Source organism: Cetorhinus maximus, chromosome 5, assembly GCF_964194155.1.
Source record: "Cetorhinus maximus chromosome 5, sCetMax3.hap1.1, whole genome shotgun sequence".
In the NCBI taxonomy this organism is placed as follows: domain Eukaryota; kingdom Metazoa; phylum Chordata; class Chondrichthyes; order Lamniformes; family Cetorhinidae; genus Cetorhinus; species Cetorhinus maximus.
This window is the reverse complement of record NC_135883.1, coordinates 158,809,610-158,881,698: the sequence shown is the minus strand read 5'-3', so window position 1 is coordinate 158,881,698 and position 72,089 is coordinate 158,809,610. Positions and strand designations below refer to the sequence as shown.

The 72,089-nt window shown below is 45.3% G+C and overlaps 1 protein-coding gene across 1 annotated transcript; it reads right to left on the bottom strand.

Annotated features, from left to right (window-relative positions):
* Positions 1-17,699: 17,699 nt before the first annotated feature.
* Positions 17,700-49,220, bottom strand: LOC144680420 (uncharacterized). Its single transcript, XM_078541386.1, has 4 exons — positions 49,098-49,220; positions 34,429-34,558; positions 26,861-27,035; positions 17,700-17,889 (listed from the first exon to the last, which is right to left on the bottom strand). The coding sequence occupies exons 1-4, from the start codon at positions 49,218-49,220 to the stop codon at positions 17,700-17,702; spliced, it is 618 nt and encodes a 205-aa protein (XP_078397512.1).
* Between the last annotated feature and the right edge of the window lie 22,869 nt (positions 49,221-72,089).

Sequence of the window (72,089 nt, the reverse complement as noted above, 5' to 3'; positions counted from 1 at the left end):
AGTGTGGATAAAAGATTGGATGGCTAACAGGAAGCAGAGGGTAGGATAAATGGTTCTTTATCAGGTTGGCAAGCTGTAACTAGTGGAGTGCCAGAGGTTTCAGTGCTGGGGCCTCAACTGTTTACAATCTACATCAATGACTTGCTTGAAATAAATGAATGCGAACCCAGTTCCTTCATTGTCTATGGGTCAAAATCCGGGAACTCCCTCCCTAACAGCACTGTGGGTGTACCTACACCACAGGGACTGTAGCAGTTTAAAAAGGCAGCTCACCACTACCTTCTCAAAGACAATTAGGGATGTACAATAAATGCGGACATTGCTGGCAATGCCCACATCCTGTAAATTAAAAAGAAAACAAATGTATAGTAACTAAATTTGCTGATGACACCAAGGTATGGAAGAAAGTAAGTTGTCAAGAGGAGGTTGTAAGTCTGCAAAGAGATATAGACAGATTCAGTGAGCAGGAAAAGTTTGGCAGATTGAGGGTAACATGGGTAAATGTTCACTTTGGCAGGAAGAATAGAAAAGCAGTATAGTGTTTAAATGGAGAGAGATTGCAAAATCTAGTCGTACAGAGGGATCTAGGCAACCTCAAAGCTGAATCACATAAGGTTAGTGTGCAGGTACAGCAAGTGATTAGGAAGGCAAATGGAATGTTGGTGTTTATTGCAAGAGGAATGGAATATAAAAGTCAGAAAGTTTTACTACAGCTGTACTGGGCCTTGGTGAGACCATATCTGGAGTACTGGGCAGCTTTGGTCTCCTTATTTTTAAAAAATGTATAATTTTTTTGCAAGCAGTTCAGAGAAGGTTCAGAGAAGGTTCACTGATCTCATTTCTGGAATGAAGGAGTTGTCTTATGAAGACAGGTTGAACAGGTTAGTCCTATATCCAGTGGAGTTTAGAAGAATGAGAGTTGATCTTATTGAAACATACAAGATCCTGAGCGGACATGATAGGTGGATCCCCAGAGAGTGTTTCCTGTTTTGGGGAGACTAAAACTGAGGGACAGTTTAAAAATAAGGGGTCTCCCTTTGAAGGTAGAGATGAGGAGAAACTGTTTCTCCCAAAGGATCGTTGGTGTGTGGAATCCTCTTCCCCAGAAAGTAGTGGAGGGTGGGTCTTTGAATTGATTTAAGGCAGGGTTAGAAGATTTCTGTTAGTCAAGGGTTATGGAGGGGCAGACAGGAAAGTGGAACTGAGACCACAACCAGATCGGCCATGATCTTATTGAATGGTGGAGCAGGCTCAAAGTGCCAAATTCCTCACCTATTCCTGCTCCTATGTACCTATTGGATGTCCTGTTAGAATCCTCCTTATTTTTTTCTGCATTTCCCAAAATTTATATCGATTTGCAAATGTTGGTATTCTGCGTTGTGTACCCAATTCCAAATCATTAATATTTATTAAAGTGTAATATTCCTGGACTCCAAAAGTGTAATAGCCCCTGACCCCTGGAGAACACCACTGTAAACTTCCTTCCAGTCTGAAAAACAACTGTCCACCACTACTCTGTGTGTTCTGTCACTCAGCCAATTCTGTATCCACACTGCCAATCCCTTTAATCCCATGGGCTTTAATTTGCTAACAGTCTATTATATAGTAATTTGTCAAACATCTTTTGAAAGTGTGTATACATCATATCAACTGTAACCTCATCCACCTTTAACCATTAAATATCACAATGAAGCTAGTCAAACACGATTTATCTGTAACAAGACAGAATTTCCTGCCACTGAGCCTCAGTCTAGACCGAGCATTCCAGCAGCATCCAGTAACCTGAGAGAGACGCAATATATCAGCTTCCACAAGGGTACATGTCGACTCCAGTAGTGGGATTCATGCCTGGCATATGGAGCCTTTATTATACTAGGAAAATTCAGCAGCCACTGCTGGAGTAGGAACATGAGTTTGGAATCCCACTCCCACCACATGTGGGAAACTGTCAGATTCTGGGAGTATAAAAGAAGCAGCCCAAGTGCGACTTCTGCCCTCTAGTAACATGTGAACGAGTATCCCTCAGAGATTGACAATGGTGGAGCTCTTTGGTCAGTGTGTCTGTCTATACACCAAGGGCGGAATCATTCCAGATTTGCCCTCAGTTCAGTAGCGGACGAATAAAATGAGGTTTTACCTGCCGGCCGCGATGGCAGGTTTTCACCCCGCATCGTCCCACGCCCAACGCATTACTAATGCATTTCTGGGAAACACACCGTTTCCATGGCGGGCAGGCTCTCATTCACCTGCAACGCCATCACCTTGCTGCTTCATCACACCAGGCACCACATTTAAAGTACAGCCGCACTCAGTGCTTCCAGCTCAGGACTGCAGCAAAGAAGACAGGACACCAAAAGGCAAAAAGACTGCAGTCCCGAGTGCCTTTTGGACACTGTGGACGCCCACAGTGATGTCCTCTACCCCTGCTCTGGACGCAGGAGGGGCAGCTACATTAGCACTCCGGCCTGGTGGGCAATGGCAGTGGCGATCATTGCCCTTGCTGCACAGAAGAGTTGGCCATTGAATGCAGATGGAGGATGAATGAACTCATCAATGCAGCCAGGGTATGGCAACCAGCCCATCACTCTAAACTCATACCCTCAGGCCCATCACACATTCACTGGCACCTCACTCACTGCCAGCTCAAGGAACATCACCCATTCTCACACACAGACCCTCATATGTCCATCTGGGCTCATCTCTTCTGGAAACTGCCTACTCAGCCCTCACCATCTTGAGGCCACTTGCACAGATCAACATGTGCCCTCTCACACACCCTGCGATACCCTCCTTCCCCAGTACAGCTCTCATCCTGCAGCCTCTTCCCTTGCCTGAGGCCACTTCTCCCCCTTCCTCAAGCAAGCCCTAGCCCTGCAGCCATTGAAAAGCCACCAACATTTGGCTGATCTTGTAGATCGAGACCTACCCATGATCCCCACTAAAAGGGCTGCGGTTGCGGCCTTGTTGTCTTCGGTTGAGCCTGCCACACCGTGCCCCTCACCGTGATGTTGCCTGCGGGCCTGCAAACCTCCAAATCTTCTTGCTTAAACTCTGTTTCAACTGCTCCCAATTGCTCACCGCCTGCTAGCTGGTTTCCCGCTCTCTCCCTTCTGCTAGCTGGTTTCTCTATCAGCTTTCAAAACTGCAACCCTTCTGCTAGCTGATTTCTCCCCCTCCCCTTCATAACTGACTGCCCAGGTATACTGTCTTTCGAATTTCTTATCTCAATCCAAATCAAGGTTAGTTCTTTGTTTGACTTTGGTGGGCTTTCCCTGGTGACTGTTGTATCTTTGTTTTTAATGGGCTCGCATGATGCTTATCATTGTCTTCCTGCCTTGTAACTAGTTTTGAACTGAAAGCCATTGTATGGGTGGAGTATTGATGGGTTCGCATAATTGAATTGATTGTGCCTTCCTGCCTTAGAAACCAGCCCGCAGGCAACATCACAGCGAGGGCCATGGGGTGGCAGGCTCAACTGAAGACAACAAGGCCGCAACCGCAGCCCTCCACGAAGACCGACCACCCACAACCGCACCCTCCACCCAACTGAAGAACCTTCGCAGATTCCACAGACCAGGACCACGTGGGGACGGCAGGCCCCAGAGGACACAAAGAGTGTACCCCAAAGCTGCAACCGGCTTACCTGGCTGGATTTCAAACTGTCAAGGGACCCTGGGTTGGTGAGCATGATCCCTGACCACTCCTGGTTCAATTTAGTTAGGTTTTGGGGGTGGGGCAAGGGTAAGGGGATTAGTAGCATGATTTTCCCTTGTTATGCCGTGTGTTAACCATTCTTAACTAAGTATACTTTGTAAATCTGTATAATCTCAGCTTAATCCAAATGTTATAAGTTCATTTGTGATTTAAATAAACCCAATTTTTTTTTTCTTGCACCAAAACCAGTTGTCTGCTGCACTTTGTCACAACCCCCAAATAAGTCCAAGGTCTAGAACCCAGGGAGTGGGAGAGATTCGAACTGCTCAGAATTCAGAGGTGATACTGACTCACACCACCACCCCCTACAAAGGGAAGAATGCATAATCTGTCTCCTCTCGTTGTCTGGTTTCAGGTAGAAGTCCAAAAGCCATATCCTTGTTGATGATATGAAAAATGTGGGAATTTTGAGAACCCTTCAAGTGCTGCCTGAAGCAAGGTAGGCAAACAAACCTTTAAGTCCAGACATCGTGGAGCCTGCCAGGTGCACATTGCTTATGTGCTATTGTGAAACACTTCAGCGTGTTTTCCAGCCAACATGGGCGGATGATCCAGCGGGGGAGGATGATGCCGGCTGGCTGGGCTTATAAACATCTGCTTATCTATCACAATGAGGTTCCCGACGTCCAATGGCAGGGAACACGGCCCGCCATGGGTGGGTGGGCTGAGCGGACAATCGCAAACGGGTTTCACGTGGTTGTGAAGCCGGTCACGCCATATTGTCCGGTCACGCCACTGAACACGCCCGATACCAGTGGGCACGGAAAATCCCAGCCAAAGTTTCAAACAAGACACATCAAAGATTGAAGGGTTATCTTCCGTTCTATTGTTACCTGGATGGAACATTTGATGTACCTGCAGCATTAGAGAAATGTGAATAATTGAAAAGTCTCTCCAGGCCGGTCTCTATTGCACGATTTATATCCATTCCATGAACCATTGTTTCAAGCCATTGGGGATGTAGGAATTTTTTCTCTTCATAATTCTAAGACAAAAAGAGCAGAATGTATTATCATATGACACAACTGAACTACCCCTGTAAAGCACCAGTGTTGACTGGACATCCTGGTTTCCCAGGTGAATTAGTAGCATTCATGTCCTGGATGGGCTGGGATTGAAAGAGAGTTAGGAGGTTTGATGGAATTCTTGGCCTTGACACTTCCTGGTTCATTTTCATTTCTCGTTCAGTCTTTTAATTTTGGCGTTGTCCTGCACTATTGGCCTTGCTCCTCCCCTTGGGTTTTCAATAAAAATCAGAGTGTTATTGACAGCCTTCTACACTGAGTCACTTCCCTCTGAGGGTTCTCAGGGTCAGAGAGAGAAGTCATGAGCACTATTGCTCCTCCTGTCTCCGGGCCCCTTAATCCCAATCCCAGCTACACCCCACGAGCTTCCCCCCAAACAACACTCTCCCCAGTCAATCATGCAGGTCATTTATCCCCATTCAACATTCACCAATTCATTCACCAAACAATCACAGAAAGTTCCCAGTAAAATGATAACTCCCATTATTTGCAGCCAGATGCCAACATCAACTGATATTTATGCAGAATGGGTCATTAATATTAAGAGCTACAATGATACAATGCAGTGTAAGTTTGTGCACACCCAAAAGGTGATCCCACCACGACCATTAAACAGACCAGAGAGTACAAATTTTCATGTAACAGCATCATGTAATATATCCCATTAGTTATTTATAACACTGCGGACGATAACACTGATTTTGTTCAGTGCTTCAGACCTCATTAACATATTCTGCACATTGCATCCTATGGAAGCAGTGACAGTAAATTAATATTTAGGGGAAAAATTCAAAACTTGTAACCCAGATAAAGTCCACAAGATCTTTCCTTTAACCTGCCTTCGGTTATTCAATATAATTATATAATTATTTCACACAAGAGGTGTAACTGGATTCTACTTTACCAGTGATCTCACAGGCTAGAAATGTCAAATAACTCCTGAGCAACAAAGTGGAATGATTGAACAACATCAGTCTTCACCGTCAGTGATAAGCATTGGTGCCCTAATGTGTCTCTTTGTAACACAACTTTTAAGAGGCCAGGGGACAAAGACTGAATGGTTCACATTTGTATTGGGTTTCTTGATCATCAAGTCTGAAGACTCTTCTGATTGCTGCTTCTTATTCCTCTTTATTTTTAATATCTGGTATGTAACACAACTTTATCACAATATTTCAATGCCTCCTGGAAGTCAAAAAAACATAGGAAAGAGTGAGCTAATAGGTGAGTAGACAGAGTGGAAAAGAACCTTGAGAATCATGTAGAGGGTAAAACAAGTTAATGATTCACAATGAGCTCATGGTCCACTCGTGTCCTCGTAATTTCACCCCACAAAACTTGCTCACAGTGAAGAACCATTAGCAACAAAATAAACAGATCTCCAGCAATTATTCAATACTCTGAACCGAAGATATTTATGAATGACAAACGTCATCGAGACTAGCTCATCTAAACTGTCCAGAATGACACAAACATACTGTTAGGTGCAGGAGTGAGCCATTTGGCCCATTGAGCCTGCTCTGCCATTTAATGACATGCCCTAAAATATAACAGTGACTACAATGAAAACACATTTAATTGGCAATAAGGAGATTTGAGACATTGTGCAAGGTGCTGTGTAAATGTAGCTTTTGTCTTTCTTTCATTACACCTGCATGCAGTAGGAAGAGAACTGGAGCAGTAGTGATATTGGAGGTCCAATGTTGATTCTCTAAGGATAATTAATCACAGAGCAATCAATTGGTGTCAGGAAAGTGGCTACCAAAAAAATTACTACATTTACAAAGCAATTCAACTCTGTAACTAATACAACCTTACCATTCTGACTTTGCTGGCATCAAATCGCAGCACACCTTAAATGACATCTACCACTTTGATGCTAATGAAACTATCGAAGGATTCGTCAGTCAGACAAATAAACATAAGAGCTTATGATTTAGGTACAGCAGTAGGCCACTCAGCCCCTCAAAACTGTCCCATCATTCAATAAGTTCACGGCTGATCTGAATGTAACTTCAGCTCCACATTCTTGCCTACCCCTAATAACCTTTCACCCATTGGTCGGTCTATCTAGCTCTGCCTTAAAAATATTCAGTCTTTGCTTCCACTGCCTTCTGAGGAAGAAAGTTCCAAAGACACACAACCCTCAGAGAAAAATAATTCTCCTCATCTCTGTCTTAAATGAGTGACCCCTTATTTTTAAACACTGACACCTAGTTCCAGATTCTACACAAGAGGAAACATCCTCCCCACATCAACCCTGTCTGGGCCACTCAGGATCTTAAAGGTTTCAATAAATTTGCTTCTTCCTCATGTAAATCCCAGTGGATACAAGCCTAGCCTATCCAGCCCTTCCTCATAAGACAAGCTGCCCATTCCTGGCATTAGTATAGTAAACGTTCTCTGAACTGCTTGTAATGCATTTACATCTTTTATTTTTATTCAAGGAGACCAATATTGTACACAGTACTCAAGATGTGGTCTCACCAATGCCCTGTACAACTGAATCATAACCTCCCTACTTTTGTTATCAACTCCCCTCACAACAAATGATAACATTCGATTATGTTTCCAAATTACCTGCTCTACCTGCAAACTAAACTTTAATGATTCATGTGCTAGAACACCCAAATCCCTCTGAATCTCAGAACTCTGCAATCTCTCACCATTTAGGTAAAAGTTTCTTTTTTAGTCTTCCTACCAAAATGAACGATTTCACTTTTGCCTACACTGTACTCCATTTGCCAGATCTTTGCCCACCCACTTAACCTATCCATGTCACTGCGTAGCCTCCTGACATCCTCTTCACAATTGACTTTCCTGCCTATCTTTGTGCCACCAGCAAATTTAGCAACCATTCCTTCAGCCTCTTCATCCAAGTCATTTACATAATTTGTAAAAAGTTGAGCCCCAGCACTGATCCCTGTGGCACACCACTTGTCACAATGTACTGATAACTGGAGTGGGAGCGGTACTACCTCACAAAATGGACGATGGCACAGAGAGGCCGAAAGGCTGTGTACCTAGGACACATAAGCTGAAAAAGGTTATCCTCAGATCAAAATTGAAGGTCTCTCGATTATTTTTGGTGTAAAAACATGACACCAATACGTTCACGGGCGACATTTCATGATAGCATCACAACACAAAACACTTTTGGGTCTGCTTAGCGAGGAAAACCTGATCCCACCCATAGCCTCTGCAAGAATACAAAGATGGGTCCGAATTTTGGAGGCATATGAATACACCTTTGTACTTAGACCAGGGATTCATATAGCAAATACCGATGCCCTAAGTCACCTCCCTTTACAAGAGAATGATGAACATGTCCCAAACTCAAATGTCAAATTGAAAGAAAAAACATACAATGTGGCAAAGATTAGTGGGAAGGCAAAGGATTGGGAGAGCTTTAAAAAGCAAAAAAGATGACCAAAACAAAATGAAGAGGAAGAAAATAAACGTTCAGTGTAAACTAGTAAGTAATATATAAATGGACTGTAAGAGCTTCTTTAAATATATAAAAAGGAAGGAAGAGGCCAAAGTGAACATAGGCCCCTTAGAGAATGAGGCTGGGGAAATAATAATGGGGAACCGGGAAATAGCAGAGGAGTTGAATAAATACTTTGCATCAGTCTTCACGTTAGAAGACACTAATATCGTTCCATAAATACTAAATAATCAAGGGGAAAAGAGGGGAACAGGGGGAGCAGGGGAGGAAATGAATACAATAACTATCAAATAGTAATAGGAAAACTAATGGGGCTAAAGGCTGATAGCCTGGACATGATGGGTTGCATCCTAGGATATTAAAGGAAGTAGCTACAGAGATAATGTATGCATTGATAGCAATCTTCCAAGAATCCTTAGATTCTGGAAAAGTCCCAGAGGGTTGGAAAACTGCCAATGTAACACCCTTATTCAAAAAGGTTCGTAGAGAAAAAACAGGTAACTAAAGGCCAGTTAACTTAACATCTGTCATTGGGAAAATGTTTGAGTTTATTATAAACAATGTAATAGCAGAGCATTTAGAAATGCATAATATAGTCTAGCAGAGGCGACATGGCTTCATGAAGGGGAAACCATGGCTGAAACATTTATTGGAATTCTTTGAGGTCACAAGCAGGAGAGATAAAGGGGAATCAGTCGATGTAATCTATTTGAAATTCCAAAAGACGTTTGATAAGGTACCGCACATAAGGCTGCTTAATAAGATAAGAGCCCATTGTGTTTGGGGTGGTATATTTGCATGGATAGAGGATTGGATAACGAACAGAAAACAGAGAGTTGGGACAAGGGGGGCATTTTCAGGATGACAACCTGTAACACAGGGATCAGTGCTGGGGCCACAACTATTTACAACATTCATTAATGTCTTGGATGAGAGAAATGAATGTACTATTGCCACATTTACAGGTGACACAATATAATATGGAAGGTAAGTGGTGAGGATGACACAAAGAGTCGACAGAGGGATATAGACAGGTTAAGCGAGTGAGCAAAAACTTGGCAAATGGAATATAATGTTTGAAAATGTGAGGTTATGCACTTTGGCAGGAAGAAGAGAGGAGCTGAATATTATTTAAATGAAGGAAGACTACAGAAAGCTTCAGCACAGAGGGTTTTGGGGTCCTCGTGCATGAATCACAGAAAGCTAGCATACAGGTTCAGCAGGTAATAGGGAAGGTAAATGGACTGCTGGCCTTCATTTCAAAGGGAATGGAGTATGAAAATAAGGAAGCCTTGCTAAAACTATACAAGGCCCTAGTTCGACCACACCTAGAATGCTATGAACTGTTTTGGTCCCCTTATCTAAGGAAAGATATACTGGCATTGGAGGCAGCCCAGAAAAGGTTCATTAGGTTGATCCCGTGTATGGAGGGATTTTCTACTGAGGAGACGTTGAGTAGGTTGGGCCTGTGCTCATTGGAGTTTAGAAGAATGAGAGGCCAACTTATTGAAACAGATAACATTCTTAGGCGGCTTGACAGGGTAGATGCTGAGAGATTGTTTCCCCTTGTACTAGAGTCTTGGGCCAGAGGGCAAAATCTCAGAGTAAGGGGCCGCCCATTTAAGACAGAGATGAGGAGGAATTTCTTCTCTCAGAGGCTAGTGAATCTGTGGAATTCTTTACCGCAGACGGCTGTAGGGACTAAGTTGTTAAGTTTATTCAAGACTTAGATACACAGATATTTAATAAGTTAGGGAATCAAGGGCTATGGGGAAGAGGCAGGAAGGTGGAGTTGAGGATTATCAGACCAGCCATGATCTCATTAAATGGTAGAGCAGAATCGATGTGCCAAATGCCCAAATTCTGCTCCTACACCGTATGGTCTTATGGCCACTTGTCAGCCCAAGCCTGGAAATTGTGCAGGTTTTACTACATTTGGACATGGAACTGCTTCAGTATCTGAGGAGTCGTGAATGTTGATGAAGGTTGTGCAATCTTCAGTGAACATCCCCAGTTCTGACATTATGATGGAAGGAAGCTCATTGATGAAGCAGCTGAAGATGGTTAGGCTGAGGACAGTACCATGAGGAACTGCTGCAGTGATGTCCTGGAGCTGAGATGACTGACCTCCACCAACCACAACCATCTCCCTTTGTGTGAGGTATGACTCCAAACAGTGGAGAATATCCCCCCTGATTCCCATTGACTCCAGTTTTGCTAGGGCTCCTTGATGCCACACTCGGTCAAGTGTGGCCTTGATGTCTAGGGCAGTTACTTCCACCTCAACTCAGCAGTTCAGCTCTTTAGTCGATGTTTGAATTAAGGCTTCAATGAGGTAAGAATCTGAGTGGCCCTGGAGGAACACAAACTGGGCATCAATGAGCAGGTTATTGCGAGGTAAGTGCTGCTTGATAGCACAGTTGAAGATCCCTTCCATTACTTTACTGATGATCAAGAGTAGACTGACGGGGCATTAATTGGCTGGGTTGGATTTGTCTTGCATTCCTGGGCAATTTTCCACATTGCCGGGTAGATGCCAGCATTGGAGGTGCACTGGAACATCTTGGCTCGGGGCATGGCCTGTTCTTGGGCACAAGTCTTTAGTACGATGGCCAGAATATGGCCCACAGCCTTTGCTCTATATAGTGACTTCAGATGTGGAGTCAATCAAATTGGCTGAAGACTGGCATCTGTAAAGCTGGGGGCCTCCGGAAGGTCCAAGAATGATCATTCACAGGGCACGTCTGGCTGAAGATTTTTGCAAACGCTTCAACCTTATCTTTTGCACTGATATGGTGGGCTCCCCCATCATTGAGGATGGGAATATTTGTGGAACGTCCTCCTCCAATAAGTTGTTGAATTGCCCACCACCATTCATCACTGGATGTGGCTGGACTGCAGAGCTTAGATTTGATCCATTGGTTGTGGGATCGCTTAGCTCTGTCTATCAATTGTTGCTTATGATGTTTGGCATGCAAGTAGTCCTGTGTTATAGCTTCACCAGCCTGACACCTCATTTTTTGGCATGCTTGGTGCTGCTCCTGGCAAGCCCACCTGCACTCTTCATTGAACCAGGGTTGATCCCCTGTCTTGATGGTAATGGTAGTGTGGGTGATATGCCGGGCCATGGAGTTTACAAGTTGTTTTCTAGCATTTTTCTGCATCTGCTCTTGGATTCCTCATGGATGCCCATGCTTGAGTTGCGAGATCTGTTCGAAATCTATCCCACTTGGCATTGTGGTAGAGCCACACAACATGATGGAGGGTATCGTCAATGTGAAGATGAGGCTTAGTCTCCAATAGGTCTGTGCATTGGTCACTACTATTGATACTGTCATGGACGGATGCAGCTGTGTTGGTGAGCATCGTGTGTTTTTCCCTTTTGTTGGTTCCCTCACCACCTGCTGCAGACCCAGTCTAGCAGCTATGCCCTTTCGGACTCGCCTAGTTCAGTCATTAGTGGTGCAACTGAGCCACTCTTGATGATGGACATTAAAGTCTTCCACTCAAAGAATAGCCTGTGCCCTTGCCACTCTCAGAACATCTTCCAAGTCGTTTTCAGCATAGAGGAGGGAGGGCAGTGTGTGGTAATCAGCAGGATGTTTCCTTGCCCATGTTTGACCTGATGCCATGAGACTTCATGGGATCCCGACTTGAAGTTGAGGACTCCCAGGGCAACTCCCTCCCACCTGTGTACCACTGTGCCACCACCTCTGCTGCTGGTGTCTGGGACATTATCTGTAAGGTATGATCCCTTGAGTATGACTATGTCAGGCTGATGCCGACCGGTCAGTCAGTTTTCATTCCTTTTTGAGACTTTGTAGCAGTTCGATACAACTGTGTGGCTCCATTTCAGAGGGCATTTAGGAGTCAACCACATTGCTGTGGGTTTGGAGTTACATGTAGGCCAGATCAGGTAAGGATTGCAGATTTCCTTCCCGAAAGGACATTAATGAACATGTTGATTTTTTACAAGAATCGACAATGGATTTGTGATCATCTTTAGACTTTTAATTCCAGGTTGTTTTTGAATTCAATTTCCACCATCTGCTCTGGCAGGTTCAAACCTGGGTCCCCAGAGCATTACCGTGGGTCTCTGGATTACTAGTCCAGTGAAAATACCACAAGACCTTCACCTCCCCATGTGTACATCTTCTTTCTGTCTGCAATGAGAAGGGCCCTGTGTAATAATATGTGTAGCTTCCAGTTCATGTTAAAGTGCCACACTGCGAGCCCAGCTGACAATCTTCAATTGGTTGTCAGTGTCATTCTTAGCACACTGAGGATTAATTAGCAAATGTTGTCCATTCGCCGAATCACATCTAATGTTGGACACTGTGTTTTGATTTTTGCAAGAAAGGTCTGGTTGGATACGGCCTGTACCCTGCCCGTTGTAAACAGCGGCTGGGACATGTTGTTTGATGTGATCCCCTGTCTTTGGCATGTCCGGCCTACATACCTAGCATCGCACTGGCACGAGAAATCATATATCACATCACTCATTTGTGTGATCGGCAGAATGACTTTTTGGCTTGATGGCAGCATCCTGCTACTCGCGAATACCACTCTTATTGCTGCTGCATAAATTATTGGGAAAACGTGCCCTTCCAGGGTAATCAGAGCACGGGGTGGATTCCATTAACATGTGTAAGGAAATTATTATATGCAGCTGTAAATTTAAATATGGCAAACGTATCATCCACATATCAGAAATGTGGGAGGGGTAGTTGATTAGGTGTCATTACATCAAAGACATGTTTCTCATAGAACCCAACAAAGATGTTCATGAAAGTTGGGCCTAGAGGGGATCGTATGGCTACACCATCTATTTGGGTATGCATGGCGTGGTTAAAACTGAAGTCAACTGCATAAGTTGCCAAGTTCTTAAGTTCAATGAATACTGATTCACATAATATCAATGCCTCTACCAAACAGAGTCCACTTGCCAACCAATCAGCACTCTCTTGTCATACAGTATAAACAGTTGTTTTCCCCTTATATTGGTATTCTTGAGGAGTGTCCTGATGAGTGCAATACGAAAAACTTTGACATGTTTCTATTTTAACAATAATCATGTTCTCTACAACAAAACAACTACAAATATTAATAGATGTCAATTTTTTTTGTAACATGAATAAGATCTGGATTCTCTATTATAGTCAAGAATATACTTGCTTCTCCTAGAACTGTCAATTTTGTGATTGATTTACCACAAAAAGTGAATTGCATTTTCTGTTCCAAAAGCAACTTTAATATAATTTTGAAACTGTATAGTTTCATATTGTCTTCTGTATCAAACTTGAAAACCCATCTCCATGCAATCTTCAGTGGAGAGGTATATTGTTGAGGAGAGATGCCCGGACTCCAGTAACATCCAGGTTGTTATAATCTTGCTTTAAACTTGTTAAAAATCTGGAGCATGGTAATAATCTCTGTTAATTCCTTTCCTTTGGGGAGAGATAGATCAGTTCTACATGCACAGTTAAATATCTGTGAGGGCTTTTTTTTTCTATCTTAAGTGAGAGTGCTCATCCGAGCAGTGCATCTGTCCCAGAATAGCCCTAAAGAGGGGCTAGGATCATAATCCACTTTATCCTGAACCAGTTTGGACCCTGTCGGAGGCGACACTATAAACACAATTGTGAGAACCCTAGCTCCCAACCTCGGGGATTCATCCTTCAATTCAGTGATTGCTTCCTGGGAAGGATCATCATGGAGTAGGATATCCAGCTGCCCCATGCATATGCAGCTGGAATTCCAGGATCAGGACGATTGGAATATACTGGGGCTGTGGCTGTGATTTCCTCACTAACTGGTGTGTCTGTCTGAGTGGGGTTTGGAGGGATATCACTGTGTTATCTTGTTGCTATGTAAGTGGGGCCTCTTCCCTGGAACACATACCCTTTAATAAAAAACACGCCTGATTTTGGATGTTCTGTTTTTGCAGCAAGAAAAGTGTCCTTTAGATGGAAAGCACGACCAACTCCAGCCAGGATCAGGCTCTGGAATGCTTGTCTCCTAGGTTCCTACAGGGAGAAGCAGCTTTAACACAATAGAGGTGGAACTGACAGAAATCCCAATTGATGAGATTCTACCATCTGTTCAAAATCTTCCTGTCACCTCTGCAATGGAAAGTGTGGAGGGAAGGATTTCCTAACCCTTCTTGGATGGAAATTTGAACAAGTGAGGAAAGGGAATGAGTCCCGGATTAACCAGGTCCCTCCCCAGAATCCTCCCTTACCTGCCCAGATTGGGAAATTTTCCAAGAAAGAAGAATTTCACAACACCCGGCCGATGATTGATCCATGAATTGTGTGTTGGACTCTGTCTATCCTGGGAGTTTATCAGTGAAATCCCATTGAGAGAGTTTTAAACCCTGTTCAGAGTGGATTTTGACAGGTAGAAGTGTCAGGCTGCACGGGGTGTGAGGTGTCACCTGGAGAATATGGAGCTCACTGCCAAGTGTCACATCTCTCAAGAAATTACTCTCTGTCTCTTCATTCTTTCCTTTTGAACCTCAATATTTTGACAGAATCATTTCACTGAAATGCGGAGAGTTTATCTAATATTTTTATTTATTCTTTCATGGGATGTGGGTGTTGCTGGCAAGGCTCAGAAATTGTTGCCCATCACTAATTGCCCTTGATCTAAGACTCTTGCTCGGCCAATTCTGAGGGCAGTAAAGAGTCAGCCACATTGCTGTGGATGTGGAGTCAGTTGTAGGCCATACAGGTAAGGGCATTATTGAAGCAGATGGATTTTTACAACAATCAATGATTTTTTCAGAGTCACTATTACTGAAATTAATATTCAATTCCAGATTTTATTAACTGAATTTAATGTTCACCAGCTGCAATGGTGGGATTTGAACACGTGCTCCTACAGCATTAACCTGGGTCTCTGTATTACTAGTTCAGTGATATTATCACGACGCCACTATCTCCTCAGAAATAGCCAATGAGTGACCCAGATTGATTTCTGAGTAAGAATCTAACGTGACACCAAAAGTTGAAATGCATCACCCTCTTTATTTCACAGTGAGAATACATTCCCAGCAGTTTGAAAAATAAAAGACAAACAAAGGCAAGAAGACAATGGCTAATTTACTCCATGAGAGAAGCCTGTGAATGGGTCACCTGTTAACAGGGGAAATATCTGAATAGATCATGTTCTCAATCACAGGTTCTGTCTGTCGATGTTCCGACTGTGAGCTCCCAGTGTGGGCGTGAGGAGATGGGAATCTGAACTTTATTCCATGTTCAGTCTCTGGATTCTAATTTTAGATTGGGATTCTTTCTCAGTTTTAAGCAGTTAAGTTCCCACTGCAGGTTCCTCACGATTCTAATGAAAATTTAAAGTGCTGGTGGTGTGCATGGGAGACGTGTGTGACCATGCTGCGGGAAACTTTTCAGTGGTGAATGCTGTTGTCAGCTGACAATGCAGCAGGTACAGGCGGGTTATAAAGGAGTCTCCTGGACAAACAGGGAGGATCTTCATCATGACAACAACTTCCCTGCCCAGCTCCATTGCTACTAACAGGAGAATTATTGAGAGCACAAAGGTGGCATGCGTGTTTTTCAAATTTAAACTTCACTTGTAAGTATTTCACATTACATTGATTTCTCTTTATTCATGTCGGCACCATCGTTATTTATTGAAACTAATTTAATCAGAAAGCTCAATGTCCTGGCACAGCTCATAATTGGCACACCTTGATGGTTACAGAAGAATTAGAGAGATACAATATTATCTCTTCCACAATAAAGGTGTTTTTTGGTTCACTCTTTACTGAATGTTTATGTTAGTGTCCAGTGTTGCACTCACCGCTCTGTGGAACATGGCTGAAGTCGCCGGCTCAGCTGGCTCTCCCTTCTATGCATTGTAAAGGAGATTGTCGGAGATCACTCTCCGCAGGGATAATTGGAATGTTGTAGGTGAACTCAAGGACTCAGCCAATCAACAATTAGAAATGGATCCACATGTCCTGACATTGTCCTTTATGTCCCTCATTTTCTGATTAAAAACTCCCTTTCCCCACCACCCCTACCCCCACCCCTACCAGAACCAGGATGCCAGGCCCCTCCTATTTCACCCCTCCCTGCCCCCAACTCCACCCTCTGTCCTCCTTGGATCTTTCTGTCATTGATTAAATATAATCCATCGCTGTGTCAAGATAGAACATCCTGGAACTATGTCAGTCACTAGGACCATCTCAATCTCAGTCTGTTCATGATTCAATTAAAGCAAGATTATAGAAAAGGCAAATTACTGCAGTGATTAATCCCTGTTCCCCAATGGAGGGCCCACTACCCATGTCCAACTGGGATTAGGCCTGTGAATGTGCAGTGCGGAGATGTAAGATTCATTTCACCATTGCTGCCCACAGAGGTGGATGGTCATAAATGAACCTGAATGATTAGCAAATAATTTGGAATTGAAGGAGGAACCTAATTATAAACAAAAAGAAAAGCAACAGCAGCAGTCAGGGCTCCTCTGTCAGGGACAGTCAGATCTGCCAGGGCTGGATCCTCATGTCTGGTTAACATGTGGGTAGAAGACCATGTGGTTTCTCCATATTTGGTTGGTTAAGTGAATGAGTAAGAATGTGGCAGACAGAATATAATTTGGGGACATGTGAAGTCAGTGAAACATGGGAAAAATATAAAAGTGGAATATTTTGCACGGGTGATTGACTGGAAAATGTTGGTATTCAGAGGGGCTTGGGTGTCTTTACACATGCAGCATAGAAAGGTAATATGCAGTTACAACAAGCAATCAGGAAAACAAATGGTATCTTAGCCTTTATTACAAAGGGAGTAAAGAGCAAATAAATCTTACTTCAGTTATTTAGGTGGGTAAAACCGTTGTTTTGCTCTCCTTACCTAAGGGATGAACTTCCTTAAAGGGACTGCAATACCTGTTTATTAGACAGATTATACACTCGAGGGATAGTGTGGGAAGGTGGAGTTAAGGTAGATAATCAGCCATGATCTTTATGGATGGTGGAACAAGATTAAAGACCCCCTGTTTTTAGTCGAATTTGGTGAGAAACAAGATCTGTCTGTCACAGGACAATGTGGAGAGACATTGAACTGGACACCTCGAAAGATCCATTGTTTGTAATGATGGAACTAAACAACTAAAGGAACCAGTGTATGAAAATAGGGAAGAACTGCTCACTTTTGATGCTCATGTGTTGGTTTAATTTTGAATAAAGATTAAATGCATCAGTGTGTGTGGGAGTCAGAATTAACTGTCACTAGAGGGCAATATTTCTAAACAGAGTCTCAGTGCTGAATGTGTCATTGGTGGAATTGTTCAAAACCACAATACCGGCACATATATGTAATCTGTCTAATGAACAGTCATTGCGTTCCCTCTAAGGTAAATATATCCTTCCTCAGGAAAGGAGACCAGAACTTTGCACAGTACTCCAGCATAAACCCAAAGTGTAAATCGTGGAAGGTTCAATCAGTTTAAGAATAGAGTTAAGCACATCTCACTGTTGATGTCTACAGAGGTGACAAAACCTTCTCAAGAGGATTGTATTTCTTTAAGAAGCCTATTTGCATGAGCCCATGTGTATTATATAAAGCAATGAAAAAACTCGGATAAATGTTTCGTTTGTCTTGTTGCAAGTCCTGCTGGAATTTATTCACGAGTTCTTCATATTGTTGCTCATCAACTTTCCTGTCAAAAGCCCTGCAACAGAATAAAGAATATATAATTTTCATTTTATTCCACTGGACAAATCCTTTCTGGAATCCAAGTCAATTGTCAGGACAATAGGAACAGGAGTTGATCACTCAGCCCACTGAGGACCCTCCACCATTCAGTTCATCCACAGCTGTAGTAACATAATAGATAAGCTAGCTGAATGGGCAGACAATTGCCAGATTGGATTTAATACAGAGGAATGACATTCAATGGCATCACCATCACTGAATCCCCCCCTATCAGCATCCTCGGTGTCACTTTTGACATGAAACAGAACTGGACTAGCCATATAAATATGGTGGCTACAAGGACAGGTCAGAGGTTAGAAATCCTGTGATGAGTAACTCACCTCCTGAATCCTCAAGGCCTGTCACCCATCGACAAGGCCCAAGTCAGGAGTGTGATGGAACACTCCACTTGCTGGATGAGTGCAGCTTCAACAACACTCAAGAGGTTTGACATCATCCTGGACAAAGCAGCCCACTTAATTGACACCACATTCACAAACTTTCACTCCCTCCATCACTGACACACACTGGCAGCAGTATGTACCATCTACAAGATGCACTGCAGGAACTCACCAAGGCTCCGCGGACAGCATCTTCCAAACCCACAACCACCACCATCTAGAAGGACAAGGACAGCAGATACCTGGGAACACCAACGCCTGGAAGTTCCCCTCCAAGCCACTCACCATCCTGCCTTGGAAATATATGGCCATTTCTTCACTATAGCTGAGTCAAAATCCTGGAGATCCCTCCCAAACAGCACTGTTGTTGTACCTACACCACATAGAGTGCAGTGGTTCAAGAAGGCATCTCACCATCACTTCCTCAAGGGTAATTAGGAATGGGCAATAAATGCAGGCCCAGCCAGCAGCACCCACACTCCATGAATGAAACAAAAACAAAGTGAACTGATGCATTTTGCATAAGGTATAGGGAGAGGCAATAGAGACGGCATGGAACAATTCTAAAGAGCGCACAGGGACAGAGGGACCTTGGGGTGCATGGATCTTTGAAGATGAGAGCACATAGTGAGAAAATGTTTCACAAACTACATAGGAACTTGGGTTTCATGGATAGAGGTGTTGAATACAAAAGCAGGGAAGTGATGCTGAACCTTTATTACGCTCTGGAGAGGCCACAAATAGATTATTGCATCCAGTGATGGTCACCACACATTAGCAGGGATGTGAGGCTCTTTGAGGGGGTGCAGAGGAGACTTACTCAAATGGTTCCCTGGGTTCGGGATTTTAGTGACAGGGTTGGGTTGGAGAAGCTGGTGTTGTTCTCCTTGGGGTAAAGGAGTTTGAGGGGTGTTTGGATACAGCTGTACAAGATTCTGACAGGGTTCAATATCGTAGAAAAGGAAAAGCTGTTCTCATGAGCTGATGGTACAAGAACTAGGGGAGACAGATAGAAGACTTTGGGCAAGAGATTCAGGGGGTATCTGAGGAAAAACCTTTTTATGCAGCGAATGGTAATGATCTGGAACTCACTGTTTATTAGAGCAGAGGAAACAGAGATGATGAATGATTTCAGAAGGAAATTGGATGGGCATTTGAGGGGAATAAATGTGCAGGGTCACTGAGTTAAAGGGAGGGTTTGGCACTGATTGGATTGCTCTATATAGCCACCATGGTCTCAATGGGCTGAATTGCCTCCTTATGTGCAGTCAGGAATTTATAGGCCAAATTTAACATGCTCCCTTCAGACAAGTTTGGTCATGGACAGGGCATTTAATTGTATGTGAGGGTGGCAGGCGGGCACCCTGCTGCCTTGCTGCCTCCACCAAAGCTAAATCCAGTGCGGGGTAGCTCGTGGGCGGCCATCCCAACCCTTCCCAACCCACCATCAATGGAGGCACTTAAGTGGACAATTCATGTCAACCTAAGAGACTCTTATCGCAGCCAAAGGCATTAACCCAGAGGCAGGAGGCCCTATCACTACTCGGGTTGCTCTCTGTGGGAGGGAGCACCTTGTTGTCGAGGGATTGGCATCAGGAAGGTGAGCAGAGCCACAGGAAGAAGCCCCTTTGCAATTTTTTCCTACACACTCAACCTCTCCCCCGTGAGTCCCTTTGCTGCGATCCTCTTGCTGCCATCGGTCACCTGTTATCCTGGGATCCAGCACTGAACCTAGGCCGCTGAGGAACAGAGCCAACAGCAGCCACTGCACCTTCTTGACCCTGACAAGCACTGAGATCTGCTGGCCTCTGATTGGCCAGCAGTTTTTGGAGAAAGAGGCCTCTGTCCCCTGGGGTCCTTGGTCCCAGGGAAGGCCTGTCATTGGCCGCCTGGAAGGCATTTAATGTAGCAGGCACTCTCTAAAGGAGGTGATGCTGGGCCCTCAACAGCTATTTAGCTGAGATCCCCATCGCCTCCATTGAAATAGCGCCTTATAAGTCTATAATCCACACCCCTACTCTATTTACTTACTTTAGCACCACCTTTGGAAAAAAAAACCCAGTCACATCTTTCCTTCTACAACTTCTGATTTGCAAACATGAATCTTGGGACAGCAATTTTTAAAAAAATGTTTCCTGAAGGAATCACAAGTTTATTCCCAGTCTATAGAGGGAGTTTTGTACTTTCAAGATATTGAGAGAATGCCCCTTGTGTGAATTCTCGTGGGATCTACGTGTTGCGACTGCAGAATGCGGTAGCTCGTGGACACATGTGTGATCCAGAGCAAACATGTCTGCAGTAAGTGCCAGAGACTCGAGGAGCTTCGGCTCAGAGTCTTTGAGCTGGAGGCCGAGCTGCAGACACTACGAGGCATCAGGGAGGGGGAAAGTTACTTGGAATCTTCATTCCAGGAGACGTTCACACTACTTAGAATAGGATCAGCTGATTTGGTCAGTGGTCAGGGACAGGAGGGTGTCGCTATGAGTGAGGCAGATTAGGGATCGAGAAGGTAGAAGTGGAGGAGCCTCAGCCCTTGCAGTTGTCCAACAGACTTGAGTTCCTGCAGTTTGTAGGGATGAAAGTGGGGTCTGCAGCATGGCTGAGCGAACTGACCATGGCACCATCGTACAGGAAGCCAGTCAAATATGGGGAGTGAATAGGAATGTAGTGGGTGTAGGGGACAATATAGTCAGAGGGATAGGCACAGTTTCCTGCAGCTGAGAGTGAAACCCAGAAGGCTGGATTGCTATCTCGTGCTAGGGTTCGGGACACCTGATCAGGGCTGGAGGGGAACTTGCAGTGGGAGGTGGAGGATCCAGTGGTTATGGTCCATGTGGGTACCTTCCTCACCTGAGCTTCCACCTCGGGCCGGGTGAGAAATATGCATTGCAGCGAGTTCCCGAGGCCTTCAGTCAAGGGCAGCAGAGTCAGATGAGAGGAGGCCACACCCATTTTTACAGCACTAGCTGCCATAAAGCAGCTAAGTTTAAAATACCCAGCCACTTTGATAAGCCAGGTGGAAGGTAAATGTTCAATGCAAGTGGGTAGGATAGGGAGTTGTTGGTCAGTGGGGAGGCAGTGTGGTGGTAGAATGGGTCTGGGGTTGGCGGGGGAATGGGAGGAGAGTTGAGGGGGTTGGGATTGGTCATGGGATGAGGAGGGCAGTAGGGGGTGTTGAGTGGGTAGTTGGTGAGGAGGGGGATATTCGGGAGGTCAGGGATGTAGTTGTGTGGGTGGTGGGAGGTTGTTGGCAGCTCGGAAGGGTATTTGTGGAGTCCAGGGTTTAGTTGGTGGGTTGGGATTGTCGTCAGGGTGCTGGAGGGGGTTGTCATGGTTTTGGGAATGGGTTGTGGTCTTAAGGTCAGGAGGGCATTCGGGCAATGGGAAGGTGGTGGGCGGTTAGAGAGTTGGGGAGTACTTTGTGAGTTGTTGGAAGGTAGTCAGGACTTTGAGGGGCTTGTTGGGGGATGGGTGAGGGTGTTGGAAGAGGCCCCTGGGTGGTCAGGCAGAGGTGGACAGTACGATAGTTATCCAGGTTTTAGATGTGATTTTAATTCTTCTAATTTTTCCTGGGTAACTAGTTTGGAACCTTCCGAAGTCTCCGATTTAAAGTGGAGTAAGGAATGGTTCCCAGTGCAGGGTAATTGCCAAAGAGAAGTTTGAGCTTCCCGGGGAATTCCCATACAGTCCTTGCATGGTGAGATCCAAGGGCACCTTATGGATACGACACCCCGGAGATCGGAAGTTATGGGCCAGTGGGTCTAAGACTAATGTTTTAAACTTAAATAAGGGCAAATATGAGGGCATGACGACAGAGCTGGCTAAAGTGAACTGGTGAAATAGGTTTAGAGATAGTTCTGTAGAGATGCAGTGGCAGATATTTCAGGAGATATTCCATAACCCTCAGCAAAGTTACATTCCAGTGAGAAAGAGAAATTCTCTGGGAGGAACACACCATCCGTGGCTAACTAAGGAAGTTAAAGGTAGCATCAAATTGAAAGAAAGAACATAGAATTCCATGAAGATCAGAAAATTGGACTTAGTATATAAAAAAAACAAAGAATGACCAAAAGAATAATAAGGAGGGAAAATTAAAATATGAGAGTAAGTTTGCTGGGAATATAAAAATATACATTAACGGTTACGACAAGTATTCAAAAAGGAATAGAATAACTAAAGTGAGTGTTTGTCCTCTAGAGAGTGAGTGTGGAATTAATAATGGAAAATGACGACCTGGCAGGTGAGTTTAGCAGATGATATTTTGCATCTGTCTTCACTATAGACGAAAAAGTAACATCCCAGGAATAATTGTGAAGCAAGAGGTGAAAGGGAGGGAGGAACTTCAAACAATTACAATCACCAGGGAAAGAGTACTGAGAAAACTATTGGAATTAAAGGCTGACAAGCCCCCAGGCCCTGATGGACTTCATCCTAGAGTCTTAGAAGAAGTAGCTGCTGAAATAGGAGATGCATTGGTTTTAGTTTTCTAAAATTCCCTAGATTCTGGATGGGTCTCATCAGATTGGAAAATAGTGAATGTAATTCCTCTTGTCCACTTTGTCAGGAAGAATAGAAAAGCAGCAGGTTGTTTAACTGGATAGAGATTGCAGAACTCTGAGGTACAGAGGGATCTGGGTGTCCTGGTAGATGAAACACAAGAAGTTAGTATGCAGATACAGCAAGTGATTAGGATGGGAAATGTTATCATTATTGCAAGGTGACTGGAATATAAAAGTAGGGATCTTTGCTACAGTTCTACAGGGCATTGGTGAGACCACATCTGGAGTACTGTGGATAGTTTTGGTCTCCTTATTTAGGAAGGGAAATAATTGCCTTAGAAGCAGTTCAGAGAAGGTTCACTCTACTGATTCCTGGGACAAGATCACTTATGAGAAAGGTTGGGCATGTTGGGCCAATTGGAATTTAGAAGAATGAGGTGATCTTATTGAAACATAGAAGATGCTGGAGAGACATGACAGAATGGATGCTGAGAGGATGTTTCCCCTTGATGAAGAGACCTGAACTGGTAAGTCTTTCTCTTTAATTTCTCTTTAATTTTTGTAAGTTCAGTCATCTAGTTAAAAGGTTGGTAAGGTAGCTGACTCAGCTGAATGTGCGACAGTAATCTGTCAATCACCTGAAACCCGATTAGGGCCTTAATAGGGGTTAATTACTATTTGAATCTTAACTAGTGGTGAGTCAAATAAGCTCTATTTAAGTGAGGGACTATCTCTAAGCATGCTCCAGTGTACTTGCACACGAACAGGAGAGAGAGCACATCCTGAGTGGGCACAGCCAGAGTGGGTATTCGGAATTTCTTCCAAAGCAGGAATTCGGTGCATAGGGGAGGAGGTGCTGTTTGCGTTTATTCCCTGCTATCCAACTTCTTAAACCTTCAGAGCATGCTGCAGCAGGAGAGGCTACAAGGGAAAGGAATCACTGGTAAGTAGAGGGTAAGGTATTTACTACTTTAATCACTTATAGTTCAAGGTCTTTTTGTGGTTTACAGTTTGTATACTCTGCAGTAACGAGGATCAGGAAAGAAGGGCCCTAGAGGAACTGAAATAAGAGGTTTAATTTCAATGGATAAGTCATGGCAGGAGCACTCAAAGCCGTGGTGTGCTCCTCCTGCTCCATGTGGGAAGCCGGGGACATTTCCAGTGCCCGGGACCAGCATGTGTGCAGGAAGTGTGTCCAGCTGCAGCTCCTGGAATATTGGGTTTCAAAGTTGGAACGGCAGCTGAGGACACTGTGGAGCATCCGCAAATCTGAGAGCATCGTGGATAGCATGTTTAGAGAGGTGGTCACAGATGAAGGGACTTGGGGAAGGAAGGGAATGGGTGACCACCAGGCAGTCCAAGAGAAACAGGCAGGTAGTTCAAGGGTCCCCTGGGGTCCCGCTCGCAAATCGGTATTCCTTTTGAGGCTGACGAGGGCGCTGGTTCCTCCAGGGAGTGCGGACAGAGCCAATCTTCTGGCACCATAAGCAGCCTGTCTGTACAGGAGGGGAGGAAGGGAGGAAGAGCTATAGCAATAGGGGATTCTATGGTCAGGGGAACAGATAGGCTCTACTGTGGCCGTCAATGTGACTCCAGGATGTTATGTTGCCTCCCTGGTGCCAGGGTCTGGGAAGTAACTGAATGGCTGCAGGGCATCCTGAAGGGAGGGGGTGATAAGGCAGAGGTCATGCTACATGTTAGTACCAATGACAGCGGTAGAAAGAGGGATGAGTTCTTGCTTCAGGAATTCAGGGAGTTAGGCAGTAGACTAAAAAGGAAGACTTCTCGGGTTGTAATGTCTGGATTACTCCCAGTGCCACATGTTAGTGACCTCAGAAATAGGAGAATAGTGCCGATGAATACGTGGCTTAAGAGTTGGTGCAGGAGGGAGGGTTTTAAATTCCTGGATCACTGGGACCGTTTCTGGGGAAGGTGGGACCTGTACAAGTGGGACAGTCTACATCTGAACCAGAGCGGGACTAACATCCTTGCAGGTGTGTTTGCTAGTGCTGTTGGGAGGAGTTTAAACTAATTCGGCAGGGGGAGTGGACACAGAATGTTAGCAGAATAGGGACACATCAAAATGCAGTAAAACAATCAAGTCAGAGGGAGTACAGCTGCAATAAGCTTCAAGGGAGTAAGGCAAGGCTGGATGGCCTCTACTTTAATGCCAGGAGTATTACAGGTAAAACGGATGAGTTAAGGGTGAGGATTGACACGGGGAATTGTGATATAGTAGCCATCACTGAGACATGGTTGAGGGAAGGGCAGGATTGGCAACTCAACATTCCAGGATATAGAATCTTCAGGCGAGACAGGGGAGGGGGTAAAAGAGGAGGAGGCGTTGTATTATTAGTAAAGGAGTCAGTTACTGCAGTAAGGAGAGATGATACCTTGGAGGGGGTATCAAATGAAGCTTTGTGGGTAGAGCTTAGGAATAAAACAGGGGCAGCCACATTATTAGGTGTTTATTATAGACCCACAGATAGTCAGCGGGAAATTGAGGAGCAAATATGTGCACAATTTGTGGAGGTGTGTAAAAACAATAACAATAGGGTAATTATATTAGGCGATTTCAACTTTCCCAACATTAATTGGGATAAACAGAGTGTTAAGGGCTTGGATGGAGTGGATTTCTTGAAACGCGTACAGGAGAACTTTTTAGATCAATATGTAGAGGGTCCAACAAGGGACGGTGCATTGCTGGACCTAATTCTGGGGAATGAAGCCGGACAGGTGGCTGAGGTGGTGGTGGGGGAGCATTTTAGTGATAGCGATCACAACCTGGTACAGTTTAAATTTGTTATGGACAAAGAAATAGACAAGTTGCAAAAAAATGTTTTGGATTGGGGGAGAGTGGATTTTAGTAAAATAAGGCAGGATCTGGCCAAGGTAGACTGGAAAAAGTTACTTATGGGGAAATCTACAGAGGAGCAGTGGGGGGTGTTCAAAAAGGAAATGGGGAGGGTACAAGCTCAACATGTTCCCTCTAGGATGATAGGAAGGAGTAACAAACCCAGAGAACCATGGATGACCAGAACAAAAACAGAATTACCTGGAAAAACTCAGCAGGTCTGGCAGCATCAGTGGAGAAGAAAAGAGTTGATGTTTCGAGTCCAATGACCCTTCAACAGAACTGTTGAACAGAACAGTTCTGTTGAACGGTCATTGGACTCGAAACGTCAACTCTTTTCTTCTCCACCGATGCTGCCAGACCTGCTGAGTTTTTCCAGGTAATTCTGTTTTTGTTTTGGATTTCCAGCATCTGTAGTAGTTTTTTGTTTTTCTCATGGATGACCAGAGATATTTAGGTTACGATGAGAAGGAAAAGAGAGGCTTTTAGCAGGTACAAGGGAAGCAAATCAGCAGAGGCAATAATGGAGTATAGACTGTGCAGGTTGGAGCTTAAGAAAGCAATTGGGAGAGCAAAGAGGGGATATGAGAAAGTTCTGGCTAGTAAAAGTAGGGAAAATCCCAAGATATTCTATAAGTATATCAATGGGAAGAGGATAACCAGGGAAAGAGTAGGGCCCAGAAGGGACCAATGGGGCAATCTATGGGTGGAGCCTGTAGGGGGTGGTGTGTGTGTGTCAGCTTCCCCTCTGACTTCTGAGCGGTCTGAATCGCTCCCACTCACTGGATTTTAGACCTTGGACTTAATTGGGGGTTGTGACAAATTGCAGCAGACAACTGGTTTTGGTGCAAGAAAAAAAAAACTGATGTTTTATTTTGGCTGAGGCACTGATGAAAAGATGTGAAAGGGGTCTATCAAAAATACACAACATGGTGGATGTGAGAATGTCAGAAAAACAGGAGCCAACTCCATATGAACCTGACTAATGTGAATGGGGATGTCTCGCTGTGTTCTCAGAAGAAGGAACTGCAGATTGTGAGATATGAATCACTCCATTATACAATAAATATTGACCAATGTTCCCATGTACCCGGATGAGCCCAATAATCACAGTCCGACTCCCGGTTGAGTGATGTTGAGACAAGGGCTGACGTAAAGAAATGTCAAACACAATATATCAGCAACTAAATTCACCTGAGATAGTACGAACTAGTAGGCTGTCTTCCTGTTTTGACCGTTTGATCCGTTGGTTTCGGTGGACTGATGACTTCAGGAATTATTGTAACATATACCCTGAATGTCTGTTCTACTTTGCCACTTGCCAAGTGTCCAATAACTCCCCAAGGTGCAGAGACGGGAACAACTGTACCTGTAGACAAAGAAACACATTGTTTCAGCATTGCTCATGGTGAATCAGAAATTACAGGTGAGTGGACAGGGTGACTTTGCTTTTCTTTTATTCATTCACGGGATGTGGCCTTCACTGGCTGGGCCAGCATTTACTACCCATCCCTAATTGCCCTTGAGAAGATATTGGCGAGCTGCATTCTTTAACCGCTGCAGTCCGTGTGGTGTCGGTAGACCCACAGCGCTGTTAGGAAGGTAGTTCCAGGATTTTGACCAGTGACAGTGAAGGAATGATGATATATTTCCAAGTCAGGATGGTGAGTGACTTGGAGGGGAACTTCCAGTTGGTGGCATTGCCATCAATCTGCTGCTCTTGTCCTTCTAGATGGTAGCGGTCATGGGTTTGAAAGGTGAAAGCTGAGATGATTTAACTGAGATATGGAAAACACTGATCTGGGCATTGAATTATGGACACACAGAATGATGCAGGCTGCTCCTGTCTTGTTTGGTGGACTTATCACACTAACTAACCTGACCTCCTCTCTTCCCATAGACACACAAAAATATTTCCCATTATCTCAACAATTGTCTTTTCAATTTTACTATTAAATTTGCTTAACTACAAGTTCAGGCAGTGCTCTCCAGATCACAGCGACTCATTGTTTAAATAAATGTTGCATCTGGTTCTGTTGCCAATTATCTTAATTCTATGTCCTCCGGTTATCGACTGCACTGCCAATGGAAACAGTTTATCCTTATTTACTCTGTCAAATCCATTCCTGGTTCTGCACACCTTGGATCTCTCAAATCTCCTGGCAAATTTCTCTGCTCTGAGGAAATGACCTCCGACCTCTCCAGTCTCTCCATGTAACTGAGACCCATCCACACTCCTATCATTCTAGTAAATCTCTTCTGCACCCTCTCCAAGGCCTTGATCTCCTTCCTATTGTAAAGAAACAAAGATGTGCCTGGAGGAGGTGTGATTGACAGAATCTGAACAGCTCCCACCTGAAAACAAAAAGAGCAAAACAAGAGAGAAAAAAGGAAACCAGCAAAGAGAAAGGAAAGGAAATGGAGGCAGAGGTTCTGATGAGAGTCATTGGAACACGGCAGGAAACTGTGGACAGCAAGATCAGCATGGAAGCAAGATGGAGAATTAAAATGACAGGTTACCAGAGGCTTGAAGACTGAAGGGATGTGTTTTGGAAAGCAATCGCCTTATCTTACTCACATTCATACATACAAATTAGGAGCAGGAGTAAATCATTTGGCTGCTCGAGCCTGCTCCACCATTCAGTAAGATCATGGCTGACCTGATTTTGGCCTCAACTGCACATTCCTTCCTACTCCCTGCACACTTTGACTCCCTTGTTAGTAAAGAATTTGTCTATTTCTACCTTAGAATAATCTAATCACCTGCATCTAGTGTTTTAAACCTAAATAAAGGTAACTATAAGATTATGAAGTCAGAGTTAGCCAAGGTGAACTGGGAAACTAGGTTAAAACGTAGTACAGTAAAGTTGCAGTGACAAATTCTTAACAAGATATTTAAAGGATAGCCTTACATTCAAAGAAAAACTGTACAAATCTGCAATGATTAGCTGTCGGTCAGAGGATTGGACAGATTTTAAGAGCCAGCAAACAATGAATTTAAAGTGAATGAAGTGGCAGAAAGCAGAGTATGAAAGAAAGTTAGCTAATTATCGATAAATAGATAGTAAAAGTTTCTACACATATTTGAATAGCAAAAGAATAACCAAAGCTAACGAGTGATTCTGGGGAATTGGTAACAGAAAACAAAGAAATGGTGGAGGCGTTGAACAGGTATTTTGTCTCTATTTTCACAGTGGAGGACTTGGATAACTTCCCAAAGAGTCTTGAAAATCAAGAGATGATCGGGAGGGGAGAACATAATACAATCACCATCACCTGGAAAAGGTGCTAGGAAAACTATCTGACCTGAAATCAAAACAGAGAATGCTGTAAATACTCAGCAGGTCTGGCAGTATCTGTGGAGAGGGAAACAGAGTTAATGTTTTGAGTCTGTATGATTCTCTCAGAGCTGAATCATACGGACTTGAAACATTAACTCTGTTTCTCTCTCCACAGATACTGCCAGACCTGATGCATTTTTCCAGCATTCTCTGTTTTTAGTTCAGATTTCCAGCATCCACAATATTTTACTTTTAAACTATTAGACTATGATGATAGGAGTACATTTTTATATTTCTGTGTTAATGTGTATATTCTGTGTGGGCAAGGGTAATTTGTGTCTGTCTGTGTCCAGGGTTAATCAAAGTGAGGTTAGTGGAGTCAGATTCTCTGTAGAGTGTAAGGCACAAAAGGCTAAGGGTGTTAACTTCTTGTATTTCGTAATGAGACCTTGTAGTGAGTGTTAACCTTCTCCCCCATCCAGGCAGGGCAGCTGTCGCTTTCGTGGCCACTCCCGCTCGCCCAGGCTGAGCCCGCCCGACGAGAGCCAAATCCTGGCCTTAGATTCTGAAATAATCCAGCAGATTGGAAAACAACTCAAGTAACACATTTATTCAAGCAAGGAGGGAGACAGAAAGCAGGAAACTACAGGCCAGTTAGCCTAACATCTGTCATAGGGAAAGTGCTCAAATCTATTATTAAGGATGTTGATCACGCAGTGCCAACATGGCTTTGTGCAAGCAAAATTGTTTTTAATGAATCTGTTTCAATTTTTTGATGAAGTAACATTCAAGGTGGATAAAGGGGAACCTGTGGATGTGATGTACTTGGATTTCCAAAAAGCATTTGATAAGATACCACATCAAATGTAACTACACAATATAAGAGCACATGCTGTAGGGTGTAAGTTATTAGTGTGGATAAAAGATTGGATGGCTAACAGGAAGCAGAGGGTAGGATAAATGGTTCTTTATCAGGTTGGCAAGCTGTAACTAGTGGAGTACCAGAGGTTTCAGTGCTGGGGCCTCAACTGTTTACAATCTACATCAATGACTTGCTTGAAATAAATGAATGCGAACCCAGTTCCTTCATTGTCTATGGGTCAAAATCCGGGAACTCCCTCCCTAACAGTACTGTGGGTGTACCTACACCACAGGGACTGTAGCAGTTTAAAAAGGCAGCTCACCACTACCTTCTCAAAGACAATTAGGGATGTACAATAAATGCGGACATTGCTGGCAATGCCCACATCCTGTAAATTAAAAAGAAAACAAATGTATAGTAACTAAATTTACTGATGACACCAAGCTATGTAAGAAAGTAAGTTGTCAAGAGGAGGTTGTAAGTCTGCAAAGAGATATAGACAGATTAAGTGAGCAGGAAAAGTTTGGCAGATTGAGGGTAACAAGGGTAAATGTGAGCTTGTTCACTTTGGCAGGAAGAATAGAAACACAGTATAGTATTTAAATGGAGAGAGATTGCAGAATCTAGTCGTACAGAGGGATCTAGGCAACCTCAAAGCTGAATCACATAAGGTTAGTGTGCAGGTACAGCAAGTGATTAGAAAGGCAAATGGAATGTTGGTGTTTATTGCAAGAGGAATGGAATATAAAAGTCAGAAAGTTTACTACAGCTGTACTGGGCCTTGGTGAGACCATGTCTAGCGCACTGGGCAGTTTTGATCTCCTTATTTTTAAAAAATGTATAATTTTTTTGCAAGCAGTTCAGAGAAGGTTCAGAGAAGGTTCACTGATCTCATTCTCGAATGAAGGAGTTGCCTTATGAAGACAGGCTGAACAGGTTAGTCCTATATCCAGTGGAATTTAGAAGAATGAGAGTTGATCTTATTGAAACATACAAGATCCTGAGCGGACATGATAGGTGGATCCCCAGAGAATGTTTCCTGTTTTGGGGAGACTAAAACTGAGGGACAGTTTAAAAATAAGGGGTCTCCCTTTGAAGGTAGAGATGAGGAGAAACTGTTTCTCCCAAAGGATCGTTGGTGTGTGGAATCCTCTTCCCCAGAAAGTAGTGGAGGGTGGGTCTTTGAATTGATTTAAGGCAGGATCAGAAGATTTCTGTTAGTCAAGGGTTATGGAGGGGCAGACAGGAAAGTGGAACTGAGACCACAACCAGATCGGCCATGATCTTATTGAATGGTGGAGCAGGCTCAAAGTGCCAAACTCCTCCCCTATTCCTGCTCCTATGTTCCTATTGGATGTCCTGTTAGAATCCTCTTTATTTTTTTCTGTATTTCCCAAAATTTATATCGATTTGCAAATGTTGGTATTCTGCGTTGTGTACCCAATTCCAAATCATTAATATTTATTAAAGTGTAATATTCCTGGACTCCAAAAGTGTAATAGCCCCTGACCCCTGAAGAACACCACTGAAAACTTCCTTCCAGTCTGAAAAACAACTGTCCACCACTACTCTGTGTGTTCTGTCACTTAGCCAATTCTGTATCTACGCTGCCAACCCCCTTAATCCCATGGGCTTTAATTTGCTAACAGTCTATTATATAGTAATTTGTCAAACATCTTTTGAAAGTGTGTATACATCATATCAACTGTAACCTCATCCACCTTTAACCATTAAATATCACAATGAAGCTAGTCAAACACGATTTATCTGTAACAAGACAGAATTTCCTGCCACTGAGCCTCAGTCTGGACCCAGCATTCCAGCAGCATCCAGTAACCTGAGAGAGATGCAATGTATCAGCTTCCACAAGGGTACATGTCGACTCCAGTAGTGGGATTCATGCCTGGCATATGGAGCCTTTATTATACTAGGAAAATTCAGCAGCCACTGCTGGAGTTGGAACATGAGTTTGGAATCCCACTCCCACCACATGTGGGAAACTGTCAGATTCTGGGAGTATAAAAGAAGCAGCCCAAGTGGGATTTCTGCCCACTAGTAACATGTGAACGAGTATCCCTCAGAGATTGACAATGGTGGAGCTCTTTGGTCAGTGTGTCTGTCTATACACCAAGGGCGGAATCATTCCAGATTTGCCCTCAGTTCAGTAGCGGACGAATAAAATGAGGGTTTACCTGCCGGCCGCGATGGCAGGTTTTCACCCCGTATCGTCCCACGCCCAACGCATTACTAATGCATTTCTGGGAAACACACCGTTTCCATGGCGGGCAGGCTCTCATTCACCTGCAACGCCATCACCTTGCTGCTTCATCACACCAGGCACCACATTTAAAATACAGCCGCACTCAGTGCTTCCAGCTCAGGACTGCAGCAAAGAAGACAGGACACCTAAAGGCAAAAAGACTGCAGTACCGAGTGCCTTTTGGACACTGTGGAGGCCCACAGTGATGTCCTCTACCCCTGCTCTGGACGCAGGAGGGGCAGCTACATTAGCACTCCGGCCTGGTGGGCAATGGCAGTGGCGATCAGTGCCCTTGCTGCACGTAAGAGTTGGCCATCGAATGCAGATGGAGGATGAATGAACTCATCAATGCAGCCAGGGTATGGCAACCAGCCCATCTCTCTAAACTCATACCCTCAGGCCCATCACACATTCACTGGCACCTCACTCACTGCCAGCTCAAGGAACATCACCCATTCTCACACACAGACCCTCATATGTCCATCTGGGCTCATCTCTTCTGGAAACTGCCTCCTCAGCCCTCACCATCTTGAGGCCACTTGCACAGATCAACGTGTGCCCTCTCACACACCCTGCAATACCTTCCTTCTCCAGTGCAGCTCTCATCCTGCAGCCTCTTCCCTTGCCTGAGGCCACTTCTCCCCCTTCCTCAAGCAAGCCCTAGCCCTGCAGCCATTGAAAAGCCACCAACATTTGGCTGATCTTGTAGATCGAGACCTACCCATGATCCCCACTAAAAGGGCTGCGGTTGCGGCCTTGTTGTCTTCGATTGAGCCTGCCGCACCGTGCCCCTCACCGTGATGTTGCCTGCGGGCCTGCAAACCTCCAAATCTTCTTGCTTAAACTCTGTTTCAACTGCGCCCAATTGCTCACTGCCTGCTAGCTGGGTTCCCGCTCTCTCCCTTCTGCTAGCTGGTTTCTCTATCAGCTTTCAAAACTGCAACCCTTCTGCTAGCTGATTTCTCCCCCTCCCCTTCATAACTGACTGCCCAGTTATACTGTCTTTCGAATTTCTTATCTCATCCAAATCAAGGTTAGTTCTTTGTTTGACTTTGGTGGGCTTTCCCTGGTGACTGTTGTATCTTTGTTTTTAATGGGCTCGCATGATGCTTATCATTGTCTTCCTGCCTTGTAACTAGTTTTGAACTGAAAGCCATTGTATGGGTGGAGTATTGATGGGTTCGCATAATTGAATTGATTGTGCCTTCCTGCCTTAGAAACCAGCCCGCAGGCAACATCACAGCGAGGGCCATGGGGTGGCAGGCTCAACTGAAGACAACAAGGCCGCAACCACAGCCCTCCACGAAGACCGACCACCCACAACCGCACCCTCCACCCAACTGAAGAACCTTCGCAGATTCCACAGACCAGGACCATGTGGGGACGGCAGACCCCAGAGGACACAAAGAGCGTACGCCAAAACTGCAACTGGCTTACCTGGCTGGATTTTGAACTGTCAAGGAACTCTGGGTTGGTGAGCATGATCCCTGACCTCTCCTGGTTCAATTTAGTTAGGTTTTGGGGGTGGGGCAAGGGTAAGGGGATTAGTAGCATGATTTTCCCTTGTTATGCCATGTGTTACCCATTCTTAACTAAGTATACTTTGTAAGTCTGTATAATCTCAGCTTAATCCAAATGTTATAAGTTCATTTGTGACTTAAATAAACCCAGTTTTTTTTTTCTTGCACCAAAACCAGTTGTCTGCTGCACTTTGTCACACCCCCCAAATAAGTCCAAGGTCTAGAACCCAGGGAGTGGGAGAGATTCGAACCGCTCAGAATTCAGAGGTGATACTGACTCACACCACCACCCCCTACAAAGGGAAGAATGCATAATCTGTCTCCTCTCGTTGTCTGGTTTCAGTTAAAAGTCCAAAAGCCATATCCTTGTTGATGATATGAAAAATGTAGGAATTTTGAGAACCCTTCAAGTGCTGCCCGAAGCAAGGAAGGCAAACAAACCTTTAAGTCCAGACATCGTGGAGCCTGCCAGGTGCACATTGCTTATGTGCTGTTGTGAAACACTTCAGCGTGTTTTCCAGCCAACATGGGCTGACGATCCAGCGGTGGAGGATGATGCCGGCCGGCTGGGCTTATAAACATCTGCTTATCTATCTCAATGAGGTTCCCGATGTCCAATGGCAGGGAACACGGCCCGCCATGGGCGGGCTGAGCGGACAATCGCAAACGGGTTTCACGTGGTTGTGAAGCCGGTCACGCCATATTGTCCGGTCTCGCCACCGAACACGCCCGATACCAGCGGGCATGGAAAATCCCAGCCAAAGTTTCAAACAAGACACATCAAAGATTGAAGGGTTATTTTCCAGTCTATTGTTACCTTGATGGAACATTTGATGTACCTGCAGCATTAGAGAAATGTGAATAATTGAAAAGTCTCTCCAGGCCGGTCTCTATTGCACGATTTATATCCATTCCATGAACCGTTGTTTCAAGCCATTGGGGATGTAGGAATTTTTTCTCTTCATAATTCTAAGACAAAAAGAGCAGAATGTATTATCTTATGACACAACTGAACTACCCCTGTAAAGCACCAGTGTTGACTGGACATCCAGGTTTCCCAGGTGCATTAGTAGCATTCATGTCCTGGATGGGCTGGGATTGAAAGAGAGTTAGGAGGTTTGATGGAATTCTTGGCATTAACACTTCCTGGTTCATTTTCCTTTCTCGTTCAGTCTTATAATTGTGGCGTTGTCCTGCACTATTGGCCTTGCTCCTCCCCTTGGGTTTTCAATAAAAATCAGAGTGTTATTGACAGCCTTCCACACTGAGTCACTTCCCTCTGAGTGTTCTCAGGGTCAGAGAGAGAAGCCATGAGCACGAGTGCTCCTCCTGTCTCTGGGCCCCTTAATCCCAATCCCACCTACACCCCACGAGCTTCCCCCCAAACAACACTCTCCCCAGTCAATCATGCAGGTCATTTATCCCCATTCAACATTCACCAATTCATTCACCAAACAATCACAGAAAGTTCCCAGTAAAATGATAACTCCCATTATTTGCAGCCAGATGCCAACATCGACTGATACTTATGCAGAATGGGTCATTAATATTAAGAGCTACAATGATACAATGCAGTGTAAGTTTGTGCCCACCCGAAAGGTGATCCCACCACGACCATTAAACAGACCAGAGAGTACAAATTTTCATGTAACAGCATCATGCAATATATCCCATTATTTATTTATAACACTGCGGACGATAACACTGATTTTGTTCAGTGCTTCAGACCTCATTAACATATTCTGCACTTTGGGTCCTATGGAAGCAGTGACAGTAAATTAATATTTAGAGGAAAGATTCAAAACTTGTAACCCAGATAAAGTCCACAAGATCTTTCCTTTAACCTGCCTTCGGTTATTCAATGTAATTATATAATTATTTCACACAAGAGGTGTAACTGGATTCTACTTTACCAGTGATCTCACAGGCTCGAAATGTCAAATAACTCCTGAGCAACAAAGTGGAATGATTGAACAACATCAGTCTTCACCGTCAGTGATAAGCATTGGTGCCCTAACGTGTCTCTTTGTAACACAACTTTTAAGAGGCCAGGGGACAAAGACTGAATGGTTCACATTTGTATTGGGTTTCTTGATCATCAAGTCTGAAGACTCTTCTGATTGCTGCTTCTTATTCCTCTTTATTTTTAATATCTGGTATGTGACACAACTTTATCACAATATTTCAATGCCTCCTGGAAGTCAAAAAAACATAGGAAAGAGTGAGTTAATAGGTCAGTAGACAGAGTGGAAAAGAACCTTGAGAATCATGTAGATGTAAAACAAGTTAATGATTCACAATGAGCTCATTGTCCACTTGTGTCCTCGTAATTTCACCCCACAAAACCTGCTCACAGTGAAGAACCATTAGCAACAAAATAAACAGATCTCCAGCAATTATTCAACACTCTGAACCGAAGATAATTATCAATGACAAACGTCATCGAGACTAGCTCATCTGAACTGTCCAGAATGACACAAACATACTGTTAGGTGCAGAAGTGAGCCATTTGGCCCATTGAGCCTGCTCTGCCATTTAATGACATGCCCTAAAATATAACAGTGACTACAATGAAAACACATTTAATTGGCAATAAGGAGATTTGAGACATTGTGCAAGGTGCTGTGTAAATGCAGCTTTTGTCTTTCTTTCATTACACCTGCATGCAGTAGGAAGAGAACTGGAGCAGTAGTGATATTGGAGGTCCAATGTTGATTCTCTAAGGATAATTAATCACAGAGCAATCAATTGGTGTCAGGAAAGTGGCTACCAAAAAAATTACTACATTTACAAAGCAATTCAACTCTGTAACTAATACAACCTTACCATTCTGACTTTGCTGGCATCAAATTGCAGCACACCTTAAATGACATCTACCACTTTGATGCTAATGAAACTATCCAAGGATTCGTCAGTCAGACAAATGAACATAAGAGCTTATGATTTAGGCACAGCAGTAGGCCACTCAGCCCCTCAAAACTGTCCCATCATTCAATAAGTTCACGGCTGATCTGAATGTAACTTCAGCTCCACATTCTTGCCTACCCCTAATAACCTTTCACCCCTTGGTCGATCTATCTAGCTCTGCCTTAAAAATATTCAAAGACTTTGCTTCCACTGCCTTCTGAGGAAGAAAGTTCCAAAGACACAACCCTCAGAGAAAAATAATTCTCCTCATCTCTGTCTTAAATGAGTGACCCCTTATTTTTAAACACTGACACCTAGTTCCAGATTCTACACAAGAGGAAACATCCTCCCCACATCAACCCTGTCTGTGCCATTCAGGATCTTAAAGGTTTCAATAAATTTGCTCCTTCCTCATGTAAATCCCAGTGGATACAAGCCTAGCCTGTCCAGCCCTTCCTCATAAGACAAGCTGCCCATTCCTGGCATTAGTATAGTAAATGTTCTCTGAACTGCTTGTAATGCATTTACATCTTTTATTTTTATTCAAGGAGACCTTGAAATAATATTGTACACAGTACTCAAGATGTGGTCTCACCAATGCCCTGTACAACTGAATCATAACCTCCCTACTTTTGTTATCAACTGCCTTCACAACAAATGATAACATTCGGTTACGTTTCCAAATTACCTGCTCTACCTGAAAACTAAACTTTATCGATTCATGTGCTAGAACACCCAAATCCCTCTGAATCTCAGAACTCTGCAATCTCTCACCATTTAGGTAAAAGTTTCTTTTTTAGTCTTCCTACCAAAATGAACGATTTCACTTTTGCCTACACTATACTCCATTTGCCAGATCTTTGCCCACCCACTTAACCTATCCATGTCACTGCGTAGCCTCCTTACATCCTCTTCACAATTGACTTTCCTGCCTATCTTTGTGCCACCAGCAAATTTATCAATCATTCCTTCGGCCCCTTCATCCAAGTCATTTACATAATTTGTAAAAAGCTGAGCCCCAGCACTGATCCCTGTGGCACACCACTTGTCACATTCTGCTAACCAGAAAAAGATTCACTTATGCCAACTCTCTGCTTCCTGTCAGTTTCTTCTATCCATGCCAATATGTTACCCCCTACATCATGAGCTTTTAATTTTCTGCAATAATTTTTGTTGTGGCACTTTATCAAATGCATCTGAAAATATAAGTACAGTACATTTACCCCTTTATCAACAGCACATGTGACTCCTTCAAACAACTCCAATAAATTGGTTAAATTTGATTTCCCTTTTACAAAACCATGTTGACTCTGCCTGATTGCCTTGAATTTTTCTAAGTGCCCTGCTATTGTATCTTTCCTAATAACTTCTCACGTCCCTCTGACAGATGTTAGGCTAACCGGCCAAAAGTTTCCTGCTTTCTGTATCCCTCCCTCTTTGAATAAAGGAGTTATATTTGTTATTTTCCAATCCAATGGAACCTTCCCGAATCTGGGGAATTTTGGAAAATTAAAACTAACACAAAAACTATCTCATAAGCCACTTCCTTCAAGGGCTTAGGGTGAGGTCCATCCAGACCTGAGGATTGGTCAGCCCACAGCCCCAACAATTTGCTCAATCCCACTTCCCTGGTGATTGTAATTTTCCCGGGTTCCTCTCTCCCTTCCATTTCCTGATTTACAGCTATTTCCGGAATGTCACTTTATAGTCCTCTATAGTGAAGACCAAAGCAAAATATCTGTTTAATTCATCCGACATCCCCCAACTTGCCATTATCAGTTCCCCAGACACACTCTCGATCGGACCAATGCTCACTTTGTTAACCCTTTTCTTATTTAAATAACAAAAGAAGCTCTTACTATCTGTCTTTATATTATGTGCAAGCTTTCTCTCATACTCTAATTTTCCCTCCTTAAACTTTTTGTCATACTTTGAAGTTCTTTATATTCTTTCCAATCTTCTGACCTGCCACCCATCTTTGTGTAATTACATGCTTTTTCTTTAAGTTTGATACTGTTTTAGTTTACGACAGATGGTGGGCCCTCCCCTTGGAATTTTTCTCTCATTCGAATGTATATATTCTGTGTATCTGAAATATCCCTTTAAATGTCTGCCACTGAACTTCAATTGACCTTTCCCTTAACCTCATTTGCCAGTTCACTTTAGCTACCTTTGCTTTCATGCCCCCATAATTGCCGTTATTTTAGTTTGAAATACTCGTCTTCTACACACTCGTTCCTCCCTTACAATGAAGGTAAAAGTCAAACATATTTTGATTGCTGCTATCCAGGCGTGCCTTCACTAGGAGGTTATCAATTAATCCAATCTTGTTTCTCAATATCAGGTCTAGTATCGCCTGGTCTCTGGTTGGCTCCAAAATGCACAGTTCTAACAAACTACCCTGAAAACATTCTATCAACTCGCATCTGATTTTCCATGTCTTTATGCAGATTAAAATCCCCCATGATTATTGCTGTACCTTTCTGACAAGCCCCCATTCGCTCTTCTTTTATGCTCTGTCCTAGTGTGTAGTTACAATTAGGAGGCCTGTACACCACTTCCACAAGTGACTTCTTGCCTTTAACATTCCTCATCTTAAACAATCCACTACTAGATCCTGGTTTCCTGAACTTAGGTCATCCCTTTCTAAAGTGTTAACACCATCATTAATTAACAGAGCCAACCATCCACCTTTTCCCACCTTCCTGTCCTTTCTAAATGTCACATACCCTTCAACATTCAGTTGCCAATCTTTGACATCCTGTAGCCATGTCTCTATAATGGCTATCTGATTGTACTTATTTATTTGGATTTGCGCTATCATTTGATCTGCTTTGCTTTGAATGCCTAAGTTGTTGGTACCTACATGGACCATGAGCACTGGATCATCCCCCTCCCATTGCAAGTTTATCTCTAGCCCTGAGCAGATGTCCCGAACCCTGGTACCAGGCAGGCAACAAAGCTGTCTGGACTCTCACTCTTTGCTACAGACAAAAGTGTCAATCCCCCTCACTATACTGTCCCTACTACCACTACATTCCTTTTTGCTCCCCCACTTGAATGGCTCCCTGTACCAGAGTGCCATGGTCAGTTTGCTCATCCACCCGAAGCCTCCATTCTCATCCAAACAAATTGAGAGAACTGCAAAACTATTGGACGATTGCAGAGGCTCACACTCCTGCCCTCTGGGTCAGCTTGCCTGCCTCACTCATAGTCATACCCTCCTGTCCCTGGCCACTGACCAAATCACAAGACCCTATCCTAAGTGGTGTGACTGCCTCCTGGTATAAAGCATCCAGGTAAATTTCCCCCTCCCTGATGTGTCGCAAAGTCTGCAGCTCAGCCTCCAGATCAATGACACTGAGTGGAATTTCCTCAAGGCGCAAACACTCACCTCAGACGTGTGTGTCGTGGATCACAATGTTATCCAGGAGCTCCCACATACTGCATCCTGAATATGTTTTAAACAATTACATTAATCACTTGTTTAATGTGGCTTTCTTACTTATTTGATAAAATTTACCAACAAATTATTTACTATTTTAAACATTAGCCATAGAATAGAACTTACCCACTTACCAGATACTCACCAAACAGCTCGCTCCTCTCCCTGTAGTAGGGCAAGTACCAATTTCTATGGGCTGAGAATGGTAGAAAGAGGAAATGAACAACTCCTTCCTCCAACCAAACTCCAAGTCTTCACTCAATTTTTCAGCTGCATGAAAGAACCCTGAATTTATAGTGAACTGAACAGGGGCAACAGTAACCAGATTGAACCAGTTAGCTAATTAACTACTCAGCTCCTACAGCCGAGAGTGAGTTTACCCTGTCTAAACTGCAAGAAAGAACTTAGCCTGCTTACACAGCACTTTCCAGTTACTGCTAATTACCGACTAGATTTGATTCTCAGAGCAAAATTTAAGAACAAAATTAATACTTAAAACTCCCCTCTCACCAAACTCCAAGGGCAGAATGTTTCCCTCCTGGGCGAGCCTCCCTATGTCACCGCGCACTCTCGCGATCATTCACCCGGTGGGTGCGTGCGGGTGCGAGAGCGGTGCCCACCATTAATTAACAAGCTACTCAAGGCCCTGAACAATGCAATTGTCTGAGGTTTTTCATTGCCCGAGTGATTTTCTGCTCATTGCACGGGCAAAACAGGCAGGTGGCCAGCTGACATTTCCTCAAACCTCATCTAAGGGCGGGATAAAAAGGGTCAGCAGCATTGCCAGTGTGAGCAGTGAGGAGTTTTGGAGATAGTTTGCAGCTGGTTGTTTATTGGTATTTGGCAGCTTCATCTCTGTTCAGGGCCTCAATCTTAGCATTTCCCGGCCTCATTTCAGGACTCATTGCTGTCTGCCAGGAGGGTTCAAACCATGTGGACCTTTCCAGGTATCAGACAGCCTTCCTTTACTCTGCTAATGGGGACTGTGGTTTGGCACTAGCAAGGGGGGGACACACTGAAGGAAAGGGATCTTGATGCAGCTGCATAAGCCACAGATGATGTGTCCAGTGGTGAGTTGGAAGATGAGCACAGAGAGGAGAATGCTGTGGGTGTGGAGCCTGACCTCGGTAACCCCCAGGAAGGCAGAGACAGCAGGGATTCCTTGATCCAACGCTCCTTCAGTGAGGCTACCAAAGATCAGCTTCAAATTCATGCCAGGGCTGCCTCCTCCAACCCGGATGTCTGAAAAGACCCTTTCATTTCAACACAAAGAACACTCAGCAACAAAGTTCTCAGCCACCTACGTCCAGAATTACATCCTGGCGTTCCCCACACCAATGAATTAGAAAGGTGAAGATACTCAGGCCATGATGACAAAACCAGATTTATATCATTTTGACAAGTACAGGCTACTTACATCAAACCCTCTGGTCTTAAGTCCCAGACCAGTATACATTAACTCAACATAAATGAACATAAAATCACCCATGACCTGTCCCTCTTGTGCTCATGCTGCCTTTAACTTACGCTTGTGAGTGCTCACTCTCGGTGCCCCCCCGCCGTCGCTGGCACAGGTATCGGAGACAGCCTGCTGACCCTGCCGTCCTGTTGGGCTTGATGACCTTGTCGGTTGTCCTCAGGCCAGTGGCGCCCGTGCTGACCCCGCCTGGGATGGAGCAGCCAGTGCCACAGCTGGCACCTCTCCAATCGCCACAGCCTCACCTGGTGCCATTGTCACTGATGGAGGGGCGGAGAAGCTGCTGCTGTCATCTGGACGGCCCTGAGAGGAGTTCACAGAGATGGCTGGCAGCTCATGCTCCAATGTAAGGTCTCTGTGGACCTCCTTGCACAACATTAATGGACATGTGCCTAGATGGGACACTGGGTGCCTCATCCTTCTCCCACACTGACACTGACCACCTGAGGTCAGTTCCTGTGTGAGGGCTTGCAGGTCCAAGCGCAACCACAAGAAACCCTCATTTGTCCCTGGAGCTGCCTCTCGATGAGAGACACCACTGTCTCAATGGAGGGGGCAGTGCGCTCGCCCATGACAGTCAATGCAGTGCTCATGCTCCGCATGGATTCCTCCAACATGGAGAGCATGGCGCGCATATCCTCATTGATCTCCGCTCGATGCTCTCGTACATCTCACTGAACATCCAGTGCTGCCTAATGGATGATTGCAGAGGCTCATTTACAGCCTTTGACTGAGCATTGTCCTGGCCCCCGGCAATCCTCCCACTGCCGGCACCCTGGGCACTCTCTGCCTCCGCACACACCTCAAGCGAGTGTGAAGTGCCCTCACCAAAGTGCACCGAATTACTAGCCACTGAACTAATGCCCACCAACTTGCTGGTTTCTGCGCTGGTGCCTGCTTCAGTGAGTGGGTGTGATGCAGGTGACAGTGATGCCCGGAGGTTTTCTGCCGTTAGGGGGTGGCCCTTCGGGGTCTACAGATCGGACGTCAGCTGGCGAACCTAAAAAGGAAAAGAAGGACATTTCATTAGTTAAAGTCATCACTCTGTCACTGTGCATGCCAGGCACCCTGGTGAGACACCAGATATCTGTATCATGGTGCCATTGTCTTCCAATGATCAATGGGGAAGCCAGGTTCGAGACTCCCATCAATGAGGAGACTGCACTAGAATGGCTGCACAATCCAAGAGGGTCACTTCTTTGCATTGAGCTCTTACCTTCATCTGGCACCCTCGCCTCTCCATGCCCGGTTGCACGGGTGCGTGCTGGCTCTCCAGCTCAAGGGTGTTCTGCTCGAACCGGGAGGGCAGCAGCAGGTTGGACGGGCCTCCTCCTGTACATGACCTCTCTGCTTGGTGATGGATTGTCTTCTCTTGAACAGACAGAGGAGCATTGATCAGTCCACTCTCTACCTGCAGCTCTAATGCAGCCTGGCCAACCCCAGCTGAGGAACCCCTCACAGGGCACATCCGAGTCATGGCCCTCCAGCCGCAAGGCACTCAGTCTAAGCAGCTAGGGCTCACCCCCTTGGCCAGTTCTGGCATCATTGACAGTTGGCACTCAGACTCTAGCACCGCTGTGGTCCACAGGGGTACGGCCAGCCCTTAAAACATCTGCACACTGACCCATGCCAACATGGTACTCACCCTTACTGAGCACTTCAGATCATTGAATTGCTTCTGGCACTGCACCCGTGTGTGCTGCACCACATCATGGCTGCTCACGTGGGCTGCCACTGTCGGAGATTAACCACAACGAGACATCATTTCGTACATAGAAACCCCACTTGTTACTTGTGCAAAAGGGAGACACACACAAGAGCTACTGTACAGTCTCGTAGCAGGATACACGCAGACCTGTTAAAAGCATTCTTACAGCCAATCAGTAAATTTTGCACAAACCTATCTGCTTATTTGCATAAGTTAACTGACCAATCCATATTTCAGTAAATGTTCATTCCCAGCACAACAGATGTTGTTCTTACACAAATGCTTATTACAAACCTGATTATATTGGCCTGGGAAAAAACAAAATGGAATGTCTCAGGGCTCATCCTACAACTGTGGTCAGACAAGATGGTATTGTTCTCAAGGCTGCGGTATTTTTCTCTTAGGCCTAGGCATATAATTCAACCTCTCCATTAACCCTTTTAGCTCTAAATGCGTCCCTGTAGTTGCCTCGGCCACCACACCACCTCCTCCCATGCACTCTTCATGCGGTGCGGTGGACTCCTCCTCTCATCTCTGGGGACAAGAGTGTCCCTCCTGGGAGTCACCTCCTCCAGCAGGAGGGTGAGGCACTCATCGGAAAAGCTGCCGGCCGAGTTCTCACCCGACTTGTCCTTCCGCCTGCCGTGTCCAGCCACACTCAACTTCATAACTTCCATACTGACACCACAGAACAGACGTCTTTCCATAGCCAGCCTTCCAGGGGCTGCCTAGGCTGTTTTTAAACAGGTTTCCAGGTCACCATTGGACCCAGCAGCCGACAGGACCCTGCCCCCGCTCGGCCCTTCCTGACCAGTGCGGAGCCGCGTTTCATGCAGGACGGGCCTTAATTGGGCCACCAGAGTGAAATCACAGTCGGGGCCTGATCGCGGGTGGCGGTCGGTTTCATGGACACTCCCAGGCCTGCCCGCCGTGCCCGCCCAACGAGGGCAAAATTGAGGCCCAAGTCTTCACTCAGTTAGTCGATTGCACCTGTTTGTCCAGCAGCTCAGAAATAATGTAGAGAGAATCGTTGTTCTGAATGTTTCAGAGTAGAATGATACATGGTACAAACATTCAAACACTCAAGAACTGGATTGATTTCCCTGCCCCCAGAAGCTGTCGTACAAGTTGTGTTGAGCACTGAATTTACAGCCTATCCACAGGTTCAATGTGAGGTTGAATTTTATTTCTACTAAATGAATGTGCAAATAGAATTTTTTTAACTCGCTTTTGAGCTGTGACAGAACCAGGCAAATTAAATGGAAAAATTTAATTAATAAATAAGAAACTCCAAAAGCAAAAAAAACTGACAACAATTATAAGTGCGACCTTGCACTGGAGTGCGACTTCAACAGAGCGCTGAGAGTTTGGTGAGTTGAGGGAACATTAAATCTCTTTCTAAATGTCTGATATTGTTTGTTTTTAACATTTAACATTTAACATTATAAATCTCATCCAGGGACCCGAACAGTGAGAGAGCAGCTATCCACTGGGGTGCAGCTGTAGATAGTTAATTAAGGAAATTAACTTGAAATTGTTTTTCAGTTCCTGGGCTCAGCTAGTACCTTTCTTTTCAGAGCCCATAGATTCAAACATTTCAGTGTGACCTAGCACTGGAGTGTGACCTCAATGGAGTGCTGGGAGTTTGGTGAGGAGGTGAGGGAGGTGCTCCTCTGCTTTTTCTAACATTTTCAGCTGTAGGAACTGGCTCTTGCTCTGCTGCAGGTGAATAAGCTGGCTGTTTGGTGAGGATCTGGTCAGTGGTTCAGGTCTTTTCTATTCCTAAGTTTTCAACTAGTATAGGAACGTGGTAAGATTAATAGAATACATAAAATAAAATACATAATTGAATAAAATAACTAAGCAGTTAATTAAAACATATGATGAAGGCAGGATAGGTGATGTGTCATGGCTGCAACATGTGGGACCTCCTGGATACCAGTGTGATCAGGGTAAACAAATCTGCAACAAGTGTCTGTGGCTCGAGGTGCTTCGGTTGGGAAGCCATTCAAGTGGGGGGAGCAAAAATGAATGTAGTGATAGCAGGGGACAGTATAGTGAGGGTGATTGACACTGTTCTCTCCAGTAAAGAGTGAGAGTGCAGACAGCTGTGTTACCTGCCCGGTGTCAGGGATTGGGCTATTTGCTCAGGGCTGAAGAGGAACTTTTCATTGGGAGGGTGGGGCTCCAGTTATCATGGTCTATGTAGGTACCAACAACATAATCAGGACAAGGAGGGAGTTTCTGCATAGCCAGTATGAGGAGCTAAGCACCAAATTAAGAAGCAGAACCTCAGAAGTAATGACCCCTGGTTTACTAACTGAGCTACGTGCAAATTGACGTAGGGCAAATAAGATTGGAGTAATGAACGTGTAGCTCAAAGGCTGGTGTGGGAGAAGTGGGTTCCAGTTTGTGGGGCTCTGACGTCAGTACTGGGGAAAGTGGGGGCTACACCCCTGGGACGGCCTATACCTGAACCGTGCTGGGACCAGATTCCTCGTGAGCCACATAATTAGGTAAATAGAGATTGTTTTAAACTAAACAAGGTGGGGGATGGGGGTGTGGAGTGAGGGACCAAAAATATATTTTTAAAAATGGATTAAAAGGGGGTGAAAACAGAGGAGATATGTCTTGGTTTGAAGTTGTTGAACTTAATGTTAAGTCCGGAAGGCTTTAAAGTGCCTAATCGGAAGATGAGCTGCTGTTCCTCCAATTTGCGTTGGGCTTCACTGGAACATTGCAGAAGGCCAAGGACAGACATGTGGGCCTGAGAGCAGGGTGGGGTGTTGAAATGGCAAACAACAGGAAGATCTGGGTCATGCTTGCGGACAGACTGAAGGTGTTCCGCAAAGCAGTCACCCAGTCGGCCTTTGGTCTCCCCAGTGGAGAAGAGATTGCATTGGGAGCAGCGAATGGAGTGGACCAAATTGAAGGAGGTGCAAGTGAAGTGCTGCTTCACCAGAAAAGAGTGTTTGGACATTTGGACGGTGAGGAGGGAGAAGGGAAAGGGGCAGGTGTTGCACCTTCTGCGATTGCACGAGAAGATGCTATGGGTAGGCGATGAGGTGTTGTGGGTGATGGAGAAGTGGGCCAGGGTGTCACTGAGGGAATGGACCCAACAGAATGCTGATGGCGAGGGGTGAGGAGAAGATGTGTTTGGTGGTGGCATCATGCTGGAGTTGATAGAAATGGCAGAGGATGATCCTTTGAATGTGGAGGCTGGTGGGGTGAAAGGTGAGGACAAGGGGTCCCTATCATGGTGCTAGGAGGGAGGGAAAGGGGTGAGGGCAGAGGCACAAGAAACATGTCGGACGCAGTTGACGTCCTATCAATCACAATGGGGGTGGGGTAACCCTTGGTTAAGGAGGAATGAAGGCATGTCAGAAGTGCCACTTTGGAAGGTGGCATCATGAGGACCCCTCCCACAATTCTTTTCTCGGTACACCGATGGCTGTATTGGGGCTGTTTCATGCTCTCGTCCAGACCTGGAAAAACTTATCAATTTTGCTTTCAATTTCCACCCCTCTATCACCTTCACATGATGCATCTCTGACACTTCCCTTCCCTTCCTTGACCTCTGTCTCCGCTCCTGGTGATAGACTGTCCACCAATATTCAGTACAAGCCCACCCACTCCCACAGCTACTTCGACTACAGCTCCTCACACCCTGCTTCCTGTGAGGGCTCCATCCCATTCTCTCAGTTCCTTCGCCTCTGTCGCATCTGTTCTGTTGATTCCACCTTCCAAATCAGCGCTTCTGACATGTCTCCCATCTGCCTTCCCCGAGGACTCCCCTCTGACAGCACCCCAGTCACCCCGACTATCACCTGAACACCCCCACCCACCCAGCTACCCCCATCCCCAACCCCTATCTAGCCAACCACCTGACTAACCCTCCCTTCCCCTGTTTATCCCCACCCCACCAATTATCACCACTGACTAACCTCACTACCCCAAAACACCCCCCCACCCCAAACTACCTCCACCTCTCCAATGACTGCCACAATCTACCCCCCACCCCTATCTACCCCCTACACCCCAATTACCATCCAAACCCCCCACACCTCACTATCCTGTACCCCAAACTACCCCACCACCTCGACCACTCCCAACCCCTGACTGCACCCCGACCCCACCACCCAAACCCAAGATCCTCTCCCGTCACCATGGCCATCTGACCCCACCCATGCTACTCTCCACCCCCCCTGACCCACTCCCTGATTACCCCACAACTCCCCCGACTAACCCCCACACCCTGCCTAACCTCCACCACTGGACACTCCCAGCACTCCTTCAAACCCTGACTAACCCAAAATATTCCGAGTACACCCCACCCCCCGACTATCCCCCAACCATGGCCCAAGAATACCCCCACACCGGCCCATCTACCCCAGCTGTACCCCTGACTACCACATGACACCCCACCCCACCCCCGCCAAAAACCCCCACCTCCCCTCATTATTCCCTACCCTTCCTGACATCCTGACCCTCCCCCACACCTGGGTGAGTGAAATGGAGCAGAGTGGAAATCCGAAGGTGATTGTCACTCCCCAGATGTTGTGAGCCATGAACATGAATAGGGGATTGGATAATGGACAGAAAGAGCTATGGGAGGTTGATAAACAGTAGTAAACATTTAGAGAAATAATTCCAACTTCTCAGTGAAACCACATTCCATCGAGAAACAATAAATTCTGCAGGAATACTGGTCCACCCACGGCTTACCACATAAACTAATGGGGAGACAAAGGGCAAAAGAGAGTGTGGAATTTAAAGTAGTTGACCAAGAAGAAAATAAACATTTATTCCATGCCTCAATCTAGTAAATCGGCTCTGAACCACCTCCAACACATTTACATCTTTCCTTAAATAAGGAGACCAAAACGGCTCAAAGTCTTCTCACCAATTCCCTGGTAGTCGGGTTGCAGGGGGCGGGGGTGGGGGTATTGGCGGGGGTGGGGTGGAGGGTGGCAGTGGTTTCAGTGGGGAGTTGGAGGGTCAGTACCACAGTGGGTAGCTCGGAGTTAGAAATGGTTTTAATCTGTCTAACTTTTCCTGGGTAACTATTCTGCTGAGAGAGTCGGAACCATCCAAAGTCACTGATGTAACTCGGAGTATCGGATACTTCCCAGTACAGGATAATTGCCCATCAGAAGTTTGAGCATTCCCGGGCAAAACCCATGCAGTCCTTGCATGGGAACTTCGGGGGTGTCCCCAGCACATCTTCAGGGGAACCTCCTGGGTAAAACTACCCAGCGATCAGAAGTTCTGGGCCAATTTATATTACCCTAACAAGGATGTTGTGTAATTCTCACAGCCAAACCTGCTTTAAGGACACTGCTGTATTGATGTGACTTTCCAGGTATCTGTGGTGTGGGGGTATCGCCTAAAGCAAGACTTGGCTTCTTACAGATGTAACATAGTGATCTTAAGTCTGATATAAATTTCCAGAATTGGGTTAAATTCAGTGAATACAGGAGTAACAGTAATGTTCCCGATTCTACAGTCCTTCGCATCATCCCTCTAACCTCTTTGTTTCCACACCAACCCCACTTTAGACCCGCTGCTGGAGACGGAAACCCTGATATTCTCGCTACACAAGCTGGCAGTGGAGACCAATCAGCCGACAGCAGCTCATGTATAAAATGTTAATGAGACCCAAGGACCAATTTCAGCCCAGTCTCATGTTTCAGGGTTGGGGTGTGCGCTGTCGGTCCACCACAGGTTCTTTACCCCCAAAACAGGCATTGTATAATTTCCCCTGGTACAAACATTACAGAACGCAGTAAACTCTGAACAATACTATGGTAAAAACAAAAAACTACTGCAGATGCTGGGATCCAAAACAAAAACAGAATTACCTGGAAAAACTCAGCAGGTCTGGCAGCATCGGCGGAGAAGAAAAGAGTTGACGTTTCGAGTCCTCATGACCCTTCAACAGAATTCTGTTTTTGTTCTGAACAATACTAACCTTGTGCTGAATGACTTCTGTGGCCTCAGCGCAGTGATTTTCATGACAGAAGATGTCCACCTCATCCTGTGCAGCAAGTTGATGCCAGAAGAGGACAGACACAGTTAGGAAGAGCCTCAGCATCCTGGTGTCTGCTCAGATCACTGATGAACGCCCTGAATGACTCTCAGCACCTTCAGGTGGATCTGCAGATTGAGCCGAGAGCTCAGGTCTTTTTATATTGTTTTATGAAGATGATTTTGAATAATGTTTAGCTGCAGGCAGGAACATGATGTGTTGAAGAAATGCACTTGCTGATTCCATTAGAAACCACTAACTCTCTGAGTGCCGGTTCCCGGGAAGTCTGAACACTCAGGAAGCTATTTTACAATTGATTCCAGTTCACACACTCAGGATTGTCAACCCTCCCTGTTTGGGAGTCGCCTGGAATGGAAGATTGATCTGCCGGTCGCTGGTGTTAGTGACCCGGGAGAAAACAATTTCACATTCGGATTTCATGTCTGTACAGTTTCATTTCTTGGGTTTCCTGCACAGGCGGAAAGTGGGAACCCAGTGGCCATGCTGCACTCCAACCGCGGGACAGACAACCATTTCCTCACTGAGTAGGTGAAGCTGGTGTGGGTCTCACTGCCCAATGACTTGAGCATTTCACACTGATCCTGTTTGTTTCTTCCCCTCCTCTCCTGAGGTAACTGAGACTGGTTGAGGTACATAACCCTTGGTAACAACTCCCACTGAAGTCCAGTTTCTGACTTGGGTTCAGTTTTCCTGGCACTGACTCTCACTGGGTGTCTGTTTCGTGAACACTGACTCTCACTGGGTTTCTGTTTCCTGGATACTGACTCTCACTGGGTTTCTGTTTCCTGGACACTGAATCTCACTGGGTTTCTGTTTCCTGGACACTGATTCTCACTGGGTTTCTGTTTCCTGGATACTGACTCTCGCTGGGGTGCAATTTCCCTGACACGGACTGACAGGGGTGAAAGGGAACCTGGAACGAGGGGGCACAGTGTAAAAATAAGCAGCAGCCCTGACATGTGCATCTTTTTAATGTTTTGAAGACTCCCTAGTGGGCAAATAGGGCAGGAAAAGATAGCGCAACCCCTCAAGATTGTCCCTCCATTCAGGCCCTCCGGTCTATATGAGTGTCACCCCAGGATCCACTCAAAACCTTTGTCCACCCTCTGGTAAAGGTATCCCTTCACCTTCCCGAATTCTAATCACTTCTGGACCTTTTCCCTGACCACTTTCCCAATGCCAGGCAATTCTTTCCAGTCTCAAGTGGTGGCCTTTTTTATGGTTCTATCATATTTAGCTCCCGGCAAGGTAAGCCAATTCCCTTCAACTTATTGCTAGCTTAAAGTCTCAACTAAAAGAGATTCTAAGCATTAAAGGAATAAAGTCTTGGATTGGGTCCACAAATACAAGCCCTCTCCTCCAGAACTCTCAAAGCCCACATAATTATCAGAGGAGGGGACATACATTGAGGCATGTCTTAGCAGACCAACTTATTTGAAAATTTACCAACGTCAGATCTTGGAAATAGACTTTAGACTTCAGGAGTGGTGTATTTATGTGGATTGCTGAGATAATAAATATTTCAGACGACACATTCTATATGCTTCAAAAGCAAATACATTTTACTGAAGCTCATTATAAGTTGTAGCTTATACATGAAGTAATAAATGATAACTAAAGCTAACATAACATGTAAATAATGTGGTCTGAAATACATGGAATTTATAAATATACCTTATCAGCAAATATTGCTGGATAACTCAAACAAACAGTAACAATTAATAAAGTTAGTTACGCACAAATTCAACATGGTTACATTGAATTTTGACATATCTCTGTCTCAACCCAGGGAAATTCTCCAAAGGGAACTCTGACCCTTTATATTCCAATGATGTCTGACTGACCTAATGCTATTGGCGTGTACTTTAAAAGACAGTGGGTGGAATCGTCCGTACCCTCTGGCGTTGTGAAACCAGTTTGCGATTGTCTGCTCAGCCCGTCGATGGCGGCTGCATTTCCTTCCATCGGACGTTGGGAACCTCATTGTGGTCCATCTGCACATCATCATAAGGCTCGCCCGCCGGACTCATTCCTCCTGCTGCTGGACCGGCCGCCCACGCCGATGTGTTTCACAACAGCAGATAAAAGGTGTGCACTTGGCGGGCTGCACTTTGAGTGGAACTCGGAGGTGAGTACACAGAAACATTGCAGAGCACTCGTGAGGGATGCCTCTTAGTCTTCAAGCATGAATTTATTTATTGTTACAGTGTAAAAGGAGACTATTCAGCCCATTGTGTCTGCACTGGCTCTCTGAGCATTTTAACTTAGGGCCAGTCTCCTGCCTTTTCCTTGTAACCCTGCACATTGTTTCTATTTAAATAATCAACCAATACCTTCGTGAATGCCTCAATCGAATCTGCCTCCACCACACTTCCAGGCAGTGCATTCCAAACCCCAACCACTCGCTGTGTGAAAAAGTTTTATCTCACCTCGCATTTGCTTCTTTTGCAAAACACTTTAAAACTGTCCCTCTGGTTCTCAGCCTATTTACCAGCAGGAACAATTTCTCTCCATCTGCTCTGTCCAGGCCACTCATAATTTTGAAAACTTTCATCAAGTCTCCTCTTAGACTTCTCCTTTCAAAGGAAAACAGTCCCAACTTCTCCGATATTTCCTCATAACTGAAGTGTCTCATCTCTGGAATCATTCTTATAAACCTCTTCTACAGTCTTTCCAATGCGTTCGTATCCTTCCTATAGTGTGGTGCCCTGAGCTGTACACAGTACTCCAGCTGAGTCTAACCAGTACCTTATATAAGTTCATCGTTAGCCCCCTGCTCTTGTGCTCTATGCACTTGTTAATGAAGCCTAGAATACTGTCTGCTTTAGAAACAGTTCTCTCTACCGGTCATCCGGGTGCCTTCGTCAGCAGGAAAGGATTTCACTCCTGAGACACTCCCAGGTGCCGAGGCTCTTCAGTCCTCCAGCCCAGCTGGATGAATGGCACCTGGGCGGCAAGAGCTCTCCCCTCAAAAGGTGGCACATGATGCCCCTTCGTCACCCAAGAACAGAGGCCGAGCAGCCGTACAATAGGAGCCATGCCTCCACAAGGGCAGTGGTAGATAGAACCATCGGTCTTCTCAAGATGCGATTCTGATACCTGGACCGTTCAGGGGCCTCACTGCAATACCCCCTGGATTGTGTGTCACTGATAGTGGCTGCATGCTGCACTCTCCACAATCTGGCGCTGGAAAGGGGGGACGCAGTGGAAGAAGAAGATGTTGACGCAGCTGCTCTGGCTGCAGACGATGAGTCAAATCGTAAGTCTGAGGACGAGCACGGGCAGGAGAACGCTGTGGGGATAGATACTGACCTGGGTAATTTCCAGGGAGGCAGGGACACCCGGGAAGCTCTGATCCAACAGTCCATCAGCTAGACTACCAAAGAAGAACCACCAGAACATGCCAGGTCTGCAGGCTCCATACTCGATACCTAACAGGAACATTCGCTTGGTGAACAACATGCGCTATGTGCCATTTCATAGGCTTCAATGTCAAACAAGTCACTCATAACATCATGGTTTACCCTGCACCTGCAGAATTAATGAAGCTCCCAGAGGCTTGTTGAACACAAACACATTTAATGGTGCGGTGCCTGGCATACAAAAAACAAATTAAATGGAAAGATGTTCTCCATCACACCTACTATTAATAAATATCACCAGTGATAAGCCCGTGTTGTGCTTTACGTTTTAGTTTGCGGGTGTGATGTCCAGGTTCTCCCCCTTCGCTGGCACTGGCATTGGAGACCGCCCGCTCACTCTGCTGTCCTGTTGGCCTTGAAGACCTTGGTGGGCATCCTCTGGCCTGTGGAGCCTGTGCTGGCCCCGCCTGGGAGGGAGCACCCAGTGCCATGGCGTCTCCTCAGTGCCCACAGACTCATCGGATGCCACGGTCACCGGCAGAGGGGCGGAGGAGCTGCTGCCATCACCCGGAGCGCCCTGAGAGGATCCTGCAGAGATGACAAGGATCTCGTGCACCAGCGTCAGGTCACTTCGGACCTCCCTGATCACCATTGCTGGACGGGCACCTAGCGGAGATACTGGGTGCCCAATCCATCTGCCACACTGACAGTGACCATTGAGGTCATTGCCGGGGTGAGGGCTTGCAGGCCCGAGCGCATCCCCAGGAAGCCCTGATTCAGCCCCTGGAGCAGCCTCTTCATGAGAGTCACCACTCTCTCCATGGAGGATGCAGTGCGCTTGGCCATGAGGGTCATTGCATTACTCATGTTCCGCATGGACTCCTCCACAATGGAGACCATGGCACGCAACTCCTCATGTATCTCTGCCAGATCCTCCCGCACACCCTGCTGGACTCCCAGCATCTGCTGCCTCAGGGACGACTCCAGAGGCTCATCACCAGCTACCGACTGAGCATGTTCCAGTTCCCCAGCAGTACTCTGACTGCCGGCACCCTGGGCACACTCTGCCTCCGTCTGCAACTCAAGTGAGTGTGAAGTGCCCTCACCGCTGTGCACCGAGATAGTACCCGCCGATCTAATGCCCACCAAGGTGCTGTTATCTGCGCTAGTGCCTGCCTGGCTGAGAGGGTGTGACACTGGTGCGTTTCTATCGCCTGTGTCCTCTGGGGTGAGCGGTGGGCCTTCAGGCCCCTGACCCTGAGGGGCTTCTGGTGAACCTGAAAGGAAGAACAAGGACATGTCATTAATCAATGAGCTCCCGCCCCCGCCCGCCCCTTCTTGCTGATGTCATTGTCGTGTATTATACTGGGCGGGCTGTAATTGGCCCACCCGTGTAAAATGGCGGTGCACAGCCAAACGCAGTCGGTGATCGTGTTCCCGACCCGCCCACGCCCGCTCCCGTCGTGCCCGCTCGACAACTGGAAAATCCTGGCCCTTATCTCTCAGAGGATAACTCTAGTTTCAGATGGTTTTCATTAAAATTATCTCAAGCCCCACGTTGGGCGCCAGCTGTTAATGGTTCTACTATTTATAACTCCTGGCAAGGTAAGCCAATCCCTTCAACTTATTGCCAGCTTAAAGACTCAACTAAAAGAGATTCTAAGCATTAAGGGAAGATAGTCTTAGACTGGGTCCTCAAATACAAGCCCTCTCCTCCAGGAGTCTCAAAGCCCACAAAATTATCTCAGGACGGGATACCTATTGAGGAATTTCTTAGTTCAACAATTTATTTGAAAGTTAACCAATATCAGCTCTTCGAAAATTACTAAGACTTCTAGAATAATGTATTTATGTGGATTGGCGAGATAATAAATATTTCAGACTGCACATTCTATATGCTTCAAAAACATACATTTTATTGAAGCCCATTGTAGATTATACCTTATACATTAAGTTATAAATGATAACTAAAGCTGAGCCTAACATATAAATAATGTAGTCCTAAATACATGGAATTTATAAATCTACCTTATCAGCAAATGTTGTTGGATAACTCAAGCATACAGTAACAATAAAGAAAGATATATACTCAGAAATTCACTATGGTCATATCCACTTTTGATATATCTCTGTCTCAACCCAGGGGAATTCTCAAAAGACTGCCCTCTGACCCTTTATGTTCCAAAGATGGCTGACTGACCGAAAGCTAATGGTGTGTACTTTTTATAGACAGTCTGCAGAGACGAAACAAGCTCCTATTGTCTATTTCATTAATAAATCTTATCAATTTAAGAGTTAGTGAAGGCTAAATGTTTTTTTTTCCAAACTGTGTAATGGGGTGTTTTGAAATGGCTGGTTGGTTGGCTAAATTCCAAAAGTAATTTCACTTCAAGGTTTAGCTGTACTTTTAAAAAATGTTTGGTTTTCTGAAGTGATTTCATGTTCAGACTGACTCTGAGCGTAGATGTCTACTTTGGCTACATCCTAATTTCTCACCATCTGAAGCTTCCTTTGTCTGATGAGGAAAGGTTGGACAGACTGGGCTTATTTCCACTTGAGTTTTGTAGATTGAGGGCTAATATGATTGAAGTGGACAAGATCCTGAATGGCCTTGACAAGGTGGGTGTGGAAAGGATGTTTCCTCTTGTGGGTGAGCCAAGAACTAGGAGGCACTGTTTTAAAATTAGGGGGTGCCGTTTTAGGACGCGATGAGGAGAAATTTTTTTCTCTCAGAGAGTAGTGCAACTTTGGAATTCTCTGCCTCAGAAGATGGTGGAGGCGGGGTCATTGAATATTTTTAAGGCAGATGTAGATAGATTCTTGTTAGGCAAGGGAAACAAAGATTTTCGGGGATAGATGCGAATGTGGAATTCGAAACACAAGAAAATCAACCATGACCTTATTGAATGACGGAGCAGGCTCGAGGGGGCGAATGATCTACTCCTGTTCCTATTTCTTCAGTTACATTGGCAAGAATTCAATTTATCAACCATCTTAAGTAGTTAAAGTCATTTCTACCTTTTTATGTTGCTAACCTGATGCGGCTAATCTGGTGCTGCTAATCCTGGGATTAACAGCTTCAATTCTTAGATTTGCCACCTGATCTGTAACTTAATTTACAGCCTCATGCAAAGCACATTGTAAATGTTACTGAGAAGAGAGGCCAAGAAATGACTTGTTGCTCTCTCAATGCAAAGTAATCAAATCAGCTGAGTACCTCACTCAAAAACAGGGTCATTGTAAATGTGGGTAAGATCTGGACCACCCAATGATCACTGAAGTAAAGCTGCCTCCAAAGACAGATCTGAAATCAAATCCCAATTGTCCTTCCGGACATTTACAGGGCCTACATTTCAGAGCAATAACTGGAGCTGATTTTTATATTTTAAATTGTTCAAGTGCTCTTCAATCACAAAGGCCTGAAACTTCTGGTCAGTGTGTGGGGGTGGGCCCCGCTCACCCATGGGTAAAATGACACGCGGTGATGTCGGGCGTGCATCCTGATGTCACCGCACGTCATTCTGATCTTGAGTTTGGCAGGTGCCCAGCGGAATCAGCTGCGCGCCCGTCGAGCTGTCAAAGACCTATTAAGGCCATTTAAAAACGAATTGAAGTAATTAACAGGGCTGCCCGGCCAACCTTAAGGTTATCGGGCAGGCGAAGAGCCCAGGCGGCCTTCGCATTTTACATGGAAGCTCATCCACGGGCGGGATGAGATTTCATGAAGGCTTTATTAATTTAATAAATTGTTTCATATGAATTTATAAACATATTGCACCTCATGTGACAATTTCCCTGTTAATTTCATGTGTTAATGTCCCTGAGGCAGCTCCATGTGTGTGAAAGAGTGCAGGCCCCGATTCTCCCTCCTCCCCCCACCCGCACAGGTAGCCCTGAGCACTTCCGGGTGTGTGTCACGCTGGGCCCACTCACGCAAAATGGTGGCAGCCGGCCGATTGCGGGTGGTGATCGGCTGTGCGCCCGCCCGTGCCCGCTCCCACCCGGCTCGCCAAAGGGGAGAAAATTCTCCCCATAGTAAAATGAAGCTGTAAAAAACTTTAACCAGGGACATATTTGTTCGAGTCATTGCACATTGTGGTCACATGGTATTTATTATTGCTTCTTGGGATGTGAGAGTTGCCGACAAGGTTGGTATTTATTACCATTCCCTTGGTGCCCTAAGATGGTGGTGAGGCCTCTTTTTGAACGGCTGCATTCCATGTGGTGCAGGTAAACCAACATTGTTAAACTGGGAGTTCCAGGGATTAATCCAGCGACAGTGAGAAAATGGAGATTGAGATCTTGGAGGGGAACTTGGAGGTGAAGGTGTTCCATTGACCTGCTGCTCTTGTCCTTTTGGCTGGTGAAGGTTGTGGGATTGGGAGGTGCAAATGAAGGCCGGCCCAGCGTGAAACAGGAGCGGCAGCAGCAGCGCTGCCTCTGTGGGCGGGGGACGAGGGTGAGCGGGGCGAGCGCTAACTTTGCACATGTGCACGAGTGAGTGATTCAAAATCTCCCTGAGGCACAGAGCTGCCTCAGGAACATGAAGCATTTTCTTGTGGTCACTTTGACAAACGGACCATAGGAGTCTCAGGTACAGGTCACGATCGTTTATTCGAGTAATTGCAATGGGAGAACCATCTCAATGCAGCTTGAGATAGCACTCTGCTAAATTACAAGTGTTCAGCATATTTCCAGATTCCAACCTCGTCAGCAGATATGTTTACATTAAACAGACATCACCGATACATGTCCCTCCTACCTAAACTAGGACTATATGTTCTTCCCCTATCTGTTGAAGAGCACACTTAATCTATGTTATTGCCATCCTCTGACTCCAGTCTGGTTCCCAAAGCCTTTGTGTTGTTTGCAGGCCCTAAGGCTGTGCAAGGTTCATCTGGTAACCTTTAACTGTTAATGTGCTTGGTAGCACTGGCTGCTTGGAGATTTTAAGTAATTCATTCCCTTTCAATAAATTATTACTCTACCCCTATATTCCCCCCGAACAGTTATTTAAAAAATAAATAAAGATTTGAAAAATGTAATTAAAAAGTCCCCTCTTGTGACTTGGTCACATGAGCAGGGACATGTTATTGATTAAATTTTAAAATTTTTATTTTTTATTTGCTTTTGGAAACCTCATCCCGCACGTGGATGAGGTTTTCAAAAAAGTGCAAAGGCCGCTTGGCCTTTCTGCCTGCCCGCCAACCATAAGGTTGGATGGTCGGTGAAAAATTTAAGTTAATTGATTCTTTAACAGCTTTTCCATTGTCGGCGGGCGTGCTGCCGACTCCGCTGTGCACCCGCTGACCAAACCATCGCGTAACTGTGCGTTGACGTCGGCACGTTTGACTGAAATCAATGAGTGTTGTTTCACGCTCGAGCGGGTGGGGCTCGCGCCCACCCACCGAACTAAAAATTTTAGTAACACTCTGCAGTGAATCTTGTAGAGATTACAGCCTGTAGCTACAACATACCGATGGTGGAGGGTGAGGCTATTTAAACTAATAGATGTGGTGCTGGTTAAAGGGATTGATTTGTTGTGGACGGTTGTGTCAGCTCCTGGAGTGTTGCTGGACCTTCACCCATCCAGGAAAGTGGTGAGGATAACATTACAACCAGACGTCTGCCTTGCAGTGAGGATTGGGTGTGCAGGAGGTGATCCAGTATGAAGTCTCTAATCTGGGTGGATAGAAACAGTGTTTGTGTGGTTGGTCACTTCAGTTTCTGCTCAATGGTGACACCCAGGAGGTTGATGCTTGGGTCTCAGCAATGGTGATGCCATCGTTCATGGTCACTGCCTGGCACTTGGGTGGCATGAAATTTCTTTACCCCTCATCAGACAAGCCAGGGTGTTGTCCAGGTCTGCAGTATGTAGCTCTGAACTGCAACGGCTGTCCTGGAGGTGTAAGATGCTAGAAATAGGGAGTCTACAAGGTTCGGGACCTGTTCTCTGGGTATCAACAACACAAAGCCAGTCTTGGATGCATTTTCTACTTCAGGTGGGAAACCTTTATTCATTCACTAGTGACAGCTCGTACTCACTGTACCGGGTGCTTGGTGACTCCCCGTGCATGGGGTCACCCTTCAGGTGGTCGGCCCGCTGGACGATGTCTCCCCACGTCTCCCAGTGAGTGACCAGGCCCCTATCCTCCGCCTGCAGTGCTGATGTCTTCTTGGGCTCTGACGTTTATACACTTTTTCTGACTCTGGATCCTTCCCCTTTGGCATATAAGACAAAACCTCAAAACGGGTCATCCGATTGGCCTTCTGTACCTTCGTGATTCTCTCTGGCAACTCTCCACCCACTAAGGGATAGGCCAATAGAGGTTCAGTAGCAGATATTTAAAGGGATATTTCAAAATATACAGAATATATACATTCCAATGAGAAAGAAAAATTCCAAGGGAGGGCCCACCATCTGTGGTTAACTAAAAAAGTTAAAGACAGCTCAAACTTAATGAAAAAACATATAATTACACGCAGACATCTGGAAGGTCAGGAGATTGGAAAGAATATAAGGAACAGCACAGGATGTAAAAAAGATTAATAAGGAAGGATAAATTAGAGAATGAGAGAAAGCTAGCTCGTAATATAAAGATGGGTAGTAAGTGTTTCTATGGATATTTAAATAAGAAGAGTTAACAAAGTGAGTATTGGTCCTTTAGAGAGTGCGTCGGGGGAATTGATAATTGAAAGTCGGGAGGTGGCGAATGAATTAAACAGATATTTTGCTTCGATCTTCACTATAGGGGACACAAGTAACATCATGGGCTTAGCTGTAAATCAGGAAATGGAAGGGAGGAAGAACTCAGGAAAATTACAATTCCCAGAAAAGTGGTATTGAGCAAATTGTTGGGGCTGCGGGCTGACAAATCCCCAGGTACAGATGGAATTCACTGTGAAGTCTTGACAGAAGTGACTAGTGAGATAACTGATGCACTGGCTTTAATTTTCCAAAATTCCCTAGATTTGGGGAAAGTTGCATTCGATTGGAAAATAAAAAATATAACTCCTTTATTCCAAAATGGAGGGAGACAGAAAACAGGAACCTAAAGGCGAGTTAGCCTAGCCTCTGTCATAGGGAAAATGTTAGAAGTTATTATTAAAGATGCTATAGCAGAGCACTTAGAAAAATTCAAGGCAAACACACAGAGTCTTGGTTTTGTAAAAGGGAAATCATGTTTAACCAATTTGTTGGAGTTCTTTGAAGGAGTCACATGTGCTGTGGAAAAGGGGAACCGGTGGATGTTCTATACTTAGATTTCCAGAAGGCATTTGATGAAGTGTCACATCAAAGGATAATGCAGAATATAAAAGCTCATGGTGTAGGGGGTAACATATTGGCATGGATAGAAGATTGGCGGGCTAACAAGAAGCAGAGAGTTTGCATAAATCGGTCTTTTTCTGGTTGGCAGGATGTGATGAGTGGTCTTTTGTCTGCACTGGAGTGCTGTGTTTGGCTGCAGTAGAGAGCTTCAGTTGGAGATTGGTGACTGAGGGAGTATAAGCGTTTAAATTAAGGTTAAAATTCTATCTGAAGTCTGGTCTTTCTTTAATTTAACAATTAACTAAAAGTTACTGTTAACATTAGAGGAAGGTGAGTTTTAGACAGGAGAGGAGAGGCCAGCGACAGCGGTATAAAAGGGCATGAGAAACAGAGGCCGAGACCGGAGAGGAGAGCTGTACCCTCAGGTCTTTCATGTGGTGGATTTCAAAGTGACGTCACGATTGAAATAGTGACACGACACAGCGGAGGCAGCTGATTGGTAAGTAGGGTCAGGTGAGCACTTCTACTTCTATATTTTCTACTAATTAAACTGCTGCAGTCCATTAGCTTAAACAAAATAAGGTGAGGACTTTGGACTGTAGTGGGAGTGTTTCGGTAGAATAAGGTCCCTAGCATAGTTAGTATTCTTTAAAGGGAGTAACTAACGAGCTTAATTGAAATGGAAGTCATGGCAGCAGAGCTCACACCCGTGATATGCTCCTCCTGCGCTACGTGGGAAGACATGAATGTTTCCAGTGTCCTTGGTGACCATGTGTGCAGGAAGTGCGTCCAGCTGCATCTACTGGCTAACTGCATTATGGAGCTGGAGCTGCAGGTGGATTCATTGTGGCGCATGCACGATGCTGATATTGTGTGGACAGCACATTCATTGAGATGGTCACACCGCAGGTAAAGACTGAACAAGCAGAAAGGGGATGGGTCACCACCAGGCAGAGTAGAGGAAGGCAGGTAGTGGAGGAGACCCCCATGTTTATCCACCTCTCTAACAGATATATATTGTTTTGGATACTGTTGCGGGAGACAACATTGAAAGAAACACAGAGTACAGCTAAACCCTGAAGCTAAATTATTTTTGGAATGTAGCCAACCAGCCAATCACTTCAAACACCCCATTACACAGGTTGGAAAGAAAAAATTTAGCCTTCACTAATTCTTCAATGATAAGATTTATTAATAAAATAGACAATAGGAGCTTGTTTTGTCTTTGCAGGCACTGGGGGAATTCGTCCCAGATTTGCTTTAAGTGCGGTAGCGGGCGGGTAAAACTACATTTTACCCATCAGCCTGAAAACAGCTTATTGTCCCAAACCCACCGTTTTAATTATGCATTCCCAGGAAACACACCGTTTCCATGCCAGGCGGCCTCTCATTTGCCCTCCACACCATCATCTCACCACTTCACACCGGGTACCATATTTAAAGTGTAGCTGCGGCAAAACATTTCAGTGCTTCCAGCCCACGGCTGCTGCACAGAAGACATAGCCCTGTATGGAAATAAGACTGTAGCCCTCCCAGTTCAATGACATGTCTCTCGAGCACCTTTTGGACGCACTGGACAGTCGCCGTGATGTCCTCTAACCCCGCTCTGGCCGCAGGATGGGCAGCAACATCAGAAATCCGGCTTGGCAGACTGTGGCAGAGTGGTCAGTTCCAATGCCCTGCACAAGAGGACTGCCACCCTGTGCCAGGTCTCAGCCTCCAGAGGAAGCCAATCCTCTGCCTCCTTGTTCTGACGAACACTGTTCATGTCACTCAGATATGAAACATTTCTGCACTAGATAAAGGCAGGAGTCTCAGTCCATGGCCTCTTCCTTATGCTCTGTGCAGCCTTCAGACCAAAGTAACGGTGTGTCCTCACGCTCCCTGGACACATTCCTGATGCTTGCACCTCGGCTGTGCTTGTTAGTGCTGCCGGAATGTTGTGGCCAAGCATCCCAGAGATCCGTCATTCTCTCTGTGTGTTCTCAGCACCTTTAAGGTGAGGCTGGCCCCCATCTCCTCAGCATCTGTGACCAGTGACGCTGTGCTCCTGAAGGACTCAGGTGCTGAAGGTGGACAAAGGATCAGATGCTCCTTAAGTTTCAGGGCTGTGTCTCTTTGATTTGACCCTGATCACAGAGCGGAAGCGAACTGCCCTTGGCCAGACAGGAGTCAGACATTCTCAGAGGCTATATAAAGATATTAGGCGAGTCCTCACCGCATGTCATCATCATCCTCCTGCAATCAAGTGACTATTAGGGCCTCCACTGCATCTCCATGACAGGAGCAGTATCACAGAGGGTATGTGTTCTGCCATGAGCCAGACTGGATTCAAATATTCATAGATGTAATGTGAGGATCTTATGGTGTCTCTCCACTGCATGTTGTCATCATCCTCCACAAGTCTAGAGGCTATGAGGGCCACCCGAGCACGTCTGCCTCGTCTGGCCAGGGTGAGGGCCTCATCCTAGTCATGGTTGCCTTCAAGGCCCTCCTCACCCTCATCACAGTCGATGATCTCAGAGGTGATGGAGGAGGAGGAGACCTTCAGCTCCTCCAACTCCTCCTCAGCCAGCTCCTCTCCTGTTTGCAGCACCAGGTTGTAAAGGGTGCAGCAGGCGACGATGATGGGAGACACCCTCTGGGGACTGTGTTGCAGGGCTCCTCCAGACCGGTCCAGGCACCGGAACCTCCTTTTCAGAATCCCGATGGTTTGCTCCACCAGGTTGCAGCATGAGCCTCACTATAGCGTTGCTCTGCTACAGTCTGAGGCCGCCGCACGGGTGTCATCAGCCACGTCCTCTGTGGGTAGCCCTAGTCCCTGAGAAGCCATCCCTGCAGCCTCTGTGGACCCTGGAAGACATCAGGGATCTGTGACTGATTGAGAATCTAGGAGTTGTGAACACTCCCTGGAAACGGTGCACGGACCTGCAGGATGTGTTTGTGGTGGTTGCACATCAGCTGCACATTCAGCAAATGGAATCCCTTGTGGTTCACATAGTGGACCGTGTGTAGCGACGGAGATCTGAGCGCCACATGAGTGCAGTCGATGGCACCCTGCACCTGTGGGAAACCTGAGACCTGGACAAATCTAATCACTCTTGCATCCTGGCTCTCGTATAGTCCCTAGGTCTAGCTAGGTGCCGACCAGTGATGGCTCACTGTGGCCCTTCAGTGGCGTGAGCGGGAGTCCCAGTTGCCCCTTCTTCCTGAGGGTGCTACTCCTCCCTCTACACAGCCAGTGCCTCAGTCACTCTCTTCTCTATTGTCTTCACTCTCTGTTAGCCATGGGACATACAGCTAGTTCACCAGGCTCCATGATCCTGATGAACTCCCCCTGCAGGATAAAAGAGAGAGAGGCGTGGGTCAGTATGGGTGCACAAAGAACCTCTCTTGGTTAAATCTGAAGGCCCCTTAACACATCCCAGAGGGAGCTGGTCACCACTTGGATGGCCAGAGATTATTGCGCTGCATGGCTGCCCGAAACCCCACCTTCCACCACCCCACTCCACCCGGCCGATTGGCGGCAGCTTTGCCCACTGGACTGCATGCTGTGCTCTCAGCTCAGGCGCAGACATTCTCCTAACCCGTGCTGTAATAAGTTCTGGAGCACTTGGTGGCTCTTTAATGCCTCTGTGTTGCTTGAGTGGGCAGATAAGCTCGAGGCCCAACTCCAATCATATCAATGTGGCTGCTCCTGAACTGTCTCAGCTGCAGAGTAAGGGTCACTTTATACAAGGTGTCCCTAATGCGTGGCCGCTTCCCTCACCCACTCCCCCACCCACCACCCCACATGGGCTTGTGCGCTACCTTCAACTGCAGGGCAGCCTTTGCCCCAAACCCTCTGCAAAATGTGCCTGAACCTTTTATATGCTGTTGTGAAACACATCAGCGTGGGTGGACGATCCGGCCGGGGGAGGAATTAGTCTGACAGGTGAACCTTAGAATAATATGCAGGTGTACGACATTGAGGTTCCCCATGTCCAATGGATGGAAATGCAGCCCGCCATCGATGGACTGAGAGGACGATTGCAAACTGGTTTCACAACTCTGTGGAATCAATTTTTGGCCTTTTTGCCGGATTGTCGGTTCACAGCACCAAACACTCTCGACGCCAGCGGGTATAGACGATTCCACCCACTGCATTTAAAAGTTCACACCATGAGGATTAGGTCAGTCAGTCACCTTTGGAACATAAAGGGTCAGTGTTCCCTTTTGAGATTTACCCTGGGTTGAGACAGAGATATATCAAAATTCAATATAAACAAATATTGAATTCGTGAGTAAATATCTTTATTAATTGTTACTGTTTGTTTGAGTTATCCAACAATATTTGCAGGTAAGTTGGATTTATAAATTTCATATAGTTAAGACTATTATTGACATATTATGTTTAGCTTTAATTATCATTTATAACTTAATTTTTAAGCTATAAACTGTAATGGGCTTCAATAAAATGTCTATGTTTTTGAAGCATATGTAATGTGTAATCTAAAATATTTATTATCTCGGCAATCCACATAAATACACTTCTCCAGAAGTCTTATTAAGATTTCTAAGAGCTGATATTGGCTGACTTTCAAAGAAGATGGTCTGCTAAGATAGGCCTCAATTTATGTCCCAGCCTAAGATAATTTTGTGGGCTTTGAGACTCCTGGAGCAGAAGGTTTGAATTTGAGGAACGAATCTAAGATTATGTTCCTTTAAAGCTTAGAACCTCTTCTAGCTGGGACTTTAAGCTTGCAATAAGTTGAAGAGAATTGGCTGACCTTACCGGGAGCTAAAAATAACAGAACCATAAAAAAGGCTATGCGCAGAGACTGGAGAGAATGATCCCTGGCATTAGTAAAGTGGTCAGGGAAAAGGTCTGGAAATGATTGGAATTGGGGAAGATGAAGGGATGCCTGAACTGGAGGTGGAAAAGGGTTTTGAGTGGATCCTGAAGTGACACTCAGATAGACTGTTGGGCCTGAATGGATGGTCAGTCTCGAGGGGTTGTGCTATCTATCCCTGTCCTCTTTCCCCAGCCTTCAAAACATTAAAAAGATGCACATGCCGAGGCTTCTCCTTATTTTTACACTGTGCCCCCCATTGCAGGTTCCCTTTTACCCCAGTTAGTCAGTGCCAGGGGGATTGCACCCCAGTGAGAGGTAGTGCCAGTGAAAAAGTAACACAGTGAGAGGCAGTGCAAGAGAAAGAGAAACCGAGTGGAATCAATGCCAGGGGATCAGCACCCGAGTGAATGTCAGTGCCAGGAAACAAAAACCCAGTGAGAGGCAGTGCCAGGGATAAAGTAACCCGGTGAGATGCAGTGCCAGGGATAAAGTAACCCGGTGAGAGGCAGTGCCAGGGATAAAGTAACCCGGTGAGAGGCAGTGCCAGTGATAAAGTAACCCGGTGAGAGGCAGTGCCAGTGATAAAGTAACCCGGTGAGAAGCAGTGCCAGGGATAAAGTAACCCGGTGAGAGGCAGTGCCAGGGATAAAGTAACCCGGTGAGAGGCAGTGCCAGTGATAAAGTAACCCGGTGAGAGGCAGTGCCAGTGATAAAGTAACCCGGTGAGAGGCAGTGCCAGTGATAAAGTAACCTGGTGAGATGCTGTGCCAGGAAAGCATTTTTTAATTATTCATTAAGGGAAGTGGGCTTCGCTGGCTAGGCCAGCATTTATTACCCATCCCTAGTTGCCCTTGAGTAGGTGGTGGTGATCTGCCTACTTGAACCACTGCAGTCCATGTGGTGTAGGTACACCTACAGTGCTGTTAGGAAAGGAGTTCCAGGATTTTGACCCAGCGACAGTGAAGGAATGGCAATATATTTCCAAGTCAGAATGGTGAGTGACTTGGAGGGGAACTTCCAGGTGGTGGTGTTCCCATCTATCTGCTGCCCTTGTCCTTCTACATGGTAGTGGTTGTGGGTTTGGAAGGTGCTGTGTAAGGAGCCTTGGTGAATTCCTGCAGTGCATCTTGTAGATGATACACACTGCTGCTACTGTGCATCAATGGTGGAGGGAGTGAATGTTTGTGGATGTGGTGCCAATCACCAGGCTGCTTTGTCCTGGACAATGTCAAGCTTCTTGAGTCTTGTGGGAACTGCACTCATCCAGGCAAGTGGGGAATATTCCATCCCACTCCTGACTTGTGCCTTGTAGATGGTGTACAGGCTTCGGAGTATCAGGAGGTGAGTAACTTGTCACAGGATTCCACGTCTCTGACCTGCTCTTGCAGCCATAGTATTTATTTGGCTGGTCCAGTTCAGTTTCTGGTCAGGATTTTGATAGTAGGGGATTGAGTGATGTTAATGCCATTGAACGTCAAGGGGTGATGGTTCGGTTATCTCTTGCTGGAGATGGTCATTGCCTGGCACTTGTGTGGCACAAATATTACTTGCCACTTGTCAGCCCAAGCCTGGACATTATCCAGGTCTTGCTGCATTTGGACATGGACTGGTTCAGTATCTGAGGAGCGGCGAATGTTGCTGAACATCGTGTAATCATCAGCGAACCCAAGGCTGTGTCAGGAACTGGACTTCAGTGGGAGTTGTTACCAAGGGTTATGTACCTCAGCCAGTCTCAGTTACCTCAGGAGAGGAGGGGAAGAAACAAATAGGAACGATGTGAAATGCTCAAGTCATTGGGCAGTGAGACCCACACCAGCTTCACCTACTCAATGAGGAAATGGTGGTCTGTCCCGCGGTTGGAGTGCAGCATGGCCACTGGGTTCCCACTTTCAGCCGGTGAAGGAAACCCAAGAAATGAAACTGTGCAGACATGAAACCCGAATGTGAAATTGTTTTCTCCCGGGTCACTAACACCAGCGACCGGCAGATCAATCTTCCATTCCAGGCGACTCCCAAACAGGGAGGGTTGACAATCCTGAGTGTGTGAACTGGAATCAATTGTGAAATAGCTTCCCGAGTGTTCAGACTTCCCGGGAACTGGCACTCAGAGAGTTAATGGTTTCTAACTTCAAGTAACATTTCCATAATGAATCAGCTAGTGCGTTTCTTCAACACATGGTGTTGCTTCCTGTAGCTTAACTTTATTCAAAATCATCCTCATAAAACAGTATAAAAAGACCTGAGCTCTCTGCTCAAACTGCAGATCCACCTGAAGGTGCTGAGAGTCATTCAGTGCGTTCACCAGTGATCTGAGCGGACACCAGGATGCTGAGTCTTTTCCTAACTGTGTCTGTCCTCTTCTGGCATCAGCTTGCTACACAGGATGGGGTGGACAAATCCTGTGATTTAAATGACTGCAATGAGCCCGCAGAAGTCATTGTGGACAAGGTAAGTATTGTTCAGAGTTTACTGCGTTCTGTAATGTTTGTACCAGTGGAAATTATACTATGCCCGTTTTTGGGTAAATAACCTGTGGTGCACCGACAGTGCACACCCCAACCCTGAAACATGAGACTGGACTGAAATTAGTCTTTGGGTCTTATTAACATTTTATACATGAGCTGCTGTCGGCTGATTGGTCTCCACTGCCGGCTTGTGTAGTGAGAATATCAGGGTTTCCGTCTCCAGCAGCGGGTCAAGAGGGGGGTTGGTGCAAGAGAGAGTGCAGAGGAGATTTACCCGGATGTTGCCTAGGCTGGAGAGTTTTACTTATGAGGAGAGTTTGGAGAGGCTGAGGTTATTTTCCTTGGAGCAGAGGAGATTGAGGGGGGACATGATTGAGGTGCGTAACATTTTGAGGAGCATAGAATAAGGTAAACAGGAAGGAACTCGTCCCCTTGGAGGGTTCAATAACCAGGGGGCATAGATTTAAGTTAAGAGGCAGAAGGTTTAGAGGGGATGTGAGGAAGAAAATCCTGCCCATGGTGGGATGGGATTCCAAACTCATGTTCCTACTCCAGCAGTGGCTGCTGAATTTTCCTAGTATAATAAAGGCTCCATATGCCAGGCATGAATCCCACTACTGGAGTCGACATGTACCCTTGTGGAAGCTGATACATTGCATCTCTCTCAGGTTACTGGATGCTGCTGGAATGCTGGGTCTGGACTGAGGCTCAGTGGCAGGGAATTCTGTCTTGTTAAAGATAAACCGTGTTTGACTAGCTTCATTGAGATATTTAATGGTTAAAGGTGCATGAGGGTACAGTTGATATTATGTCTATACACTTTCAAAAGATGTTTGACAAATTACTATATAATAGACTGTTATTAAAATTAACGCCCATGGGATTAAGGGGGTTGGCAGCGTAGATACAGAATTGGCTGAGTGACAGAACACAGAGAGTAGTGGTGGACAGTTGTTTTTCAGACTGGAAGGAAGTTTACAGTGGTGTTCTCCAGGGGTCAGGGGCTATTACACTTTGGATACAAATTAATGACCTGGAAATGCCAACATTTGCAGATGATATTAATGTTGGGAAATGCAGTAAAAAATAAGGAGGTTCTAACAGAACATCCAATATAAGCGTAGGAGCATGGGAGCAGGAGCAGGCCATTTGGCACTTTGAGTCTGCTCCACCATTCAATAAGATCATGGCTGATCTGGTTGTGGTCTCAGTTCCACTCTCCTGTCTGCCTCCCCATAACCCTTGACTCCTTTGACTAACAGAAATCTTCTAACCCTGCCTTAAATAAATTCAAAGATGTAGCCTCCACTACTTTCTGCGGAAGAGAATTCCATGCACCAACAATCCTTTGGGAGAAAAAGTTTCTCTTCATCTCTGTCTTCAAAGGGGTTCCTCTTTTTTTTAAACTATGTTCCCTAATTTTAGTTACCCCACAACAGGAAACATTCTCTGCGTATCCACCCAATCATGTCCCCTCAGGATCTTGTATGTTTCAATAAGATCACCTCTCATTCTTCTCAACTCCACTGGATATAGGACTAACCTGTTCAACCTGTCTTCATAAGACAACCCCCTCATTCCAGAAATGAATCCAGTGAACCTTCTCTGAACTGCTTCTAAAACAATTATACCTTATTTTAAATAAGGCGATCAATACTGCCCAGATATGGTCTCACCAAGGCCCAGTACAGCTGTAGTAAAATTTCATGACTTTTATATTCCATTCCTCTTGCAATAAACACCAACATTCCATTTGCCTTCCTAATCACTTGCTGTACCTGCACACTAACCTTATGTGATTCACGTATGAGGACTCTTAGGTCCCTCTGTATGACTAGGTTCTGCAATATCCCTCCATTTAAACACTGTACTGCTTTTCTATTCTTCCTGCCAAAGTGAACAAGCTCACATTTACCCATGTTACACTCAATCTGCCAAATTTTTCTCACTCACTTAATTTGTTTATATTTGCAGACTTACTACCTCCTCTTCACAATTGACTTTCCTATATACCTTGGTGACCTTGACAAATTTAGCAACCATACATTTTTAAAAATTCATTCAAGGGATGTGGGTATCGCTGACTAGGCTACCATTTATTGCCCATCCCCAATTGCTCTTGAGAAGGTGGTGGTGAGCTGCCTTCTTGAACTGCTGCAGTCCCTGTGGTGTAGATACACCCACAGTGCTGTTAGAGAGGGAGTTCCAGGATTTTGACCCAGCAACAATGAAATAACTGGATTCGCATTCCATCCCTTCATGCAAGTCATTAATATAGATTGTAAATAGCTGAGGCCCCAGCACTGAACCCTTTGGCACTCCACTCGTTACAGCTTGCCAATTTGAAAAAAAACCCGTTTGTCCCTACCCTCTGCTTCCTGTTAGCCATCCAATCTTTTATCCATGCTAATATGTTACCCACTAAATCATGTGCTCTTATCTTGTGTAGTAACCTTTAATGGTGTTCCTTAACCAAGTGCACCACATTCACAGGTTCCCCTTCATCCACCTTGAGTGTTACTTTGTCAAAAAATTCAAACAGATTTGTTAAAAACTATTTCACTTTCACAAAACCATGTTGGCTCTGCCTGATCAAGTTTACTGCTGTAACCATCTTAATAATAGATTCTAACACTTTCCCTCTGACTGATGTTTAGCCAACTGGCCTATAGTTTCCTGCCTCCCTCCTTTCTTGAATGAGGGTGTTATTTTAGTTATTTTCCAGTCTGCTGGATCCTTTTCAGAATCTAAAGAATTTACAAGATTGTAATCAATGCGTCTGTTATCTTTGCCGCCACTTCTTTTAAGACCCTCGGGTGCAGGCCATCCGGTCCTGGGGGCTTTTCATTCTTTAGGTCTTGTTTCAGCTCTAGCTGATGTTAATGCTCAGCAAGCCAGATCTCAGACTGAAACCCATCTCGGCTGATCATAATTTTTTTTCTGTGTTGTTGAATCGTGGAGGGAAAGCTACAGAACACAAAAGTACAGGACTCCAGTTATTACTTTTAAAATTTGAAAACTTAACATGTTTATTAAAAGAATAAAGAAATGATGAATCTTAAACAAGATAAAAGATACAGTTAGGAAATAAATCATACAAAATAATACCCAAACTGCTTTATCAAAGGTACAGATTCTTAACCATAAAATCCAGGAAATATTCCCCAAGCTGAGAAATTGCTTTCACTTTAAACAGAAGTACAACCCATGACTTCCCAGAACAAATCCACACTTATGTGACTCTTCCAAAGGGAGAGTTCGAACAAACTGTTTCTCAGGACACATATTCTCTTGGCCCAAAACTGAGCTGCTTTCTTCAATTAAAAGGTTTTCTGAGCTTTTCTGCACACTCCAAAACACTTCGGCCTTCGGTGGGACATCCCCCACAGCAACTGCTACAGCTGAAAACCCATTTGCATAAATACTTTTTTACGCCTTTCACCTTTGTTCTCCATTGTCTTTAATTATCTCTTTGAAAACTCAAGCTCCCAAGTGATGTGACATTTTGATTTATTTTTTCTCTCACATTTTATTTCAAACTCTAGTGTGCCCATCCCAATCCTCCTGCCCAGACTCTCCTCGAGTAATGGAGTTGAATATAGAAGTCGTGATGGTTTTCATGTAGTTGTACATGGCATTGTTGAGACAACATCTAGAATACTGTGTACAGTTTAGGTCTCCTTATTTAAGAAACATAATTGCCTGAGAAGCAATTCAGAGAAGGTTCAGACGACTGTTTACTGGGATGAGGGGGTTATCTTATGAGGAAAGGTTGGGCAGGTTGGGTCTGTGTCCATTGAAGTTTAGACTGAGGTGATTTTATTGAAACATATAAGACCCTGAGGGTGGCTGTTGAGAGGATATTTCTCATTGTTGGAGACACCAGACTAGAGGACACTGTTTAAAAATAATGGGTCTCCCATTTAAGGGACAGATTAAGAGAATTTTTTTCTCTCAGAGGGTCATGAGTCTATGGAACGCTCTTCCCCTGAGACCGGTAGAGGCAGGTCATTGAATAATTCTAAGGTGGAAATAGATAAAGCCTTGACCAACAAGGGAGCCGAAGGGTACAGGGGGTAGGCAGGAATGTGGAGCTGAGGCCACAATCAGATCAATCATGATCTTACTGAATGGTGGAGCAGGCTCGAGCAGCCAAATGATTTACTCCTGCTCCTAATTTGTATGTTTTTATAAAAGTAAGATAAGGCAGTTGCTTTGCTAAACATGCACCTTCAGTCTTCAAGCCTCTGGTCACCTGTCATTTTAATTCTCCACCTTGCTTCCATGCTGATCTTGCTGTCCACAGTCTCCTGCCGTGTTCCAATGACTCTCATCAGAACCTCTGCCTCCATTTCCTTTCCTTTCTCTTTGTTGGTTTCCTTTTCTCTCTCTTGTTTTGCTCTTTTTGTTTTCAGGCGGTAGCTGTTCAGATTCTGTCAATCACACCTCCTCCAGGCACAACTTTGTTTCTTTACAATAGGAAGGAGATCAAGGCCTTGGAGAGGGTGCAGAAGAGATTTACTAGAACGATAGGAGTGTGGATGGGTCTCAGTTACATGGAGAGACTGGAGAGGTTGGAGGTCATTTCCTTAGAGCAGAGAAAGTTGCCAGGAGATTTGAGAGAGGTTTGCAGAGCCAGGAAGGGTTTTGACAGAGTAAATAAGGAGAAACTGTTTCCATAGGCAGAGCAGCCGATACCCAGAGTGCATAAAATTAAGATGTTTGGCAAAAGGATCAGGTGGAACATTTATTTAAACAATGAGTCGCTGTGATATGGAGAGCACTGCCTGAACTGGTGGTGAACCAAGTTCAATAGTAAAATTCAAAAGGCAATTCTTGATATAAAGGGGAACATTTTTGTCTGTCTGTGGGAAAAGAGGAGGTCAGGGTGATTAGTGGGATATGTCAACCAAACAACACAGGAGCAGCCTGCCTGGAGGCTGTATCATTCTGTGTGTCTATGATTCAATGTAGCCACATCA

What these genes read in the sequence shown, in the direction of transcription:
- LOC144680420 (XM_078541386.1), bottom strand. Translation starts at nt 49,220, where the DNA reads ATGCTGAGGCTCTTCCTAACTGTGTCTGTCCTCTTCTGGCATCAACTT. An exon ending in CAGAAGTCATTCAGCACAAG is followed by an intron (nt 34,559 to 49,097) that starts GTTAGTATTGTT and finishes TTTTTGTCTTAG; the next exon opens with AATTATGAAGAGAAAAAATT. An exon ending in ACATTTCTCTAATGCTGCAG is followed by an intron (nt 27,036 to 34,428) that starts GTACATCAAATG and finishes CTTTGTCTACAG; the next exon opens with GTACAGTTGTTCCCGTCTCT.